General features: G+C 40.1%; 1 protein-coding gene and 1 long non-coding RNA gene across 2 annotated transcripts; both read left to right on the top strand.

Annotated features, from left to right (window-relative positions):
* The first annotated feature begins 40822 nt into the window (after positions 1–40822).
* Positions 40823–44474, top strand: LOC114297870 (uncharacterized). The gene is made up of 2 exons (XM_082900340.1): positions 40823–40996; positions 43740–44474. Exons 1-2 carry the CDS (start codon positions 40823–40825, stop codon positions 44472–44474), a joined length of 909 nt encoding a protein of 302 aa, XP_082756466.1.
* Positions 44475–46790: 2316 nt separating this feature from the next.
* LOC114297864 (uncharacterized) lies at positions 46791–48286 on the top strand. Its single transcript, XR_003641658.2, has 2 exons — positions 46791–46942; positions 47708–48286. It is a non-coding gene; the product is annotated as an uncharacterized LOC114297864 (long non-coding RNA).
* The last annotated feature ends 23803 nt before the right edge of the window (positions 48287–72089 follow it).

The raw sequence follows: 72089 nt of genomic DNA, 5'->3' as shown, positions 1-72089 counted from the left end.
GTATATAGAGAGAGAAAGAGCAGCTGGTCCAGGGTTTGTGTAAAAGAAGAGGATGAAAAAGTGAAGAAGAAGTTGCTGCTGCCAACTGATATATTCGAGGCTCGATCGAGCGAAGGAGTGGTTGCTCGAGCGACCAGACACAAAGAAACCTTGCTCGAGTGTAGAAAGCCTCGCTCGAGCCAACAATTCGAAGCTTCAGGTCGGCAACTGTAGCACGCCCGCGAGGGACCCCGCTACAGTTCGGACTCGATTTGTGTCACGGTTCTTAATCTTGAACCAAAGAGTCTAAATCTGGCAAATCGTTTTGAGAAAACAGATTTTTGGAAAGAAGTGCCAAACATGGACTGCTTTGCCAGATATAGAGTCGCCACCTAAATATTTTTTATGGGGGAATTTAGGAAACCCTAACTCAGTGCCGAAGGCCACATGTCCGTCATCACCGGAGCTGTCTCGGCTCGGGAGCTTGGGTACGATCGGGGAAGGTCAGCTATGAGCACCCCCTTTCGCCCGGTCCGAAAACCGGCCTCTACTAACCATGATATCCGATTTTGAAAACGTTATGTGTTCTTAAACCAATTGTTAGCCTAGAATTACTATGTTATGCGCACAGCAAACAAGTATAGACTAGATTGCCTAATTTAGAAACAAGCATTGCATATCCGTTTGTCTTGGAAAAATGTTTTGGAATTTGCTACTCGCAAGTAGGCTAAAACACGGATTTCAACGAGTGTTTCCAACTCAGACAATCCAACCTTCACCCACAGACATTCAAACAGTTTATCACATAAGCATCTAGCCGCATGGTAAACATGTTGTCATGATAGCATTCACACACATGCGAGGATGCTAAAACATGAAAATACTTACATCGTACTCCATGCCAAAACAATAAACTCGTTAGTAAATAATACATGATCCAAGTCCATGTTTAATTGACTAATGCAACATATACATGATGCAATCAGAGTAGGCTCGGCTAACCTAAACATGGCATGTGAAATGCAATCAATTGATGCACGTATTCAATTTGGAATTGAAATACAAATGCAGTTAGCATGATGTACCGAGCCCAGTGCGTGCGAGACAAATGCATGGATGCACGCATGCGCAGCATAAGGTATGCTAATTTAAACATGACCTATTACTAACCATCAAAGCAGGTAAGTAAAAGGGAAGAAAGAAGTGGGGATTGGAAGACATACACACCACTCACACACACTTATTACAGATTTGCCCTCGCCCGGAGAGACCAAATAAATAATACAAATTGATTAACTACGCAAGCTAATTAAATATTACAAATTGCCTGATTAGCTAACAAACTAACTAAGCTAGGAAAAGCAGTAAACCGCCTCGGGAGGAGAGCCAGATGCAGCGCGTGCTCGGGTCCTGCTCGGAAGTGCACGATCATGCATAGTCTGCCTCTGTTTTCCCTGCTCTGCCTCTCTGAAGACTACCAAAGTCTCAAGTATGCTTCTCTGGATACTGGGAATCACCACCGGCTGAGTATAATTACCACCGGCAGAGAATTGTGGTCACCGGCATAAAATGAATCCATCGGCTGGTGATTTACTGCCGGTCTGCAATGTATAATGCCGGTCGGCAAAGAATGCCTGCAGAACCTGCAACTCACAGCAGCAGAGGACAGAACTTGCATGGCAATACAATTCAAGCAATGTATGCACCAATCATGTCCCCTATCATGTTTGCGACTCAAAAGGGCATGTGTCTCGATTCTCGGACCACCAATCACGTATTTCCATGCATGATGGCCCAAAAAATCAAGTGTGCAACTTTCATGTCAAATGAAATGCAAACCAAACAAATGAACCAAGGCCCAATTCCTATCACCAAGTCAAGGAACAAGACATGCATGCAAGATGCAATGCAATCTAGGCATGCAAGCTAAGGATGCAACATGGCATGGCAAGACACTTATGCAAGCATACAAGCAAACATGAGGCAATGCAAACCGATGAAAAGGTGGACTTATACATGATTTAGGCAACTCTAAATAGGCCTAAAACAGTGGCCAAAGTACTATAAAATGAGGGCTAAATTACATGCGAACATGCATGCACACAAGGACCAACACTTAAGCATAAAAAGGCAACTCTCAAGCACACTTGAAAGAGGCATAACATGGACATATGGTATGCAAGGTAAGCATTGAAAATCATGTTACAAAGGGTATTAAGCCAATTAAACAAGACAAACAAGGCATGCAAACGAAACCAAAAACCTAAGGCAAGCCAAGAGGCTTAAACCAAAACCAAATCAACCAAGCCTTACAAGGCTAAGAGGACTTAAAATAGGTCTAGTGCAGACCTAAACAACACCCAAGGGACACCTAGATGGCATCTAAATGGCTCAAAATCAAAAGCATGCACAATGACCAAAACATGGAGCATGCAAGTCAAGCTTCCAAAGCTTCAAAGAGGTGTCCGAAGCAAACATATAGGCATGCAAAGGGGACTGAAATGAGATGGTGGATAGTTCCAAACCACTAAATCAATGCAAGAATGTCATGCTATACATTCATACACTCAAGGCCAACAAGCCAGAATGCAAAGGGGCTATACTAAGCATGCCAAATTCGACCCAAACAACCTAGGACAGACCTTAAACATGGCAAAATATGTACAAAAGCTTCACAAAGCTAAGCTTAAAACATGCTTGAACAAAGGCTAACAACCTAAAGCATATTAAGGCAATAACAAGGCATTACATGGTAGGTATGCTAAGTATGCATGGTGTACCAAAACCAACGCACAACAAGGTTATATCATGGCATAATAAACATGGAAAACAACCAAGACATGATCAATACACACTCTAACATGATGCTCCCTCAAGAGGCCAAAAAGGGTCCCTTTCAAGGACAACAAGGAGAGGGGGTGGCCCTCCCCTTTTGGAGACATCAAGGCACCATCTCCGCCACTGAAATCCCTCAAGATTTCAGTGGTGAAGAGGCTCAAACACCAAAGTCTCGAAACTTGCACAAAACAGCACAAAATGTGGCCTTTCAAGGCCTAAGAGGGGTCAAACACCTCCAAACCACAAAACACTCTAAACAAACAACTTAGAGGGCCTAAAAATAGAACTTTTTTGTATTATACACTAAGCTCAAAAACGATTTTAAAACAGGTAGAAAAGCAATGCAAAAATGGGGAATAAAAGGGAAGTTTCTCACCCTTGTAGACCACCTTCACAAATGATGCTCCAACAGCTCCTTTTACGTTGAAAACAGCTCCAAAACTTCAAAACCAACCTCTTAGAACCTCAGTAGCTAAGTTAAGGTGAAATACTATGTGTTTGTGTGCAATAGTAAGACACAAACACAATTTAACACACACAAGAGGGAGATATAGAGATAGAAAGTGTATGGATTCTAACCCTAGAACTCAAAACCCTAAAAAAGGCTGTCTAAAAATATCTAAAGTGTCTCAAGTGTCTAACCCTAAGGCCAAGAGAGAAGACTCTCTTATAGAGCCTTTTGTCTTGTAAAGCTTACAAAACAAGCTTCTAAAGAGAGAGATCCCTCCATACACGTGTATAGAGGGGAGCCAAAAGCAAGACAGCTGTGATAAAATATCTGCAAAAGCAGATGCACAGTAGTCAGCCGGCCAAAGATGCCATTTTGGCAAAAAGAGTGCCGACCGGCAACAAAATGTGCCGACCGGCAAAATAGATTGCCGATGGAAACAAAAACCAGCCGGTGGCCTCTGGCCATGGCCGGTGGTGTGTGGGGATGCCTCACAAGGCATTCCCTGCCCCTCTAAGGCAAAACACAAATGTTTGGTGCAAAACCAGACACAAAACGGTCAAGTTCGGAGATCCTGAGGCAGGGCGCGTAGCCGAGACCTCCGGGAACTCCAAACGAACACAAACTAGGGTAATCACCAAGTGTTCCAATGGTGACGTCCAAGTCTTGAGGACGGTCAAAAATGGAGTGTCTACAGTTGCCCCTCTTTGACAGAACTCGAAAGTCATTATAATGACGGGAGTGCATGTCAAAGTCTAGAGACGACCCATTTTTGACAAGTCCGAAGACTCAGACAAACATGCAAGACAAACAAGATACGCGCCCGAAGGCAGGGGCAAAATGCAAGACAATGCAAAAAAGAATGCAAAATGATATGCAATATATACAAAACAATGTATAAATAATGCAAATGAAAATGCAATGCAATTGAAACAATGCAAACTATATGCAAAGCAATTGAATCATGATCCAATCACGAGTGGTTCGAGACCACACCTATGTCAAATAGATTGATGGGGGTAACAAGTCTGTCTACCATAGAACGGTCAACTGAACTATGAGCAACGTAGACAGACACAAGGAACAAGTATTGGGGGGAATTGACATAAGTGGGGAAACGACCCGCTGGAGAAAGGACAATGATCCTAATGCCAGATGCAAAAATTACACTACAATGCAATATATATGTGGATATGCTGGGGAGATGGCAATGCATATGGCACGCGAGCCAAACCAAATCTTGCCTAGGTAAGGCATGTACGCATACAAGCCATGTCTAACATAGAACGGTCCACTGAACTATGCTTCGATACGAGAAGTATGGGCACATACCAGACCAAGCTCAATTTGGAAAGGCGCAAGCCATAGATGGAAGGTGATGCAATGAATGCATGCAATCTACAATGCAGTATTTACAAATATGCAATGGAATGGATATTTACAAAATGCATGACAATGCAGTATGATGCGACCTACTGGGGAAAATGCAATGAATGCATGCAAGCTGCAATGGGAATGCATGACAATGCACTATGATGCAACGGCTATGATTGCAACTTTCCCTATCTCACCAACAGGGCGATATACTAGGTTGGTTCAGTATCCAGAACTGAGGCGCAGACATGCTGCCTCAATCTATGGGGCTTCCATACAGATTTCAAGCCGAGGATACACCCCTGGGTATTTAAACCAGACTTTAGTCTCGGAACTCCCGAACCTTTACGTTCTAGGCATTAGCCGTTCGAACTCTAGTTTCCACCGTCCCAGTTGGTTTTCTAGGAACTCACCGCAAACATAGGCAGGTGGCTTTACCAGACCACCGAAAGTCGTTCGGGCACGACAAACACCAAAAAAATTGCACCTTCAGAGGATTTAGGGTCTCCTGGACCGGGATGCAAAATGTATGCATGACAATGCATGTGTTTTTTTTGTTTTTGAAATGCAAATGATGTACAAAATGCATGTTGCATGGAATGCGCGACAACACGCAGCTTTAAAATACATATATAATGCAACTTATCGAAAGTCGTTCGGGCACGACAAACACCAAAGGAATTGCACCTTCAGAGGATTTAAGGTCTCCTAGACCGTCGGAAATTGCACAAGAAATGCATAACAATGCAGTTGAACTACACACATCAATGTGCCGAAGGTTTCGCACCTTCCAAGGATTTAAGGTCTCCTAGACCGTGGTGATACCTGTGCGGTTCGTCTGGTCGCTCCAGTCTCAAATGAACCATACATACAATATCATGCCTGAAAAGAAAACAAACTTAACAGGTACAATATTATTAGCAGCATGCATGATAATGCAAATGAAAGCCAGACAACGAAGGTCACAAGGAATGTAAGACAATGCAAATGAGGCACGCATGCTAATGCAAATGACGACACACGTGCCAATGGGAATGAGGCACACGTGCCAATGAGAATGAGGCACACGTGCCAATGAGAACGAGGCACACGTGCCGATGCAAATGAGGCCTGATGCAAAATAATACAAATGAGACACGCATGCCTCATGAGATGCAAAATGATACAAATGAGACACGCATGCCTCATAAGATGCAAAATAAAACAAATGAGACACGCATGCCTCATAAGATGCAAAATGAAACAAATGAGACACGCATGCCTCATAAGATGCAAAATGATACAAATGAGACACGCATGCCTCATAAGATGCAAAATGAAACAAATGAGACACGCATGCCTCACAAGATGCAAAATGATACAAATGAGACACGCATGCCTTATAAGATGCAAAATGAAACAAATGAGACACGCATGCCTCATAAGATGCAAAATGATACAAATGAGACACGCATGCCTCATGGAATGCAAAATGAAACAAATGAGACACGCATGCCTCATAAGATGCAAAATGAAACAAATGAGACACGCATGCCTCATAAGATGCAAAATGATACAAATGAGACACGCATGCCTCATAAGATGCAAAATGAAACAAATGAGACACACATGCCTCATAAGATGCAAAATGAAACAAATGAGACACGCATGCCACATAAGATGCAAAATGATACAAATGAAACACGCATGCCTCATAAGATGCAAAATGATACAAATGAGACACGCATGCCTTATAAGATGCAAAATGAAACAAATGAGACACGCATGCCTCATAAGATGCAAAATGATACAAATGAGACACGCATGCCTTATAAGATGCAAAATGATACAAATGAGACACGCATGCCTCATAAGATGCAAAATGAAACAAATGAGACACGCATGCCTCATAAGATGCAAAATGATACAAATGAGACACGCATGCCTCATAAGAATGGAAAATGATACGAGTGTGACACGCATGCCACACGGAATGTAAAATGTAAATGAAACACGCGTGCCTCAGGGAAATGCAAAATGATGCAAGTGTGACACGCATGCCACACGGAAAGTAAAATGATGCCAAGTGTGACACGCATGCCACACGGAATGTAAAATGTAAATGAAACACGCGTGCCTCAGGGAAATGCAAAATGATGCAAGTGTGACACGCATGCCACACGGAAAGTAAAATGATGCCAAGTGTGACACGCATGCCACACGGAATGTAAAATGATGCGAACGGACTTAAATGCGTAACAACGCACGTGTTTCGGAATGCATGACAATGCAAAGGGGTGCGTGTTACAATGCATGTAGTATGTGCATAACAATGCAACTGTGAGGCGCATGATAGCGCGATGTAATGCACCGAAATAATGCGATGAACACGTGCAACGCACACGGGGTAACTTTTGGATCTTGTAAAAGGCAAAAAGGATACCAAAGGATACAACATTGTATGAGTTGGAGTGCTACGCACCGAAGACGCGGTCCGAGGTCAAAATGGAGGCCGGTTGAGCGTCGGAGATACACTTTCTTGCACTTTCTTGGGCTATGAAGACCAAAAACTACTCATATGGCCTAAACAAGGTTGTGGGAACACCACCGGCCGGGAGGGGAAGCCACCGGCTGTCCACCGGCTGCAAAATAATTCCATCGGCACAATATTCTGTCGGCCGGCACAAAATATTGCCGACCGGCAAAAAGTTCCTGAGTCGGGGCAGATTCGACATTTCACCATGGGTATAAAATAGGGTTTCTAAACCCTATTTTTCACTTCCTCTTCCGCCGAAATTCCAAACCCTTTCTCTCTAGAGTGTTTTCCTCTCCTCTTTTCTCCATTTCTTCGCGTTCTACGCTCGTTTCGTCGTCGGATTCGCGATTTTCTTTCCGTTTCGGACATTTTCAACCGAACAAATCTTTGTTTCGGTGCCTCTTTTGCCGTTCCCACCTTTTTGGGGTTTGTTCCCCTCGCTTTCCTCTTGATTTCCGTACCTTTTTCACATCCCGGCCTTTTCGGCCATTTTCGACCTTCTCGGGAGTTGACTTTTCGGTTGACTTTCCACATTCTAGCCCGATTTTCCTTCCTCCGGCTATTTTCTCATCATTCTTGACATGGAGGACGACATTCCACGCGGTGGGACTCCCCCGGATCACGAGATGGATCCCGGGGTCGAGCTCCTACCTTTGAGCGAGCGCCCGTTCGACCTGGCGACCTACCGGCCGGTAATTCATGTTCTGTCCCCTGACGGTCTGCGCCAGTTCAGGAGTTTCGACAGGCACATGCCACCCGAGCTATTACTGCGCGAGCCTACCTCCCACCTGTCCTTCGGCGCTTCCGAGGTAACTCTCTTTTCTCTACTTTACTTTTTTTTTTTTTGCAGTATAGGATACAAAACTGTAGTAGCTAGTTGTGCTCTTTAACTGCTTTAGCTCAGATACCCTGTATACTGTAGTTGATTGTAAACATACGTGCAACTGATATCTGCTTGAAACCGACACATGCACACACACTGCACTAGCCCTGAATCACCCAAACACACGGCGCTCACTGTATTTCACTGCATACACACTGGCACCCAATATTTGCTTGAGTCTGGAAACACGCACGCATGCTATATTGTACTGAACCACCAGAACACGCTGACACATCACACGTTTGTAGTTCACTGTAAGCACACCGGCACCCGGTATTTGCTTGAATCTGTTAAACTTGCACGCATGCTACATATGCCCTGAACCACCCGAACACGCTGACGCATCACACGTTGTAGTTCACTGTAAGCACATCGGCACCCGGTATTTGCTTGAATCTGTTAAACTTGCACGCATGCTACATATGCCCTGAACCACCCGAACACGCTGACGCATCACACGTTGTAGTTCACTATAAGCTTCTTAAAACTGCATTTTGAATATTGCCTTGCAATTGTTGCTTTTGATTACAGGGGGATTCCCATACCATCCGCGGGTATGGGAACACCGGCGCCCGGGATTGGTATGCCGAGCTTCCCGATGCGGTCCATCGCATAGTGGACCAGGCGGGCTTCAGCGCATTCTGCAGAGGACTCTCCAGGCTTACTACATGCAGACCTCTCCTCGCCGCTCTGGTGAAGAGGTGGTGGGACACCACCGATTCATTCCATTTCTCCGCGGCAGGGGATATGACGATGACCCCTTACGATTTCTCGATGCTCACAGGCATCGGGGTAGGGGGTGATCCGATCCCCTTTGATACTGACATGGACGAGTGGACTGCCGCTCAGATCCATCTTCTTGGTGAGGTGCCCCCTCTCGCTCGTCCAGGCTACGTCCGATATTCCTGGTTCGAGGTGCAGTTCAGGGTCCAGCCCACCCTTGTTGATGCAGCCCCGATGACTTCGGAGGCCGTGGAGAGATACGCACGCGGCTTCCTCATGTTCTTGTTTGGGACGACCATTTTCGCCGACCGGGCGAACACCGTGCCTCTCTGCCTGCTCAGCGCACTGGTGGACGTCAGGCAGATCTTGCATTACGACTGGGGCGGCGCCGCTCTGGCCACTCTCTACTGTACACACGGCACACACATACATTCCGCTTTACACCTGCTGTATACTGTACACACGGCACACACATACATTCTGCTTTACACTGACTGTACACTGCTCACACTGCACACTGTGCACAATACACTGCACAACACATGGCTCTGCTATTTCTGCTTTATTCTGTATTCTGTTTTATTTGATAATCATATTGATGTTTTCTCTGCAGTTGTGGGTTTACGCCTACTTTCCCAGGCTTGCACCCGTGCCAGTCACGGAGACTCCTCTGGTCGTCCCTTTTTCGCGTCACTTTGACGGGAGATGCACCCGGAGGCCGCGAGAGACTTTCAGCTTCTTCCGCGCTTCTTCGACACCATCACCCCCGCAGAGGTATGTTTTACCTGCAGTCCATTTAAGCTTTGCCTTTCCACTGCATATTTCAATAACAGTAGATAACAAACTGTATTGCATTTTCAGATCACCTGGCAGCCTTGGGCTCCTTTGCCAGCCGTGACGCGGGATCGGTTTGCCGGTGCCGATGAGACCTCGTGTTTCCGGATCTTGCTGGAGGGCCTGGTCTGTCGGGCTTGGTACCTGGGTGAGCGTTTCTTACGCCAGACCCTAGGGTTACCGGAGCAGATAGTCCCGGTTCACCCTCCTGAGGACATGAGGGAGACCGAGAGGTTCACCACCGAGCAGATGGCCGATTACACCATTGGCTGGGAGGCGACCCGCTTTAGAGGCATCGGCGACTACCGAGAGTACGTGCAGACGTACCTTATGCGGCCTCTGCGGCGGCCGTCGAGCTGAGGGAGTTAGGCCCGTGGCGCCAGCAGCTAGGACAGGAGCAGGAGCTTTGAGGAGGGCCCGAGTCCGTGGCAGGGGCGGAGTTTAGGGGGGACGGGGGACCGGTTGGCCTGTTCTTCCCACTTTATTGACTTTCCGAGGGCAGGGTGGGGTGACCTATCAGGTCCCCTTCGCCCCTCCGCCGACCGATCACGAGTTTGTCGGTGTCCCCGACTTGCCTCCGGTATGTATTACTGCATTTTTGTACAGTCATTTCATTTCAGTTTATTTGACATTCCACAGAATATTGATGCATCTGATACTTTTGCAGGCTTCTTCTGAGTACACCCGACAGTCATTGGAGATGAATGCCTCCATGATGGGGATGCTACAGCGGACCTTTGATCTCCTGGCCCTCTACAGCATTCCGGTATGTTCTTCTGATCACGGCCTCAAATCACTCACAAGCTGATTCACGTAATCTGATGCACGGCACAACACCTGATACACTGATCTCACAGCGTCTGATACACTGCATACACTGCATTCTGCACTGTACTCTGCACTGATAAACTGCTCACGGTATTCACACACTGTACTCATACACTGCGTTCTGCACTGATAGACTGCTCGCGGCATTCACACACTGTACTCATACACTGCATTCTGTACTGATAAACTGTCCACAGTATTCACACACTGTACTCATACACTGCATTCTGCACTGTCAAACTGTCCACAGTATACTGATGCATTTGCCTTTTATGTACTTTTTCAGCCTTCCTTCCAGATTCCCGTGGTAGGAGGTGCTCCAGCTGGACCTTCCGTCCCCGCCCGAGGGAGAGATGAGGAGGGCAGAGTATTCCCCCGCTCCAAGGCGGGGTGCACTCATGCCGGGAGTAGTTCACGGGCTCCCGTCCCTGATGATGGCGATGATGATGATGACGAGTCGGAGGCGGAGGCAGAGTCGGAGGCGGAGTCATCAGAGGAGGAGACCGGAGGCGGCACTAGCTCGGGCTCTGATGACGATGCTGATGATGCTCCTGGACCTTCGTCCAGGAAGAGGACTAGGACAGACTGATAGCCCTCGGAGTCGCTTAACATAGATTTTTGTTATTTTTCTTCTCTTTCTATACTTTTCCCTTTTGTTGGTAGTTAGATTACCTTGTACTGCAGCAGGCAGATTTTTGTTTTCCTCAAAACTTTGTACTTAAAAAAAAGATTATGAAATGAACAAACTTTTTTGCTTAAAAAGTGTTACATTTACATATCTTATGTATTGCATCGCACCATGTTACACCTCAATGTAAATGGAATTGATTTGTTGTCTGAAAATTGAACACTTGCACTGTGATAATCAAATAATTAAACAGCCAACAGCAAAATAAACCCAAGCAACCCACTGCCTGATTCTGGACACACAGCCCTTTTACTCTACTGGGGATTAATCTGCATACAGCCCATAACACAGCATTTAGTTCATTCTGCACACAGCAAATCCTGAGTGAACGGCCCAATCTGACAAGACGGAGCTCAAAGATGGAACCGGTTGGAGTTGAAGCACGCTCAAATATAGAGAATGGCACCGCATTCTGAGTATAAACGATTTTTGAACTTAAATAAGGGTTTTTCAAACCGGGGTATCGAGCCTACAACTGAACACAGAGGGGAGGACTCAAACACAAAGGGTACACGACCTAAACATAACGAGATACGCTCAGAAAAGACCTAAAACAAAGGTTGAGGTAAACAAAACAAAAGACACGACATACAGACGCGTTAACGAAGACGGGGGACCTCTGGTCACGAGGAGCCAGTTTCTCTGGATATTGTTTCCCACCCTCTCTGATTTGTGATTCTCGCATCACTCGACCCTCAAGCTCGGTTTTTCTCTCAAAACCCTTTTTCCTCACTTTTCTCTCAACTTACACCTCTCTATTCTTTATTCTCTCATTTTTCGTCCCTCCCCAGGGTGATTGATGGATAAATAGAAAGGTGTGGGTTCATGCTCAACACCGTAGCTCGCGGCTATTTCTTCTGGCGGGTAGAGTGCTCTTCTGGCAAGTACGTTGACGACGGGGGGGGAGACAGAACGCCTGGCTCAACTGTGCCCTTAGTTCATCACTTTGACCATTTTTCATTTTGGTTTTCTACTAAAATAGTTTTAATCAAGATGAGAGTCAGATTAACGTACTTGTTCAATTTTTGATTTGAAAGCCATGCAAGTCAGGCTGTAAGCACTGAAAATTTTCCCTTTTGGGTCCAAGAAAATGGTCCAGTTTTGGAAAATGGAATAGTTTTCGAGAAAATAGTCAACCTCAGTAAAAATTTTCAAAAACTATTTTGCAAACAGTCAACGCTCAACGAGCGTGGAACTTACTCTTTGAGATGTGCAACCTCGGATCGGAGGCAATGAAAAATTACCTCTGGTTTGAAAGGGGTGGATGGCAACGGAAAGTTACCCCTGGTTTGAATGGCGGCTCACGACGACTCGTGGCAACGGAAAGTTGCCCCTTGTTTGGATGGTGCCGCAGCAGTCCACAGACAGTCTTCATTGGCGGTGGTCGAGCTCTTGGACACAGAGATGACGAAGACGGTCACAACAAATATATGGTCACAGTCACCTTGGAGGGTGTTGGCAACTGGACTTTGGGATGAAATTGAAACCATTGCATGGACTGAGACGCTATGAAAGCGTTGGGGGCTGGACTTCATGATGAAGTTGCCTACGTATCCCAAACATGGGAATCAAGCCTTACGTAGTTCCGGTTAAGGTACACTCAGGTATTTTAACCTTCACTTTTCAGGCTCTAACTTTTGCCAAGGCGCCCAATGCGGGTTTTCGACCTTGCGAGCTTCTGTTTATTCATTTTCTTTTCTTTTCCACATTTTTTTTCTGTTCTTTTCTTTTTTCTTTTTCTTCTTTCTTTTTTTTCTTTCTTTTCTTTTCTTTTCTCTTTTGTATTATTTTTTTTTATTATTTATTTATTTTATTTTTTTTGCTCTAACTTTTGCCCGGGTCGCCCTTCCAGGTTTTCGGCCCAGTGAGCCTCTCAAAGGGTAAAAGTGTAACAAGTCCATGCCAAATGGTTTTTGGAGTTGCAGCCTCTCTGTGTCTAGGAGAACGACTGTTGCAATGATTTGTAGGAGACTCTGTCATGGCTGCTCGACGAGCTCTTTTAGGTGAGATCTACTCTTTTGATTCGGCTTTGTTGCCTCTTGTTCGAGGGCTGTTTCAGATCTGGCCATACAGACCTTGCATGACGTTTGACCGTTGAGCTTTCTGAACGGGTTCGAGGTTTGAAAGCGAGGGGTTGAATCTTGAGGCTGAGAGCGATCCTAGGCTGCACAATCTCAAGAGCGGATCCACACAGGTCTTCATAGGGCCGTGTAAAACATTTATTTTTGAAAGTTTTTAAGAAAGCGACAAATCGCTCGCGCCGAAGGTAGTGTGGAACCAATCTAGATCAAGCCAGGATCCTTCTCAGTACTCACGCCGACATGCATGATTTCACTCATTAAAAGGCTTAGCATGCCTCTCTTTCTCTCAAAATGATCAAAATTTTGCAAAACCCGAGGAATTCCTTCCCCTTCATTTTTATCACCGCAGTGTTCAAAAAAGGTTTTTTGAAAAACTTAGGTTAATTCAATGAGTTTGGCGCGTAGGAGAGCAGGCGAGATATACTGTCAGCCCAGTTGAATTCTCTGGCACAACTAGCTTACACTGAAAGCAAGCATGGAAATGAGATAACCACAGTTGTTTCATTCAGATTTGTTGGTATAACTGGCCACTCGGCAGAAACAGACTCAAAAATAAAAATGGGTAATTACAAGACAAAACGGTGTTCGGGACAACAACCCCAGAATCACCTGGTATTCTATACAAAGGGGACTGACTTGCCACAACAAGACAAACCTTGAAGCAAAAAGACTGACTCAAGACAAAGAGACAGACTCAAAACAAAAGACTGACTCGATACCCAAGCCAAAATTTACAAAGTTAGCATTCATAGATGCTCAAAAATGCGTGCCAGACGCCACATTCAAAATATATCCAGATGCTGCCCGCAGGTGGTTCACTTTCTGATTACATACTTGCAGTATCTGTGTCCTCCAAATCCAATAGCTGGGTGGTAACGGACTTAGCTGAGGTGGGCGGGAGGATAACCTCGTTGTCAATCAAATCTTGCACCTCATGACGGCGGCGGAAAAAATTGTCGGTAGCATGGCCTGTCTGCTGGTGGTACGCGCAGTACTGAGCAGCATCATGCGTGGCAGGGAGGTTCTTCGGGAGAGGCCGAGGCTCCAAGGGTTTAAGGTGTCCCCTCTCGACAAGGATCTGAAGTGCCTTGGACAGAGGCATGTAGAGAGCATGAAAGGTCCTGCGCCCCCGGGGCAGGTACTTCGAAGTCTGAGCGCTCTTACTAGCCGCACAAGCGAAAGGGTCAGCAGGCGCCACCTTAGCTTTCTGATCTTTCCTAGGTGCGGGGGCGGGAACAGGAGGAACTGTTCTAGCATGACGGGGCCGATCCCGATTTTCTGACTGGCTTGAACTACCCTCAGGTGGAGTGGGGAAAGCATCCTCTACAGTTTTTGCCACAACTGCGGATACCTGTTGCTTATTCATCCCCCCCGCTTTCAAAGCCTCGACTGCCCACAGCAGTTGTTCAATGGGATCGGCATCTGCCTTCATTTTGTCTTTTCCTCTGGCCTCAGCCTGATCGAGGGTTTGGGTTGATGTTGATATGTCATTGCCATAGCTGGAGGCCATCTCCGGTTGGCTCAGTTCGATCACAATTCGCCCCAACAGCGGGGGCTCCTGGGGTACAAAACTCCCGGCATATGGTGCGGCTGGAGGTGAAGCTGACATTCCGTAGGTGAGATCCGCCACAGACCTCTGGAGATCACCTATCATCCCCATTAGTTCAAATGTAGTAGGCTCGCGAGCCTGGTATAGCTGGGGGGGCCCAAACCGGGTGCGCAACAGGTGACCTGGGTGGATGTGGCATATCAATATTGGTCTCACCTTGCAGAGTGATCCCTTGCTCTAATGCAGCTGTCATAACCACGATCTCTTCTGAATTCTGCGTCATCATAAGTCCTGCCTCAGCAAGGGGGGGTACTAGCTATTCTGTACCAGCTGTCTGAATTGAAAGAGACAACAAACAGCATTTCAACCCAAACAGATCAAACACGGGTGTAGCCGAACGACTGCACTCTACTACTGATCACTGTTCCCCAGAAATCACTGTCCCCAAAAACTGAACCTGATGCCCGCAGATAACTGGTTTCTCAACAACACTGATACTGGTGCCCTCGGGCCCGATATTCAAACTTGCAAACTGATATGTACGTTCCTGTAGAGATACATTCTAAAGGCACATAGCAAGTAAAGAGAGCCAAAGCACCTCTATGTTGGGGTAGGGTTTCCCTGTCCTATTTTGTCAGGAGCTAGGGTTCCACTATGCACGCAGCAGTTTCAAACAACCTATAATCGGGTAAGCAACCTGTCCTAACTTGGAATGGTCACTATGGATTCCGAATATGCACTATGTCGAATGGTCGAAAAGGGTGCCTCGGTAAAACCGGGGTTTGTGTTCCCATACTGTCAGAGCCCATAACCGGTCAGCCTTATGGTCATGCCTTGACAAGACAAGCCTCTGGCAAACCGTTCAGGAATGGCAGATGGCAAACATTGTGTTCCTAGGCGCACCAATGCACATGCAATGCAAAGAGACACATAAATGAGATCAAAACAGGATATCACGAGTTCGAGTTAAGCTCTCTAAGTCCCCAGCAGAGTCGCCAGAAACTGTAGCACGCCCGAGAGGGACCCCGCTACAGTTCGGACTCGATTTGTGTCACGGTTCTTAATCTTGAACCAAAGAGTCCAAATCTGGCAAATCGTTTTGAGAAAACAGATTTTTGGAAAGAAGTGCCAAACATGGACTGCTTTGCCAGATACAGAGTCGCCACCTAAATATTTTTTATGAGGGAATTTAGGAAACCCTGACTCAGTGTCGAAGGCCACATGTCCGTCATCACTGGAGCTGTCTCGACTCGGGAGCTTGGGTACGATCGGGGAAGGTCAGCTATGAGCACCCCCTTTCGCCCGGTCCGAAAACTGGCCTCTACTAACCATGATATCCGATTTTGAAAACGTTATGTGTTCTTAAACCAATTGTTAGCCTAGAATTACTATGTTATGCGCACAGCAAACAAGTATAGACTAGATTGCCTAATTTGGAAATAAGCATTGCATATCCGTTTGTCTTGGAAAAATGTTTTGGAATTTGCTACTCGCAAGTAGGCTAAAACACGGATTTCAACGAGTGTTTCCAACTCAGACAATCCAACCTTCACCCACAGGCATTCAAACAGTTTATCACATAAGCATCTAGCCGCATGGTAAACATGTTGTCATGATAGCATTCACACACATGCGAGGATGCTAAAACATGAAAATACTTACATCATACTCCATGCCAAAACAATAAACTCGTTAGTAAATAATGCATTATCCAAGTCCATGTTTAATTGACTAATGCAACACATACATGATGCAATCAGAGTAGGCTCGGCTAACCTAAACATGGCATGTGAAATGCAATCAATTGATGCACGTATTCAATTTGGAATTGAAATACAAATGCAGTTAGCATGATGTACCGAGCCCAGTGCGTGCGAGACAAATGCATGGATGCACGCATGCGCAGCATAAGGTATGCTAATTTAAACATGACCTATTACTAACCATCAAAGCAGGTAAGTAAAAGGGAAGAAAGAAGTGGGGATTGGAAGACATACACACCACTCACACACACTTATTACAGATTTGCCCTCGCCCGGAGAGACCAAATAAATAATACAAATTGATTAACTACGCAAGCTAATTAAATATTACAAATTGCCTGATTAGCTAACAAACTAACTAAGCTAGGAAAAGCAGTAAACCGCCTCGGGAGGAGAGCCAGATGCAGCGCGTGCTCGGGTCCTGCTCGGAAGTGCACGATCATGCATAGTCTGCCTCTGTTTTCCCTGCTCTGCCTCTCTGAAGACTGCCAAAGTCTCAAGTATGCTTCTCTAGATACTGGGAATCACCACCGGCTGAGTATAATTACCACCGGCAGAGAATTGTGGTCACTGGCATAAAATGAATCCATCGGCTGGTGATTTACTGCCGGTCGGCAATGTACAATGCCAGTCGGCAAAGAATGCCGGCAGAACCTGCAACTCACAACAGCAGAGGACAGAACTTGCATGGCAATACAATTCAAGCAATGTATGCACCAATCATGTCCCCTATCATGTTTGCGACTCAAAAGGGCATGTGTCTCGATTCTCAGACCACCAATCACGCATTTCCATGCATGATGGCCCGAAGAATCAAGTGTGCAACTTTTATGTCAAATGAAATGCAAACCAAACAAATGAACCAAGGCCCAATTCCTATCACCAAGTCAAGGAACAAGACATGCATGCAAGATGCAATGCAATCTAGGCATGCAAGCTAAGGATGCAACATGGCATGGCAAGACACTTATGCAAGCATACAAGCAAACATGAGGCAATGCAAACCGATGAAAAGGTGGACTTATACATGATTTAGGCAACTCTAAATAGGCCTAAAACAGTGGCCAAAGTACTATAAAATGAGGGCTAAATTACATGCGAACATGCATGCACACAAGGACCAACACTTAAGCATAAAAAGGCAACTCTCAAGCACACTTGAAAGAGGCATAACCTGAACATATGGTATGCAAAGTAAGCATTGAAAATCATGTTACAAAGGGTATTAAGCCAATTAAACAAGACAAACAAGGCATGCAAACGAAACCAAAAACCTAAGGCAAGCCAAGAGGCTTAAACCAAAACCAAATCAACCAAGCCTTACAAGGCTAAGAGGGCTTAAAATAGGTCTAGTATAGACCTAAACAACACCCAAGGGACACCTAGATGGCATCTAAATAGCTCAAAATCAAAAGCATGCACAATGACCAAAACATGGAGCATGCAAGTCAAGCTTCCAAAGCTTCAAAGAGGTGTCCGAAGCAAACATATAGGCATGCAAAGGGGACTGAAATGACATGGTGGATAGTTCCAAACCACTAAATCAATGCAAGAATGTCATGCTATACATTCATACACTCAAGGCCAACAAGCCGGAATGTAAAGGGGCTATACTAAGCATGCCAAATTCGACCCAAACAACCTAGGACAGACCTTAAACATGGCAAAATATGCACAAAATCTTCACAAAGCTAAGCCTAAAACATGCTTGAACAAAGGCTAACAACCTAAAGCATATTAAGGCAATAACAAGGCATTACATGGTAGGTATGCTAAGTATGCATGGTGTACCAAAACCAACGCACAACAAGGTTATATCATGGCATAATAAACATGGAAAACAACCAAGACATGATCAATACACAGTCGAACATGATGCTCCCTCAAGAGGCCAAAAAAGGTCCCTTTCAAGGACAACAAGGAGAGGGGGTGGCCCTCCCCTTTTGGAGACTTCAAGGCACCATCTCCGCCACTGAAATCCCTCAAGATTTTAGTGGTGAAGAGGCCCAAACACCAAAGTCTCGAAACTTGCACAAAATAGCACAAAATGTGGCCTTTCAAGGCCTAAGAGGGGTCAAACACCTCCAAACCACAAAACACTCTAAACAAACAACTTAGAGGGCCTAAAAACAGAACTTTTTTGTATTATACACTAAGCTCAAAAATGATTTTAAGACAGGTAGAAAAGCAATGCAAAAATGGAGAATAAAAGGGAAGTTTCTCACCATTGTAGACCACCTTCACAAATGATGCTCCAACAGCTCCTTTTAGGTTGAAAACAGCTCCAAAACTTCAAAACCAACCTCTTAGAACCTCAGTAGCTAAGTGAAGGTGAAATACTATGTGTTTGTGTGCAATAGTAAGACACAAACACAATTTAACACACACAAGAGGGAGATATAGAGATAGAAAGTGTATGGATTCTAACCCTAGAACTCAAAACCCTAAAAAAGGCTGTCTAAAAATATCTAAAGTGTCTCAAGTGTCTAACCCTAAGGCCAAGAGAGAAGACTCTCTCTTATAGAGCCTTTTGTCTTGTAAAGCTTACAAAACAAGCTTCTAAAGAGAGAGATCCCTCCATACACGTGTATAGAGGGGAGCCAAAAGCAAGACAGCTGTGATAAAATATCTGCAAAAGCAGATGCACAGTAGTCGGCCGGCCAAAGATGCCATTTTGGCAAAAAGGAGTGCCGACCGGCAACAAAATGTGCCGACCGGCAAAACAGATTGCTGATGGAAACAAAAACCAGCCGGTGGCCTCTGGCCATGGCCGGTGGTGTGTGGAGATGCCTCACAAGGCATTCCCTGCCCCTCCAGGGCAAAACACAAGTGTTTGGTGCAAAACCAGACACAAAACGGTCAAGTTCGGAGATCCTGAGGCAGGGCGTGTAGCCGAGACCTCCGGGAACTCCAAACGAACACAAACAAGGGTAATCACCAAGTGTTCCAATGGCGACGTCCAAGTCTTGATGATGGTCAAAAATGGGGTGTCTACAGCAACCCAGAAGAACGTTCGAGCGAAGAAACCCAAAACATACAGCTCGCTCGCTCGAGCGAAGGAAAGCTCACTCGAGCCAAGAAATGCAACCATCAGGTCCAGAACCAGACGCAGACGCAGACGCAAGCTCGAGCGCAAGACTTCTCACTTGAGCCACCAGAAACACCACTCAACTCTCGCTCGAGCAACAAAAGCCTCACTCGAGCGAAGAAGCCAAAACAAATAGCTCGCTCGAGCAACAAAAGCCTCACTCGAGCGAAGAAGCCAAAACAAATAGCTCGCTCGAGCAACAAAAGCCTCACTCGAGCGAAGAAGCAAAAATCTGGGTAGCAACTATTGGTTCAAACTCACTACCAACCTGTAACAAACCTGCCTAACACATCCTAAAACTCATATACAAAGAATTAAAGGACGGAGATGAAACTTATACAACAACCAACACCACGAAACCTAAGTCCGGAATACAATAAACAATGGAGGGAAAATCGGGATCGCTATAAAAGCACAACTACAGGCGCTTATTTATAGATAAGAAAATATCTTCCATTTAATTATTCCTACACACACGTTGATGATTTGTTTGCTTCATTGCATTTAATTTTCTCAATCTTACTGATTTAAAAATATATGATATTTTTGGATATAAAATATAAAAGGAAAAGCAATAGTCATAAAATGACCCAAGTCAGATCTAACAAAATGATTCAATAATGCTAAGGTAAAATACATTTGATTATAACAAGATATGATTAATCACATGTCATAAGTTACGTGTGTTATGTCTAGATATTTACTGACATTTTTATTATCATATATGATGATATTACATTAAATAGTACCTAAATGTGTTAATCAAATGTGCATAACCAACTGAAATTCTTTGTTTAATCATAAATAATAATTATTTTATGCCAAAAATATATATAATCCATTCAGAATTCATTGAAATATTCAAATTAAATGTTAAGCATTCCAAAACTCCCAACAAATATATTACTAGTACCTCTTAAAAGTCATTAGTCAAACATTAATTATGGTGTTAAAATTTGACACAATACTCTTAGGTTGTGTTGGTTGAGAGATTTGAAAAGAGATTTAGAAAGAAAAAGAGAATAAATAGGTGAAATATGAATAAAATTTACCTGTATTTCACTTATTTCACGTAGTTTTTTCTTTTCTTTTTTTTTTAAATTTTTTCCCAAATCACTCAATCAAACGCAACATTATTATGCTAAACTTGCCATACGAGACATTAATAACTTGATGTGTTTAAATTATTTTGGGCAACACACTCTTTAATTCACATTTGTGTGGTTGAGATTTTATTTTGTGCAGTGTGACCACATTTAAAATGAATTTATAATACGATGAATAACATGCTGTAAAAAATTTCTCTAACAAACAAATTCTTTAGTACACATTTGCTCATTAATAATTGTAGAAAAACTATATTAAAATATGTCAAAAAATTACAAAATATTGATGCGAATTGGTTTAATTATTCATAATGAGATTCATATCTTAAATATTCAACCATAAAAAAAATGATTTCTAATTATTTTTCTTAATAAAATTTCTAATTAGTACAAAACAGTCCTTGATTAATTAGGAAAAATACTTGAGAGTTTTAATTAAGCACCTTAATTTATTCTTACGTTATGTCTGGTTAGAAAATTTGAGAATAAATTTAGAAAGCGAAAGGTAGATAAAATGTTTTAAAATATATATATATATATATATAAATATATATATATATATATATAATTGTTGAATATTTAAGAAAAAAATAGAAAAGTGATAGTTTAAACTCTTAAGAAAAAAATAATTTGTCTGCAATCTAAAATTGTTGCTTCATTTCTTTGGGTAATCAAGAAATAAGCTTTTAAAAAATAGAACAAAGTTTTATTTGTCTAAAGGAATACGTGATTTAACAATTACACTCACTTAAATAAAAATATGAAGGAAAAAAAAAGGTGTAAACCTACTTTGCAAAGTAAAGAAACGAAAAGGAAGCAAAAACACTTTTTTTTTATATAAAAAAAAAATAGAGAGATCACATTTAAGAAAATCGATACCTGTTCTTCAAAAATTCTGCACAACAGCACGATGATTACTATCTGCCAAAGCACAACTATAGGCGCTTATTTATTGATAAGAAAATATCCTCCATTTAATTATTCCTACACACACGTTGATGATTTGTTTGCTTCATTGCATTTAATTTTCTCAATCTTACTGATTTAAAAATATATGATATTTTTTGGTATAAAATATAAAAGGAAAAGTCAATAGTCATAAAACAACCCAAGTCAGATCTAACAAAATGATTCAATAATGCTGTAACGCCCTAAAAAATAACCCATAAATCATACATTCTTGACATACTTAGACATAAGAGAATAAAGCATAATTACATTTCGTCAGAGTATTCATTACAAAATGTACTACATGTTGACAACAAAAGTAAATGTCCTGCGGGCTTACAACTTTCCAAGCCAACACTTGGTTTCAAAAAGGAGAGTACTAACTCAAAACACAAAATAAGCCCTTGGCTTGATATACATGTAATACAAGAATGTAATCACAAAAGGTGTCCTAGCCACTAAGCCTCTCAAGTCACGTCCTTGGAGGTGGCATGCTATCTGTAGCAGAAAATGATGTCCCATATAGGGTGAGCCAATGCCCAGTAGAGATATACTAAACATAATATGAGCAGTAACTAAAACATTAGTATTTGATAAATGTTTACCTCACATAAATCAATTCATAAGTCATTTCAATTACATGACAAAAGTGTCCATGTTTCATTCCATTTTCCATTTCTTATCCAATTTCTCAATTCATAATCCTAGCTCAGAGCCTAGCCATATACTTTAAATGAGATTACATCTCATATCAATAATTCATTCATTTCAACAATTCAATGAGATTTCAACTCATATTAAACACTTCCACAATTCACAAAAGATACACAGATTTGTTGTATCAATACTTCAACAGATACACATATTTGCTGTATCCATGGAGTCTATCCTCTATCTCCTCCCCAAACAATATCCGGTTTAGGAGTCCATCCACTATCTTCCCCTAAACCGGGGAGTACATCCCCTATCTCCTCCCACGCAACACAACGTATATAAACACATATCATATACATAATCAATCAATACATATACTTGATGTATTCTACCAATTGTCATATTCGATGACATATTCAATTGATTAGTTTTAGTTCGCCTTATCATCATGCATTGTCTACAACAATCAAGACTATCCTCCACCGATAGCCCAAAGCAATTATTTCTAAACAGATAATAATTACATCCAACAGATAAATTATCAACAATTTCCAAGGTGAGTGATTAATAAATCCAACTCCACCATTCTATCTCATGTTATGCCAATTTCATTATTTCCATAATAAATGTCATTAATTACACTAATGACCGAAATATACCCAAACATGGCATTTTTCCTCCTTTTCTCAATATTGACCCAAAGGCTCAAATATTAACAATAACATCAATAATATCTTTTTAAGACCCAAAATATACATATATGAGCCAAAAGGACAAAACCCCTCTTTTTAATATTACACATCTCAAAACCCTAACTGCCCAAATCAAACCATCTATACAAATAGCTCAACATCTATGTTAAAGCACATAAGAATGAGTAGTTATCCCTACTCCAAGAGATGGAACTCAAAGGAGATGATGAAGAAATTCCGAAGTGCTCCAAATCAAGAAATTTTCGGATTGATAGGAAGCCCACACCAAGCTTTACACTGTTTGTAAAGGCTCATGGGTAGGAGATCACTCTAACTAGATCAAACCCTAGAGAGAAGGTATATTCTAGAGAGAGGAGCTCCCAAAAGAGGGTTTAGAAAAGTAAGAGAGAGAAAGGAAATGTGAAAAGTGATTCAAAATCACCTAGCTGCCATCTGATAGATGACTATCGCGTTTGAGCGGAGAATAGGACGCTCGAGCATCAAACACAAAAACTGAACCCGTTTGAGCGCAAAAATGCCCGCTCAAGCGCTAAGACACAACTGTAAAACACACCTGCTTGAGCGCAAAAGAAAAGCCGCTCGAGCGTAGATTACACTCCTCCAGTACTTTTACAAACATCGAACACCCGCTCGAGCGCCAATAGGCCCGCTCGAGCGTAAGGAAATTCGCTCGAGCGTGAAAAACGCACTTGCAGAAGTTTTGCAGAGGCACAAAATGCTGATAGTGTGTAAACTCCACCCGAGCGCAAAGGAACCCGCTCGAGTGGACCACCAAAAATCTAGGCAACAAGGAATGGGACTAAAGCTCAGCCAATCTGTTCAAAACACGCCCAATACATCCTAAAACTCAAATATATGGAATTGAAGGATGACAACAAGACATATACAACAACCAACTCCACGGAACCTAAGTCCAAAATACTGTTAAACAATGAAGGGAAAACCGGGATCGTTATAACCTTCCCCCCTTAAAGAATTTCGTCCCCAAAATTAAGTACCAGTTTTTCAAAAACGTGATTTTCTCAATTCTCAACAGTAGTACAACTCAATATTCAACAACCTGACCCATTACCGATCATTCCATCTCTTTTCAAGAGGCATTTCACAATATATACTCAATATGCATTATTAGCATGCTTTCGCTTGAAATTTACCAATTTCAAAACATATTCCACAATTCTATATCATATTCAATGTTCATGATATATATCCATTTCTACAATACATTCAATATATGCACTGGTACATTAAACTTCATTTCAATGCATGTTTTAAAATACTTCCATAAATCAAAACATATACAATGTTTTACAACTCAGAAAATATTTAATGCTCTTAAAGTTCATCAATATTACAAAATCCCAATACATGGTTAAACATTTACAAACAAGTCCGGATATTTCTCACGGACATCCACCTCACGTTCCCAAGTGGCTTCCTCCACTTCGTGATGTTTCCACAAAACTTTTACTAAGGGAATGGTCCTGCCTCGCAAGACTTGATCCCGCCTATCCAAGACCCGAACCGGTCTCTCGTCATACGAGATATCCTTGTCAACCTCCCAATCGGTCCAATCCAGCACATGGGACGGATCCGGCTCGTACTTTCGAAGCATACTAACATGAAATACGTCATGTACTCCGGACAATTGCCGCGGCATGGCCAAACGATGGGCAACCTCGCCAATCCTCTCAAGGATCTCAAAGGGACCAATAAACCGAGGGGACAACTTCCCACTCTTCCCAAACCTCATTAAACCCCGCCTAGGTGATATTTTTAGAAAAACATGATCACCCATCTCAAATGCCAAAGGTCTCCTCCTACGGTCGGCATAACTCTTTTGGCGACTCTGGGCTGTAGCAAGCCTCCTACGGATAAGTTCAACTTTCTCCGTCGTTTCCCTCACCAACTCCGGGTCTAACAAAGGTGCATCACCCACCTCGGCCCATCAAACCGGAGACCTACACGGTCGGCCATACAAAGCCTCAAACGGTGCCATGCCAATACTCGACTGAAAACTGTTATTGTAGGCGAACTCCACCAAGGGCAAGTGCCTCTCCCACATCCCACTAAAGTCAAGGATATAACCTCGAAGCATATCCTCATGGATCTGAATAGTACGCTCGGACTGCCCGTCGGTCTGAGGATGATAAGCCGTGCTAAAGGTCAACCTAGTGCCCAAGGTACTCTGCAAACTCTGCCACAACCTAGCAGTAAAGCGTGGATCTCTATCAGAGACGATCGACACTGGGATCCCGTGCAACCTCACTATGTCCCGAATATACACATCGGCAAGATGATCTACCGAATCTCTCACGCGCATAGGGATAAAGTGCGCCGACTTAGTCAACCGGTCTACAACCACCCAAATAGCGTCACTACTCCGCTGAGTCCTCGGAAGACCTACAACGAAGTCCATAGTGACATGCTCCCACTTCCACTCGGCAAAAGGCAAGGGTTGTAACAAACCCGCTGGCCTCTGATGCTCGGTCTTCACTTCCTGGCAAGTAAGGCACTTCGATACGAAAACTGCCACATCTCTCTTCATACCCCGCCACCAAAACTGGCGACCCAAGTCACGATACATCTTGGTGCCTCCCGGATGCACCGCAAGGCGTAAATGGTGAAACTCTCGGAGTACTTCCTCTCAGCAAAACTCCGGTACAAACAAGCGGTCTCGGTATCTTACACTCAGGTCGGGATACACAGACAAACCCTTCTCAGCCTTCCCACTAGAGATTTTCTCTCAGATGGATTCAGCATCAAGGTCACCTCTCTGTGTCTCTAACACTCGAGTCACAAGTGTAGGCTGCACAAGAACAGAAAACAAGGCCGCAGCCTCCACGAATTCGCCCAGAAGCAAGTCAAACTCGCCAAGTGCACCCAACATCTCCCACTCCCAGATGGCTACACAAGCTACATCACTAATGGATTTCCTGTTAAGGGCATCGGCCACAACGTTGGCCTTCCCCGGGTGATAGTGCAACTCAAAGTCATAATCCTCTATGAACTCCATCCACCTCCTCTGCCTCAAATTCAAGTCCTTCTGTGTAAATAGATACTTCAGACTCTTATGATCCGAGAATACCTCGAATCTTTCACCATAAAGGTAGTGCCTCCAAATCTTCAAGGCAAAAATCACAACTGCTAACTCTAGGTCATGAGTAGGGTAATTCCTCTCGTGTATTTTCAACTGACGTGAGCCATAGGCTACCATTTTCCCCTTTTGCATCAACACACAACCCAAACCCTCTCGTGAGACATCACAATAAACCGCACAACCCAAACCTCTCTCTGAAATAATCAAGACCGGAGCGGTGGTCAATCTAACCTTCAACTCTTGAAATGACTTTTCACAAGTCTCACTCCATATAAATTTGACCCCTTTCTACGTCAATCTAGCTAACGGTGAAGCTAATTTGGAGAAATCCTTCACAAACCGGCGATAATAGCCAGCTAATCCCAGAAAACTGCAGATCTCAAAAACACTCTTAAGCTGCGCCCAATCTTGCACTGCCTCAATCTTGGATGTATCAACAGACACCCCTTCCCCGGAAACCACATTGCCTAAGAACTTAACCTCTCTTAGCCAGAACTCACACTTCCCAAACTTGGCATACAACCTATGGGTTCTAAGCAACTCAAGCACCACTCTTAAGTATTCATCGTGCTCCTCCTCCGAAGGCGAATAAATCAGAATGTCGTCCACGAAAACAACCACAAAACGATCTAAGAATTCTCGGAATATCCGGTTCATCAAGTCCATAAACACTGCCGGTGCATTGGTGAGCCCAAATGGCATCACCAGAAACTCATAATGGCCATACCGTGTATGGAATGCCGTCTTAGGAATATCCTCCTCCCTAACCCTCAACTGATGGTAACCCGCTCTCAAGTCTATCTTAGAGAAACAACGGGACCCCTTCAACTGGTCAAATAGATCATCTATACGGGCATAGGGTATTTATTCTTAACTGTAGCCCGATTCAATTTTCGGTAGTCAATACAAAGTCTCAAGGCACCATCTTTCTTTTCAGCAAAGAGGGCCGATGCTCTCCACGACGATACACTAAGGCGAATAAAACACTTATCTAGCAACTCCTGGAGTTGAATCTTCAACTCACTCAACTCGGCTAGGGCGAAACGATAAGGTGCCATAGAAATCGGCGCTGTGCCAGGCACTAAATCAATGGAGAACTCTATCTCTCGATGAGGTGACAAACTAACAAGATCCTCGGGAAAGACGTCCGAGTACTCACAAACCACTCTCGACAACACAGTCTGGGTCTCATCACACCCACCACTCATAAAGCTAGCGAGAAGTCCACTAAGCTCACTCCGTCCTCGCGGTTCGTACACCGGTGGTAACACACTGCCAACCCGATCTCCCAAGAAATGGAAACAATCCCCGCTCAAGGTACATACTGTGACCCTCTGGCGGTAGCAATCAATAACAGCCCGGTATGACGATAGCCAGTCCATACCCAAAATAACATCAAAACCCGAAATGGGCATAACTACAAAAGGAAATGGAAGTCGGCGATTGGCGACCTCTATATCGCAACCTCTACACCCTTGTTTCAAAATCAATTCACCCCCAACAGGTGATGCAACACAAATGGGAGATGCTAATTATGCCAACTCCAACCCCAAAATAAATGTAAATGCAGCAGATATAAAAGAATGGGATGCACCCATATCAATCAACACATTGGCAACCGAGTTACAAAACAAGAAGGTACCTCTCACAACCGATGGAGCCGGTACAATATCCTGTGCGGTAACAACATACACGCGCCCTGAAGGCCCCTGATCTACCTGCTCACCTCTCGGAGCAAAAGACTGTTGCACAGACTGGGACAATGAAGCCCCCTGATTGGCCCTCGAGGCTTGAACTGACTGGTCTGGCTGAAAACTCTGCCTCGACCCAAATGCACCAGATGTGCCACTCAATTGCGGGCAAAACGTCTTCAAGTGCCCTGCCTGACCACACTGATAACAAGATAGTGGCTGACCTCTGCCCTGACTCTGGCTCTGAGGTCGAGCCGAAGATGAAGCTGCTCTCTAACCTCCTCCCCTCTGCGGGCAAGCTGGAGACTTGTGGCCCAACTGACCACATTTGAAATAGGTGACGTCTCCCTGATTGCCTCTCCCAGAACCTGAACTCGACACTAGAAAGGTAGACCTCACAAAAGCACCCTGGGACTGCTGAGGGTTAGCACCTCTCTGTCTCCTACCATCCTCCTGACCATCCTGACTCTTCTTGGAGCCTCTCTGCCTCTCTTCCTCCTCCTGCATCATAATCTCCATATGGGTTGCAGCATCTACTCCCGGGTCATAGAACCCCCAACTCTCATCTTGAGGCCATGGCTCAACTTCTTCTCAAATTCCAGACAACGGCGTTCCTCAGACGCTACTAGCTCAGGTGCAAACCTGGACAAACTAGTAAATGCGGCCTCAAACTCGGCCACTGAAGAACTCAGCTGCTTAAGCTGGTAGAACTGATCTCTCAACTTCTCCATGACAGCGGGAGATAGAAACTTCTCTTGGAAAGCATCCACGAAGGCCTCCCAAGTACCATCAACATAAGCCCTAATGAATTTCCACCACTGACCTGCATTTCCCTTCAACTGGAAAGATGCCAAGGTCACCTTCAAAGCCCCGTTCATTAGCCTTAAGTGGCTCTTTCGGATTCCCAATAAACTCGTCCGGATTAGACCGGAAGAACTCCCTCTTCAGAAAAGAAGGCCCTGCCTCTGCAACATGGGCCTGGACCTGATTCTCAGCTCTGAGAATGCCGAAGGACTCCTTTAAAGCTCCTGCCATCTCGCAAGCTAAGGCACCCATGGCCTGCTGACCTACTAGCTCGGCCACATTGGCCTGACCAACACCCTCCTGCTGCGCCAGAATCTCATCCGGTATAGGCATCTCCTGCCTCCTAGGCCTACCACGCCTACCTCCACGTCCTCGTCCTGACATCCTAATAAAGGTAACGAAGAATGTTAGCATATTCACAGATGTGCCGAAGCTATAACACCCGCGTCCTAAAGCATGAACAACAGTAATTCATTCCACGTAAGCACATAATCACATAAGCACCTACAAATTTCATTTCTGGATAATGATAGTCCCAAGGCGTTACCAGAGTTCCGGTTAGAAACAGCATTGATCAAGTGCTTTTCCAACAAGACTCACAGAAACCCAAGGATCCAATCAACATCCTAGAAAGTAAATCCCATACCCATATAGTCAAATAAACATGTTATCACATAAGCACATAACATTACACCAAAGTCTCTAACAAGCGAGACAAACCCATTGTGATACTAATCACTTCCCATGTACCAAAAGTATTCAAACCCGTTACGCTCTGATACCAAGTTGTAACGCCCTAAAAAATAACTCATAAATCATACATTCTTGACGTGCTTAGACATAAGAGAATAGAGCATAATTACATTTCATCAGAGTATTCATTACAAAATGTACTACATGTTGACAACAAAAGTAAATGCCCTATGGGCTTACAACTTTCCAAGCCAACACTTGGTTTCAAAAAGGAGAGTACTAACTCAAAACACAAAATAAGCCCTTGGCTTGATATACATGTAATACAAGAATATAATCACAAAAGGTGTCCCAGCCACTAAGCCTCTCAAGTCACGTCCTTGGAGGTGGTATGCTACCAGTACCTGAAAATGATGTCCCATATAGGGTGAGCTAATGCCCAGTAGAGATATGCTAAACATAATATGAGCAATAACTAAAACATTAGCATTTGATAAATGTTTAACTCACATAAATCAATTCATAACCCATTTCAATTACATGACAAAAGTGTCCATGTTTCATTCCATTTTCCATTTCTTATCCAATTTCTCAATTCATAATCCTGGCTCAGAACCCGGCCATATACTTTAAATGAGATTACATCTCATATCAATAATTCATTCATTTCAACAATTCAATGAGATATCCACTCATATTAAACACTTCCACAATTCACAAAAGATACACAGATTTGCTGTATCAATATCACATGAATACTTCCATACTTCATAAATGAGACACAGATTCGCTGTATCAATACTTCAACAGATACACATATTTACTGTATCCATGGAGTCCATCTCCTATCTCCTCCCCAAACAATATTCGATTTAGGAGTCCATCCCCTATCTTCCCCTAAACCATGGAGTACATCCCCTATCTCCTCCCACGCAACATAACGTATATAAACATATATCATATACATAATCAATCAATACATATACTTGATGTATTCTACCAATTGTCATATTCGATGACATATTCAATTGACTAGTTTTAGTTCGCCTTATCATCATGCATTGTCTATAACAATCAAGACTATCCTCCACCAATAGCCCAAAACAATTATTTCTAAACAGATAATAATTACATCCAACAGATAAATTATCAACAATTTCCAAGGTGAGTGATTAATAAATCCAACTCCACCATTCTATCTCATATTATGCAAATTTCATTATTTCCATAATAAATGTCATTAATTACACTAATGACCGAAATATACCCAAACATGGCATTTTCTCCCCCTTTTCTCAATATTGATCCAAAGGCTCAAATATTAACAATAACATCAATAATCTCTTTTTAAGACCCAAAATATACATATATGCGTCAAAATGACAAAACCCTTCTTTTCAATATAACACATCTCAAAACCCTAACTTCCCAAATCAAACCATCTATACAAATAGCTCAACATCTATGTTAAAGCACATAAGAATGAGTAGTTATCGCTACCTCAAGAGATGAAACTCAAAGGAGATGATGAAGAAATTCTGAACTGCTCCAAATCAAGAAATTTTCGGATTAATAGGAAGCCCACACCAAGCTCTACATTTTTTGTAAAGGCTCAAGGGTAGGAGATCACTCTAACTAGATCAAACCCTAGAGAGAAGGTATATTCTAGAGAGAGGAGCTCCCAAAAGAGGGTTTAGAAAAGTAAGAGAGAGAAAGGAAATGTGAAAAGTGATTCAAAATCACCTAGCTGCCATCTGATATACGACTATCCCGCTTGAGCGGAGAATAGGACGCTCGAGCATCAAACACAAAAACTGAACCCGTTCGAGCGCAAAAATGCCCGCTCGAGCGTAGATTACACTCCTCTAGTACTTTTACAGACATTGAACACTCGCTCGAGTGCCAATAGGCCCGCTCGAGCGCGACCCGTTCGAGCGTAAGGAAATCTGCTCGAGCGTGAAAATTGTACCTGCAGAAGTTTTACAGATGCACAAAATGCTGAAAGTGTGTAAACTCCGCTCGGGCGCAAAGGGACTCGCTCGAGCGGACCACCAAAAATCTAGGCAACAAGGAATGGGACTAAAGCTCAACCAACCTGTTCGAAATACGCCCAATACATCCTAAAACACAAATATATGGAATTGAAGGATGACAACAAGACATATACAACAACCAACTCCACGGAACCTAAGTCCAGAAAACTGTTAAACAATGAAGGGAAAATCGGGATCGCTATAAATGCTAACGTAAAATACATTTGATTATAACAAGATATGATTAATTACATGTCATTAATTACGTGTGTTATGTCGAGATATTTACTGACATTTTTAATATCATATATGATGATATTACATTAAATAGTACATAAATGTGTTAATCAAATGTGCATAACCAACTGAAATTCTTTGTTTAATCATAAATAATAATTATTTTATGCCAAAAATATATATAATCCATTCAAAATTCATTAAAATATTCAAATTAAATGTTAAGCATTCCAAAACTCCCGACAAATATATTACTAGTACCTCTTAAAAGTCATTAGTCAAACATTAATTATGGTGTTAAAATTTGACACGATACTCTTAGGTTTTGTTGGTTGAGAGATTTGAAAAGAGATTTAGAAAGAAAATGAGAATAAATGGGTGAAATATGAATAAAATTTACCTGCATTTCACTTAATTTTTTCTTTTCTTTTTTTTTTTTATAAATTTTTTTCCCAAATCTCTCAATCAAACACAACATTATTATGCTAAACTTGCCATAGGAGACATTAATAACTTGATGTGTTTAAATTATTTTGGGCAACACACTCTTTAATTCACATTTGTGTGGTTGAGATTTTATTTTGTACACTGTAAACACATTTAAAATGAATTTATAATATGATGAATAATGTAACGCCCCGAAATTTATTCAACATGAACAACCCACACTAATTAGCAATCCTACATTAATTACAATAATTCTTCCATCTTTGCGTAAATAATAAAAGAGTCTTTACAAAAGTTCCACATGCGGATATACATTCAATGATAAGAAAACACATGTGAAGCATCTATTCTGCATACAAAAAAATGCCCTTAAGGGCTTACATCTTCCAAGGCAGTAGCCTGGTTACACCAAAATGGTCGCTCGGACCCATACATGTTAGCCCTTGGCTTTACAAAAATTACAACAAAATGGAGAGTCATGTACTCTTCACAAAAAAAATATCCACGCTCTCAGTTCGGCGGGATCACCACATCTTTACCTGCACAAAAACCCATAGGGGTGAGCATAAAGCCCAGTAGAGAAATTCCCACAAAGGATATACAGTTATGCTTCTTCCTCAACACAAAAGTAAATGAAGTGCAATGCTATACCAAGGGTAGTCAATGAGGAAAAATAGTCATTTTAATGCATTGCTTCAAAATCACCATGTTCTCAATATCATCATGTGATCTCATCAATTTCAAACTTCCATTATTAATTCAATAAGGGTGGTAAATACAACACTGGTAATCCCTAGGCCGATGTCTGCAAGTAGACTCTACGAGTGCTACCAAACTGTCATTTTTACCGGTATTAACTGGAAGTCTCGACACCTATCCACGCGATTTTCTAGTCTTTCACCAAGGACACTCAGGCCAACTTATCAAATCATCTACACCCTTTATCCGGACTTACCACCGTATTTACCCCATACACATTGCCATAGTTCTTAATGCACATCACTTTCTTTCATGAAATAAATATCATTAATCAAAATTTACAATGCAAAAATAATAATTTAATGCGTATGCAATGTAGTGATTTTCCATAACTCATAACATTTCCCATTTCCAAGTCTCTACAACAATGCTAACAATCATGTTTTCCATTTTCTCTTTTCATTACTCTTTCCCATGATAATCATGTGTCTTCAATACACAACATCAATTTCTCATCAATTTAATCCTTCCAAGCCACATATGAGGTTTTCAAATACTAACCTCCACCATTCAACATTCTCACCATCCATTATGTACAACAATTACCATTTCTCAATTAAGTATTTTTCATGCATCTAACAACAACTTAAAGCAAATAATTCCTCCATTTAGCATAAGTAGAGAAGTTATTCCCCAGATTTTTCATGTTTTCAAAAAGTCCCAAATTTTCTAGGTTTTCACAAAAACCCTAACATTGTTCACTTCTTTTATAAAATCTCATCCTACACATCAATCCCAACTCAAGTTGTCCAAAATTTCAAGAAAATCTCTAAATGAACACAAGATAGAGTTTGTTTTATAAAATCACCAACCTCTTGAGCCACCAAACCCATTTTCAAAATTTTCAAGGAGAGTTACAAAATCAACTAAAAACTTATATAAATATATGTATAACTCAAAGGAAAACCCTCTAGGATTTATAAAAGAGTTGAGGAACAACCCACATTTAAAACTCTCTACATTTTTGAAACACAAGATTGAAATCAATAAGGAACTAGAAGAAAACTCTTAAAACCATCATCAAATAGCAAAACTTGTATATATAACTCAAGAATGTCCCAACCTCAAGCTTAGAAGAGGAGATGAGCAAAAGGTTGTAACTCCAAAGTTGACAAAACCAACTTTTACTTAGATCAAAGTGAAGCTCTTGACAAGATCTACAATCTTTTTCAAAGGAGCTAGGCGAGGAGATGCCTCCAAGTGAGTAGATCTAAGGATCTTTGAGCAAAAAGTGATTTTGGAGAGGGTAAATGGGTTTCACGGCTTGGGGAAAGAAAAAGAGGGGAAAAAGTAAAGAAAATGTTAGGTGAGGGACCTATTTATAGTACTAGGTCAACAAGAAATAAAGTCTCAAAGTCAACCCAAAAGACCAAGTCAAAATCCCCAAAAAGTTGAGTCAAAATCAGACTGAAATCTGAAAAAAAAAAAATCTGCAGGGGTCGACCCTATGAAGAAGCTTATGTTTGACAACATGCAAGAGGGTTGACCCTCTCCCAGACTGGTGTCTACCCTAATTTCCAGCAAGCAAACTTCAGAAACGAAGGGTAGACACTTCCCAGACTGGTGTCTACCCTAATTTCCAAGAAGCAAACTTCAGAAACAAAGGGTAGACACTTCCCAGATTGGTGTCGACCCTTGTGACCAACAACAAAAAGATGGTGTCGACCCCAAAACAAAATTTTAAGTTTCCAAACAACTTTTCAATGTAAACAAGCGTGAACGAGCAATCTCAACAAGTTTAAATCAATTTGTACTCCCCCAAAACTAAGGTACAACCACACTAAAGATTCCTAAAATAAAATAAAGGATTCAAATGCACTTCCGAAAAGGTTTTAAAGGACACGAGTGCTACAAATAACATGCTGTAAAAAATTGCTCTAACAAGCAAATTCTTTAGTTCACATTTGCAAATAAATAATTGCAGAAAAACTATATTAAAAAATGTCAAAAAATTACAAATATTGATGTGAATTGGTTTAATTATTCATAATGAGATTCATACCTTAAATATTCAACCATAAAAAAAAAAAATGATTTCTAATTATTTTTCTTAATAAAATTTCTAATTAGTACCAAACAGTCCTTGATTAATTAGGAAAAATACTTGAGAGTTTTAATTAAGCACCTTAATTTATTCTTACGTTATGTCTGGTTAGAAAATTTGAGAATAAATTTAGAAAGCGAAAGGTAGATAAAATGTTAAAAAATATATATATATAAAATTGTTGAATATTTAAGAAAAAAAAAAGAAAAGTGACAGTTTAAACTCTTAAGAAAAAAATAATCTGTCTGCAATCTAAAATTGTTGCTTCATTTCTTTGGGTAATCAATAAATAAGCTTTTAAAAAATAGAACAAAGTTTTATTTGTCTAAAGGAATACGTGATTTAACAATTACACTCACTTAAATAAAAATCTAAACGAAAAAAAAAAAAGGGTGTAAACCTACTTTGCAAAGTAAAGAAAAGAAAAGGAAGCAAAATGCTTTTTTTTAATAAAAAAAAATAAAGAGATCACATTTAAGAAAATCGATACCTGTTCTTCAAAAATTCTGCACAGCAGCATGATGATTACTATCTGCCAAAGCACAACTACAGCCACTTATTTATTGATAAGAAAATATCCTCCATTTAATTATTCCTACACATACGTTGATGAATTGCTTCATTGCATTTAATTTTCTCAATCTTACTGATTTAAACATATATGATATTTTTGGATATAAAATATAAAAGGAAAAGTCAATAGTCATAAAATGACCCAAGTCAGATCTAACAAAATGATTCAATAATACTAAGGTAAAATACATTTGATTATAACAAGATATGATTAATTACATGTCATTAATTACGTGTGTTATGTCGAGATATTTACTGACATTTTTAGTATCATATATGATGATATTACATTAAATAGTACATAAATGTGTTAATCAAATGTGCATAACCAACTGAAATTCTTTGTTTAATCATAAATAATAATTATTTTATGCCAAAAATATATATAATCCATTCAAAATTCATTGAAATATTCAAATTAAATGTTAAGCATTCCAAAACTCCCGACAAATATATTACTAGTGCCTCTTAAAAGTCATTAGTCAAACATTAATTATGGTGTTAAAATTTGACACGATACTCTTAGGTTGTGTTGGTTGAGAGATTTGAAAAGAGATTTAGAAAGAAAAAGAGAATAAATAGGTGAAATATGAATAAAATTTACCTGCATTTCACTTATTTCACGTAATTTTTTCTTTTCTTTTTTTAAATTTTTTTCCCAAATCTCTCAATCAAACGCAACATTATTATGCTAAACTTGCCATAGGAGACATTAATTACTTGATGTGTTTAAATTATTTTGGGCAACACACTCTTTAATTCACATTTGTGTGGTTGAGATTTTATTTTGTACAGTGTAACCACATTTAAAATGAATTTATAATATGATGAATAACATGCTGTAAAAAATTTGCTCTAACAAGCAAATTCTTTAGTTCACATTTGCTCATTAATAATTGCAGCAAAACTATATTAAAAAATGTCAAAAAATTACAAATATTGATGTGAATTGTTTTAATTTTTACCTTAAATATTCAACCATAAAAGAAAATGATTTCTAATTATTTTTCTTAAAAACATTTCTAATTAGTACCAAACAGTCCTTGATTAATTAGGAAAAATACTTGAGAGTGTTAATTAGGCACACCTTAATTTATTCTTGCGTTATGTCTGGTTAGAAAATTTGAGAATAAATTTAGAAAGCAAAAGGTAGATAAAATGTTAAAAATATATATATATATATATATATAAATTGTTGAATATTTAAGAAAAAAAAAGAAGAAAAGTGGCAGTTTAAACTCTTAAGAAAAAAATAATCTGTCTGCAATCTAAAATTGTTGCTTCATTTCTTTGGGTAATCAAGAAATAAGCTTTTAAAAAATAGAACAAAGTTTTATTTGTCTAAAGGAATACGTGATTTAACAATTACACTCACTTAAATAAAAATCTGAACCAAAAAAAAAAAGAGGTGTAAACCTACTTTGCAAAGTAAAGAAAAGAAAAGGAAGCAAAATGCTTTTTTTTAAATAAAAAAAAAATAAAAAGATCACATTTAAGAAAATCGATACCTGTTCTTCAAAAATTCTGCACAGCAGCACAATGATTACTATCTGCCAAAGCACAACTACAGCCACTTATTTATTGATAAGAAAATATCCTCCATTTAATTATTCCTACACACACGTTGATGAATTGCTCCATTGCATTTAATTTTCTCAATCTTACTGATTTAAAAATATATGATATTTTTGGGTATAAAATATAAAAGGAAAAGTCAATAGTCATAAAATGACCCAAGTCAGATCTAACAAAATGATTCAATAATACTAAGGTAAAATACATTTGATTATAACAAGATATGATTAATTACATGTCATTAATTACGTGTGTTATGTCGAGATATTTACTGACATTTTTAGTATCGTATATGATGATATTACATTAAATAGTACATAAATGTGTTAATCAAATGTGCATAACCAGCTGAAATTCTTTGTTTAATCATAAATAATAATTATTTTATGCCAAAAATATATATAATCCATTCAAAATTCATTGAAATATTCAAATTAAATGTTAAGCATTCCAAAACTCCCGACAAATATATTACTAGTACCTCTTAAAAGTCATTAGTCAAACATTAATTATGGTGTTAAAATTTGACACGATACTCTTAGGTTGTGCTGGTTGAGAGATTTGAAAAGAGATTTAGAAAGAAAAAGAGAATAAATATGTGAAATATGAATAAAATTTACCTGCATTTCACTTATTTCACGTAATTTTTTCTTTTCTTTTTTTTTTTAATTTTTTCCCAAATCTCTCAATCAAACGCAACATTATCACGCTAAACTTGCCATAGGAGACATTAATAACTTGATGTGTTTAAATTATTTTGGGCAACACACTCTTTAATTCACATTTATGTGGTTGAGATTTTATTTTGTACAGTGTAACCACATTTAAAATGAATTTATAATATGATAAATAACATGCTGTAAAAATTGCCCTAACAAGCAAATTCTTTACTTCACATTTGCTCATTAATAATTGCAGAAAAACTATATTAAAAAATGTCAAAAAATTACAAATATTGATGTGAATTGGTTTAATTATTCATAATGAGATTCATACCTTAAATATTCAACCATTAAAAAAAATGATTTCTAATTATTTTTCTTAATAAAATTTCTAATTAGTACCAAACAGTCCTTGATTAATTAGGAAAAATACTTGAGAGTTTTAATTAAGCACCTTAATTTATTCTTACGTTATGTCTGGTTAGAAAATTTGAGAATAAATTTAGAAAGCGAAAGGTATATAAAATGTTAAAATATATATATATATATATATATACACTTATATTTTACTTAATTTAATACATTTTTCTCCTTTTCTTTTTAAATTAATTCTGAAATTCTCTAACTAAACACAACATTAATGATGTGGAATAAATCCTACTTCTCAACACTCAAATTATTATTATTATTATTATTATTATTATTATTATTTTATATCTCTCTTTATTTCCTCTTTTACCTCATTAAAAATCAAAATAAAATAATTTATTAAAAAATATAATACCACTCGTTAATTAGGAGTCCGGATTAGACCTCGTCCACACACTCAAAGATAAGATTTAGGGTTTTATAAATGCTACAGGTCAATGTTTTAAAAACCGGACCAGTGAACGAACCGGAAAAAGGATCGGGTGGACAGGTCACCGGTTCAACCGTCGGATTGAACCGAAATTGAACCGTGACGTAATAAATATATTAAAATTATATTTAAATAAAAATATAAGTAATAAAATGGGGGATGCACCAATAAATCCCAAATTAATAACTTATGCACTGTTTAGTCCTAAAAGTTTTCTTATAGACTGAAAGGTCCCATTACAATGTTAATAACATCAGATACAATGTTAATAACATCAGAGTCATGTTACAAACATTGGATTTCAAACATCTAATGTTCATCAAATTTCAATAATGTTTGAAAATATAGGATGAAAAAAATCTAATGTTCATCAGATTTCAATAAATTTTGAAATTATAGAATGAAACATCAGATCATTTACATCATTCACATCATGTTGATGTAAAAATGGGACTAAATGGAGCATAAGAAAACTTTTAGGACTAAATGGTTCAACGTTTCAAAAACTAGGACTTATGGGTAAATTTTCCTAATAAAATTAAAAATTAAAAATATTAAATTATCTTAAATATTTGTCTTAATATTTTTTTTACTGAAAAATATAATAATATATTTTGAAATATTATTAATTTCAATTTTGGAAGATGAAATCAAATATTTAATATTCCCTCCATATGATTTTAATTCAAATAATTTGATTGAAAGGAGAGCAAAAATTTTGGAGGGATATCAAAATTTCAATATTCCCTCCAATATATTTGATTGAATCCCACATGGATTTCTTGAGTCTTTTTTAAAAAAAAATTTTCTTATAAATAGGTGAAGATTTTCACAATAATTTCATCAAAACTCTTAATGAGATTCCTCACAAGAGGAGACCCTTAAAAAAGAGTTTCAAATTAAAATTTTCTTATATTCATATATATTATATATATATATATATAATAAGAAAGAAAGAAAGAAAGAAAAAAAAAACTGAAAAAAAAAGGAGCCGGACCGGTTCGATCAACCCGTGACCGGGTCAACCGGTTCACCGGTTTTCAATAAATAGTCCGGTTTTTGCAATTGGCCGGTTTAAGAGGGCTAATCGGACCGGAACTCCATCCGGTTCAACCGGTTGAACCGGCCAGTCCAGTCCGGGTTTCAAAATCTTGCTACAGATGACTACGGCAACACCATATTACATCTAGCAGTCATAAATAAACAAATCCAGGTATGGCCAAACACACACACACACACACACAAAAAACACTGTTTGATTTACTATCTATCCATTACAAAATTTAATTTAATTTATAAAAATAAAAATAAAAATTCAACCTTTTTACTACCATTTGATATGGAGATAAGGTGGGTTTTAGCTGCAGGAACTTTACCAATTATCAAAGCATAATTCCTAGTGCAAAATGACCAAACAGCCTTTTTGCCACGATGACAAAAGGGGGAAATTGTTAGCCACTCTCTTGGAACAGTGTTTCATATCAAATTTTAATCAATGATGTTAATGTCATATTGTTTGTTAATGTAAATTGTGTAAATTACCACACCACCAACTCCACCTACCATCTCTACTACCACCCACTCCACCTACCACCTCCACTACCACCTTCACCTACTCCCAAATCCTCTCCTATATAACTCCTTGTAATATACACAATATAAATATCAATCAATACAAATCAATAATATACATCAATTTATTTTACATGGTATCAGAGCTATAAGATTTAGGCCTATATTCCTTTCTTTCCGGCGAGCAGCCGGCCGGCAACCATGCCTTCGCTGCCCGCTGGAGTTTTTCAACACCTCCAAAGAGTATGGCTCAATCCCAAGCTTACTTCCATCACACACAGTCTCAACAATATACCCACTCAAAAAAAAAAAAAAAAAAAAAAAAAAAAAAAAAACAACTCAAGAAAACAACTCCTTCCTCTCGGCTCTCTCCAGATGCATACACAACACACACAACAGAGTGTTCTTCCATGGAGATTAGTTTGGGCAAGCTTACTTCAATGGAGATTCACCAAGCCCTGTCGAAGACCCCATCTCCGGCGATGACGTCATTTCCCGTTCAATCCAGAACGTCTCGGACACCGTCTCTCGTCACCGCCCATGGTCCGACTTCCTCGCCGCCGGGGTCTTCGACAGCCCAGAATCCCTCTCCGCCGCCAGCCTCCGCCTCCATAAGCACTCCAAGTACTTCAGCATCACCTACGCGATTCTCATCTTGATCTGCGCCGCCTTCTCTATCCTCCTCACTCCGATTTCTCTGATCGCCTACGCCGCGGTCTTCGCCCTCTCGAATGGTTCCCACCGCTCCTCGCTTCAACGGCATGTGTCGGAATCTTCAGCTTCGATTGGCAATCCTTCACCCTCTGCAATCCTTCAAGAACCCTCAAGGCGGCGTTTTGGCTCGGCCCTCTGCTAACTTGCGCAGTCGGTATCTTCCTCGTCTCCATTGGCTCCTCCAGAAGTTTGGCCCTCTGCTAACATGTTCTTGTCATACGGCACTCACAGCAAACACACTCACTTTGTTTTCTCCACAATGAATATTTAATGGATGCAGATCACAATAGAGATAACAAATGGTTTTAAAGAATAACAACACTTTACACCCACTCTCTCTCCTCACTTTGCATCCACCGCCCAACCTTTTTTTTTTTTTTTTTATTCTACACTCCTTGTTCCTCACTTTCTTTATTTTATATGTATATATATATATCTCTTTTCATCTCTTTCAAAATCATCTCTCTCTACTCAAGTCCATCCCCGATATGCTTACTTTCCAACCCATCCCTCCAACACCTTTTGAACATCCATCCCCTTTTTATTTTTTATTTTTTATTTTATTTTTTTCACCCAAAACATGCTCATCTACAAACCCAACACCCTCTCTCTCCACTTTATCACATGCGCTTGTCCCCTCTCTCTCCTCCGTTTGATTTCAAAATCATTTTTTTTTTCTTTATTTCTTTTTTTCCACAACACTTTTAATCTCTTTCAAATTCCCAACCAAAAAAAAAAAAAAAAAAAAAAACAAACAAACAACCAAACACACATTTAACAAATTTGCACACCACACATATTTTATTCATCTCCGGGATTAACCCCGATCACATTTTTACACCACAAAAAAAAAAAAAAAAAAAAAAAAAAAAAACAAACAAACAAACAAACAAACAAACATCACCCACCAACACCCACCACCGGCAGGCCTTTTTTACTTATCCCTTCTCTACTCTGCCGACGGTCTTTTCTTCTTGCCTCCGTCCTGGGCGGCCCTTGACGGTGTTGCCTCCGTGTTTTCCACTCCACTGGGCACGATCACTACTCCCTGCTCCTCCACTGCCGCATATGGCGGCCCTCCAAATCGGAACATAACGGTGGCCTTCCGCTTCAGCTCCTTGTTTTCCGCCTTCAGCACACTTATCTCTGCTCGCGCATCCTTATACATGCGTTGGAGCAGAGCCAGTTGGGCGTTTAACTGCTGCACCTCATTTGTCCTACTCTGCAGCCTGTGCGACAGGTTTGTGACCGCAGTCATGGTTTCCACACATGACTTCAACGTATACTGATTGGCCTCCACATCCGACTGCACCGCCATTTTTTGCTCCACAGACCGCATCGGAAAGTTCAACGGAGCAAAATCGGAAGCGCTTGGTTGAGTTTCACTGGCCACCGCACCCGTTATCTCTCTTGTTGACTCGTTGAGGTCTGAAAAGAGAGTGAGCAGACTCCGGGAAGACGAGGCCATTTTTTGGGCAACAGAGTGTTACAGAATATCTCTCGCAACAGAGTGTTACAAACTCTCTCTCTCAGCACAACGAAGAGTTTTTTAGAGGATTTCGCAGGTTTTTTTGCCTCTGCCTCGGCCTCAGGCTCCGTCTTGGTTAAATAGCCGAGGCAGCCACGCGCATCGCGCGCCTCTTGACGCCGACAACTGGGCACGCCTTTTGATGGTGCGCCTTTTGAGGGCGCGACTTTTGAGGGCTCAATATATATCTCCATGTCTATTTTTTGGGCAGCCTATCTACACACTCATACAGTGTCTTCTACACCGGTCAGCTTTATCAATCCCTTTGTTTCAACCTCAAATAGGTTTCTATCTTCACACCTATTTGAGTTTGAGGGGGGGTTATACACAGTATCATGTATACGTCGCTCAAGGCGCACTCCCTAAGTCACCCCCTTGGTGCACCACCACAATCTTCTACAACGGTCTGACATGACCACACAGTGTCTTCTACAACCGGTCCGACATGACCCCGTAAATTGTCTGCTACATCGGTCCGACATGACCCCATAAACTGTCTTCTACACCGGTCCGACATGACCCCATAAATGTCTTCTACAACGGTCCGACATGACCCCGTAAACTGTCCCGACATTGATTCCAGTCAACTTCTACATCGGTCCGACATGACCCCGTAAACTGTCCCGACATTGATTCCGGTCAGCTTCTACAACGGTCCGACATGACCCCGTAAACTGTCTTCTACACCGGTCTGACACGACCACACTGTGTCTCCTACAACGGTCTGACACGACCATACCATGTCTCCTATTCTGTTTTATTTTATTTATCAGTTTATTTTTCTGTTTTGTTACTCTCTCCAAACTCAAGTTGGCTAGTGCCTATCCTCCTTGAGTTTGAGGGGGGCTGTTAATGTAAATTGTGTAAATTACCACACCACCAACTCCACCTACCATCTCTACTACCACCCACTCCACCTACCACCTCCACTACCACCCACTCCACCTACCACCTCCACTACCACCTTCACCTACTCCCAAATCCTCTCCTATATAACTCCTTGTAATATACACAATATAAATATCAATCAATACAAATCAATAATATACATCAATTTATTTTACATTGTTTACATTTTTATTTTACTTTTCAAACCAATGGGAACCCTACCATCTCAATCAATAACAATCAAATTACAACAATAAATAAACCTGCTCATAGCACTATTTTAGTTTATTCGTGATAAGGCACCATAACACTCTCTCCATCTATTATGTACACCAATTCCCCAATTCTGTACACAAGAACCACTGCATAGTTAGGGATGGAAATAGGATTTGGATAACCCTACGACGTTTGCCAATGATGTGAAAATCAGTCTTCTTCCAATAAACTTTTGAACTCCAATTATTATAACCATTTTTCCCCTCAACTTTGTGCTGGCCTAATGTCAATTCTTTTATCTAATGTGATATGACAAAATTGATGTGTTGCAGACAGTTCAACATCTACTCACGATTGACAAAATAGATGTAAATGCAAAAAATATAAATGGATATACAGCATTGGACATTCTAGCTCAAAGTCGAAGAGGAGTGCAAGATTGGGACATTCAAAACTCCCTCAAACAAGCTGGAGCCTTGAAAGCTGCTGACAATCAGGGTGAGTGGCTTGCAAAGAAAATGGATGCATTAATGGTGGTGGCATCACTTCTCACAACGATAGCTTTCCAAGCAGGCGTAAGCCCTCCAGGAGGTGTTTGGCAAAATGATTCACCTGAAGGTTCACTAGACCCGCATAGAACTGGAGAAGCTGTGGCTGCTTATACTTATCCAGAGTCATATCAATTTTATCTGCGTGCCAACATGATAAGTTTTGTTGCATCTCTGAGCACAATTTTGCTGCTCATAAGCGGATTGCCCTTGAAGCGCAAGAATTTTATGAGGATTTTGATGATGATCATGTGTTTGTCAATTACATCTATAGCATTTTCTTATGCATTTTCATTGGTTGCAGTCACTCCAAAGACACACAGGGTAACACTACATCGCACATTGTATGTTGCAGTTCCAGTGTGGTGTGTAGTGATGGTGATTTTGCTCCTCGTGCACACAATTCAATTGACACTAAGGTGGTTGAAAGACAAGAATTGGAAATCAGCCGTAGAAAACTGTCAAATTAAGTTGGGGGTAAAGGATGCCAATAGCAACAGAGATGTTCAGATGACCTAGAGAGCTTGATTATGTGCTTGACATTCTCTCTCCTTTCTCTACAACTCTGAAAAGGTCCAGTGTGCCAATGTGTGTTTTTCTAGTAATGTTTGTTTGATTTGCATGTGTAAGATAATGAAATGCCTAGTACTCCTACTAGGTAATTATGATATTCCAAGCAAGAAAACCACTGTCAAGTGTTGGTGTGGCAACAAGGTTATCGATTTGGATGTGTTTTATCATATCATGCCTCATTATCATTCTATAGTGTTTGTATCTTTTTTACTATTTAATCAATTTTTTTTCTTATCTATTTAGGGAAAATTATTTATAAGTCCTATTAGGGAGATTTATGCTACATATGGTCCTACTAAAAAACTTATGTTCCCATAAGTCCTGTGGGAAATTTGTTGACACATTTACTTTCAATATTAGTTGTTTATATTATAAATAATAGTAAAACCATATATAGGAAATTGAATGTTACCATAGATCATATCTATATAAACGTAATGTAACGTGACAACTATATAAACGTAATGTGACACTTGTACGTAACGTGACACCTACATAAACGTAACGTGACACCTATGATCTATGGCAACATTCAATTTCTTATAGGAAATCGAATGTTTCCATAGATCATATTTATATGAAACGTAACGTGACACTAACATAAACTAGCAACATTTTCACATTCAATTTAAAAAAATAAAAACTCATTAAGTTTGTGAAATGTAACGTGACACGTTACGTTACGTTTATGTAGGTGTCACATTACGTATAGGTGTCATGTTACGTTTATATAGGTGTCACGTTACGTTACGTTTATGTAGGTTTCATGTTACGTTATGTTTATGTAAGTGTCACGTCACGTTACGTTTATGTAGGATCTTGTGGAATACATTCCTATCTAAATAGGACTTAAGACTCGATAAGAAATTATACAGGACTTAGCCTAGCATAAGTGTCTGAAAAAGGACTTATAAATAAGTCTCCCATCAATTTAATTTAATTATGCCTTCGTTTGGGATGTAAGTTGATTTTTTAGCTTTTTAATTTTTTAGTTATTTTGGCCTGGGACTAAAAAGTCTCGTTTAGAATAGGTTTTTTGACTTTTGTGAGAAAAAATAAAATGATTATTGTTTAGATGGGATATTTTGTCTTATTAATTTTTTAATTTTTTTTGTATTTTTGTGACTATTTTAATCCAAAAACTATATGCCCAACGAAGCCTACCTTGTTAAAAATTTTCAACATGAAAGAATGAGCCAAAACTACAACGTTCCTCCACCACTGTGAGACCCCTTCCACTCGCCGCTTCCACTGCCATCCAATCCACAACTCTACCACCAACCACCACCACTCAAATCAACCCTTTGGCCCCTCACCACCAAAGTAGTAATATCCTCGGGTTACTAAGGTCATATATTTGGTAACAACTTCATGTATTTATTTTCATTTTGAGGTTAAGTTTCTAACGGTTGTCCAATTGATATTCACGTATACCCAGTCATGCTTTGACACTTCATATAATCTTAGAAAGAGTGCGGGACATTTGAAGGGCAAATTACTCAAAAGTTCTATTTAAAATAATAAAAGTCTATTTAGTTCTACAATCTTTTGGATACTTTTAAAAGTTCATTACGCATTTTTCTTATTTGTTCTTCTCTGTCCCTCTCTTCCTAATTTTCGGTTACCGGCGACCACACCTTACTTCTTTCTCTTTCTAATATATTGTCATCAGCGACAAATGACCACCATTGATTGGAATTCACCAGCAAATCACCAACTCCTTATTCCACCCTCACCCACTATAACAATCTGCACCTTTGGCGACCACTTTTGGCTACTAAAACATTTTTAGTCGCCAAAAGTTGGACCTTTACCGACAAATTTTCCTGTTGGTCAGCAATGATTAACTTTTAGCTACTAAAGTTTTTTAGTAGCCATATGTTAATTATTGGTGACTAAAACAATATTTAGTCGCTAAACATATGTCAATAGGCCACTAAAAAAGTTTTAGTCGGCATTTTTTTACATTTTAGGCTACTAATTATGGTTTTAGTCAGCGTACATAGCCTTTTGTTGACCAAAATTTTTGTTAGTCGCCAAAAATAGGCTTATTTATTGCAACCATCAGTGACTAAAAAACTATAGTTGTAGATGGGTAGTTATTATTGACAAAAACATTTTAAGTAGCCAATATTAAACTAACAGTTACAAACTTTTAGTAGCTATTGATTATATTTGCCGACAAAAATTTATTCAGTCGCTAAAGGCCCCAAATTTTTTTTTAGAGGGAAATATTGGCGCCATTCCCTCTTATTTCTTTCACACAGATCTTTTCTCTGTTCTATCTCACAAACACACAAAAACCAATACACCAAACCAGACGCACGCTCACTGATGGTCACCACCTCACCGTCACTGGCCACCGTTGCACGTCGCTGGCCACCGCCACACGTCGACACTGCTGCAAATCACAGGTTCTTGTCCCTCTCTCTCTGTCGCTCTCAGTCCTCTCCCTTTCTATCTCTCTCTCTCTCTCTCTCTCTCTCTCTCTCTCTCTCTCTCTCTCTCTGTGCCTTCCCTTATTTCCCCATCTCTCACACTTCATCTAAGGTTTATATGATTTTTTTTAGTTTAATTTTGTGTTGATTTCGTGAATGGGTTTGGTTGAATTATTTGATTTCTATGAAATAATGTTATTCTTGATATCCAAAATTGGTTTGATTTTTGTTTGATTTCTGTGAAATTAGTTTTATGGATTTTAGTTTTATTGGTTTGAATTGTTTTATGGGTTATTCGTGATATCCAATGGTTGGGGTACCCAAATGGTTGGACCAGTTGACCGATGCTAAGTTTATAGACGAGATATGGGAGGTTGGTATGAGAGCTAAGGAGGATGAGAAAGGGGTTGTGAGGAGAGAATAGCTCATGTCTTGTTTGAAGCAAGTCATTAATGAATTTGTGGAGCGATTGAAGTATAGTAGTAATAAGAAAGGATTGATCAAAGATGTCACCAATGGCCATTGCTGTTTGGGTTTGGTCTAGAAAAAACCACAAGAAAAATCTGTGTAAAAAGCCTAGTTTTCTGGCTTGTTGACAAAGTGTTTGATTTTTGTTTGTGTGAGATTTAACAAGCTTTTAAGAAATGGGTTGTTGGTTATTTGGAATTTAGTACCTGAGTTGCATGTGTTTAGTGATCAAAATGATTATTTACATGGTATTTGCTTAATTACTTCTATCAGGTTGGAGGAGATAGTGTCTGAATTCCATTATCAAGTTCTTAGGATTATCGCTTATAGTGTTAGAAATGGGAAAGCACTTATGGAGTGAATCCGAAGACGAGCTAGTTGAGGTTAATTGTCCAAGCTGCATGAGGGGAATAATTCATGCTCTTGATTGGCATAACAGCGTTAAGAAGATGCTGCCCCACAAAAAGCATAATGGACCAAAACATACAAAAGGTAAGCAGTATATATTTCCACAGTGTCTCTTTCTTTCTTCTTCATTTCTAGCAGGAACTTTGGCAGTTCTGTCTACTGTGGAATTTGCATATGCAATTTACTTTTGCAACCATTCATCAAGAAACATTCACAATCCCACCATTCATCAAGGATTGCTTATAGCAAGTTTTTAGTTTAACAATCAATGTGGAACAATCTCCTTTATTGGTACTTTTGGAGGTATCCCACTGGTATTTGCTTTGTCCTTACTTATATTCAAAGACTGATCAAAAAGAGAGATTCATGGATTCATTGCGGATTGTACTTTGTAATGAAAAAGAAAACAGGGCATGTAATATGAAGTGAGAAAAAAATGGAACACAATCCTAGAAAATGTGCTAGCTAGTCTCCAATCCCCATACATCATCTATGTAGGCATGTAAGATATATTATTGCGGAATTGCTTTTAGTTTTTCAATTTGACTTGCTTTCTTTTGTTGAGTGCCTTTGTGTTTTCCCAAAGAAAGCAATTCCAGCAAATAAAGGTGCTCTCTTTCCAAAAATGTTCTTTTCTCCTACAGTTGTGTACTGATGGTGTGATAACAAGGTAATGGTAGGATACATTTTTTTTTTTTTTTAAACCATTTGTAAGTTGTTTTACAACAAAATTCTTAATGCCAATTAGTTCTAAATTTGTTTTCCAAACTCAAGTTATTTCATGAACACAAACTCATACAAAAAAATTTATAGTAGTTAAAGTCGTGCTTCCAAATTAAGATACATAATTTATTAGGTTGTTAATAAATTCATAACATCTGACACCTGAAATCTTTCTTTTTTTTAAGTGCACAACCTATGACTTGTGGCTGCACCACAACCTTTATTTTTTATTTATCCCAATTCCTTTTTACTTAATAAAAAATTCTTATTGATTTAATTCACCTTTATGAATAAGCATTTAAGCCTTGGTTGTTTACTATAATTCGTAACCTTTGTTGATAGCTTTGGTTGTTTCTTCTACTTACAATGGTTGTGTTTGGTGAATTTTTTCATTCTTTTTTACCTCTCCTTTGTTTTCTGTAGATAAATGTTAAAAAGAATTTTCATGTCCACTTCAATTTCCTTCTGATGGTAAGTCATTGATACGTAAGATCCTTGATCCAAACCCTGAAATTGTGAGTATGAAGATCCCATCTATTCTATTGCAGGAACCATAAATTTGGAGTCCTTGATGAGTGCATCCAAGTATGCAACTAAATCTCTCATTATTTTGTTCTTAGAAAAAAAAGGCTTACCCATAATTTCAGCATATCATACTAATTTTGAAATAGGTTTTTTTTTTTTTTTTTTTTTTTTTAAGCTTGCAAATGACTTGAGCATCACATTTGTTTCCTTTTCTCAAGTAATTTGTTATCCATAATTTTACTGTGTTAAATATTTAGGGCATGTATATATACGTGTGTGTATTTCATAGCTATGTCACCGAAAACATCCCAGGTACCTACGTCATCCCACTGAAAATCTTTTCTAAATATGGTAATACCTAGAGAGAGGAAAGAAACCTACTTCAGTTCTCTACTCTTGCATTTTTTTAATTATCTTTTGGTATGTCTATATTTTTTTGGATTTACTCTTGAAAGTCTTTAGCTTCCTGCAACTTGTGGAAAGTGTTGGTTTTGCAAGGATTTCTATGATGCTTTTTGGCACTTTTCTGTACTTACACTTGGTTCATAACCTGTTAAGATTCAAATTGTTGATCATAGAGGTATTGAATGAAATTTTCAAAATGTATTGTACTTGGTCAATATTGTTGTTGGCTGCTTTGGCCTGGTGCTTGGTCTTTGTGGGTAGCTAACAAAACATATATTTTTTTCCCTTTCGTAATGCTTTGGTCTGGTGATACAATTATTTTCTTTCCTAATGCTTGCTTATAGTTATATTGACTAAGAATTTTTAGTAACGTACCTTGGTTGTATCCAAAATAATCATGACCCATCCAAGTTAGTGGCAGTGACTCCATGTGAGCTACTAAGGTATTTGATCTTATTGTCATGTATCTCTGTATCATTCCTGAAACATGTTTTCTTGGGCTTTTTCTTTGTTTTCTCGTCCTTGGTTTTTCCCTTTTTGTTGCAATTAATTGGCTTTGAATTATATGCAAATCCAATGGTTAGATCATCTTTAATTCATAAATAGAGTATTCTTTTGAGAGAGAGAGAGAGAGAGAGAGAGAGAGAGAGAGAGAGAGACTAACATGGTCTGCACGGTGAGCAATCTTGGGAGCTGGGTTTTGTGGTTTCATTTCTTGCTTGCACAAGGGTTGTCAAAGTAGAAAAAAGGAATAGAGCCAGTTGGTTATAACTCTTTGCATAGTTGGGCTAAATGGCAAGTTAAATATATTCAGGGTGGAGATTTAATGGTTGTTCCTAAGATTTGGTCCTCCTGATTTCATGCTAAAACTAAAATTTGCTAGCCACCCAAAAACAGTTACATGTTTTCTGGTATACAAGAGTTATGAATAGAAGGAAAATTGGTCTGCTTTCGTTTATGAATTTAAGTGTTCTAAAACGCCTTAACTTAGTCGAAAAAGGACATTTCGAGGGTAAAAATTCAAAACAACCCCCAAACCACCATGTGATTGTCACAGACAGCTTCCCTATGACAATTAGGACTTGTGACAATGGACAAAATGTAATTAGGACCTGTAGGCTTGGAGTTTGAGCCGAAAATGCTTTAAATTTAGTCGAAAAAAGGCATTCCAGGGGTGAAAATTCAAAACAGCCCCCCACCACCATATGGCTGTCACAGACAGCTTTCCCATGACAATTATGACTTGTGACAGTGGACAAAATGCGATCTTAAGAAAGAAAAGTGACAATTTAAAGTCTTAAGAAAAAAATAATTTGTCTGCAATCTAAAATTGTTGCTTCATTTCTTTGGGTAATCAAGAAATAAGCATTTAAAAAATAGAACAAAGTTTTATTTGTGTAATAAGTGTAAATGCGATCTTTGATAACGAAACAACCTAAGCAATTTTATTCATGATAAGATTCTGTAACGCCCTCAAAGTAAACCCATAAATCATACATTCTTGACATGCTTAAACATAAGAGATTGAAGCATAATTACATTTCATCAGAGTATTCATTACAAAACGTATTACATGTTGACAACAAAAATAAATGCCCTATAGGCTTACAACTTTCCAAGTCAACACTTGGTTACAAAAAGTAGAGTACTAACTCTACACAAAATAAGCCCTTGGCTTGATATACATGTAATACAACAAAAAGAATGACAAAAATAAGGTCAAACGGCCTCAAGCCTCCCAAGCTACGTCCTTGGAGGTGGCATGCTACCTGTACCTGAAAATAATGTCCCATAAAGGGTGAGCCAATGCCCAGTAGAGATATGCTAAACATAGTATGAACAATAACTAAAATATTAGCATTCGATAAATGTTTAATCCATTTATATCAACTTATAACACATTTCAACTCCATGACTACGATGTTCATGAGTTATTCCATTTTCCATTTCTTATTCATTTCACAATCCACATCCATGGCTCAGAACCTAGCCACACAATTTAAATAAGATCGCGTCTCATATTAACAGTATTCCCGTTTCAGGTGAGATAATGACTCATATTAAACATTTCATACTTCATAATGGATACATATTTTGATGTTGTATCAATCTCAAACAAAAACACTTCCATACTTCACAAATGATACACATTTTGGTGCTGTATCAATAACATATCAAAACACTTCCATATTTCATAAATGATACACATTTTAGTGTTGTGTCAATGACACATCAAAACACTTCCATATTTCATAAATGATACACATTTTAGTGCTGTATCAATGGAGTCCATCCCCTATCTCCTCCCAAACAATATCTGGTTTAGAGGTCCATCCCCTATCTTCCCTTAAACCGTGGAGTACATCCCCTATCTCCTCCCACACAACACAATGTATATAAGCAATTATCATATACATGTTCAATCAATCAATACACAATTTTGATGTATTATACCAACTGCCATATTCGATGGCACACTCAAGTGACTAGTTTTAGTTTACCTAATCATCATGCATTGTCTACAACAATCAAGACTACCCTCTACCGGTAGCCCAAAACAATTATTTCTAAACAGATAATAAATGCATTGACAGATAGATTATCAATAATCCTCAAAGTGGGTGATTATCAAATCCAACACCACCATTCCAACTCACAATGAGCCAATTTCATTATCCTCATTTCAATTTCATAATTTCACAATAAATGTCATTAATTACACTAATGACCCAAATATATCCAAACTTGACATTTTCCCCATTTTTTCTCAAATTGACCCAAAGGTCCGTATATGATCAACAACATCAATAGTCTCCATTTAAGACCCAAATTATATGTTTATGGATTTAGATCACAAAACTCCTATTTTTAAACATAACACCTCTCAAAACCCTACTTCCCCAAATCAAACCATTTAGACAAATGCTTAACATCTAGGTTAAAGCTCATAAAAGTGAGTAGGAATCCCTACCTCAAGAGATGAACCCAAGGAGGAAGATGAAGAAAAATGGAATTGCTCCAAACTTCAAGATCTTCGGATCAAAACAAAGCCCCCAACGATCCCCACACTTTTTACAAAGGCCCAAGGATAGGAGACCACTCTAACTAGATCAATCCCTAAAGAGAAGGTGAGGTTTTAGAGAGAGGTGGTCTCCAATGGAGTTTTGAAAAAGTAAGAGAGAGAAAGAAAAGTGAAAAGTGATCCAAAAAGGTGAAATCCCGAAGTGATATAGAAATCTCCCCCCTCGAGCGTGAAAAGCGCCGCTCGAGCGCCAAATGCACACTTCTAGAAGTTTTACAGGCGATGGTCCCTGCTCGAGCGTCAAACTCCTCGCTCGAGCGGAGGAGCAAAATCAAAGAGTCACACTCGAGCGTCAAAACTCCCGCTCGAGCGTACGAAGACCTGCAAACAAAAATACTAGGAGATGGAAATTCACGCTCGAGCGTCAAAACTCCTGCTCGAGCAGAGAAACAATAACAAAGGGCCCGCTCGAGCATGAAGGCCAAAATCTGGGCATCAACTATTGGTTTCTAAACACACCCAACCTGAAACAAACTTGCCCAACACATCCTATAACTCACAAATAAGGAATCAAAGGATGACAACCAAATATATACAACAGCCGACTCCACGGAACCTAAGTCCGGATACAACAAACCAAGGAGAAAGAACCGGGATCGCTATAACCTTCCCCCCTTAAAGAATTTCGTCCCCGAAATTAAGTATAAGTTTTCAAAAACAAGCTTTTCATAATTCTCAACAATATTACAATTCAACATTCATCAACTTGATCCAATACCGGTTATCCCATCTCTTTTCAAGAGGCAAATCACGATATATACTCAATATGCACCACTAGCATGCTTTCTCTTGAAATTTACCAATTTCAACACATATTCCATTTCAAGGCAAGTTTCAAAATACTTCCATTTTTCAAACCATTTACAACGTTTTACAACTCAACACATATTTAATGCTCTTAAAGTTCATCAATATTACAAAATCCCAATACATGGTTAAACATTTACAAACAAGTCCGGATATTTCTTACGGACATCTACCTCATGTTCCCAAGTGGCTTCTTCCACTCCGTGATGTTTCCACAAAACTTTAACCAATGGAATGGTCTTGCCTCGCAAGACTTGATCCTGTCTATCCAAGACTCAAACCAGGCTCTCCTCATACGAGATATCCTCGTCAACTTCCAAATCGGTCCAATCCAGCACATGGGACGGATCCGGCTCATACTTCCGAAGCATACTAACATGAAACACGTCATGCACCCCGGATAACTGCGGCGGCAAAGCCAAGCGATAGGCAACCTCGCCAATCCTCTCAAGGATCTTAAAAGGGCCGATAAACCGAGGGGACAACTTCCTACTCTTCCTAAACCTCATCAAACCTCGTCTAGGTGATATTTTCAGAAAAACATGATCACCCGTCTCAAATGCCAAAGGCCTTCTCCTATAGTCGGCATAACTCTTTTGGCGACTCTGGGCTGTAACAAGCCTCCTACGGATAAGTTCAACTTTTTCTGTCATTTCCCTCACCAACCCCGGACCCAACAAAGGTGCATCACCCACCTCGGCCCAACAAGCCGGAGACCTACAAGGTCGGCCATACAAGGCCTCGAACGGTGCCATACCGATACTCAACTGAAAACTGTTATTGTAGGCAAACTCCACCAAGGACAGGTGTCTCTCCCACGACCCACTAAAGTCAAGCACACAACCTCGAAGCATATCCTCAAGGATCTGAATAGTACGCTCGGACTGCCCGTCAATCTGAGGATGATAAGCAGTGCTAAAGGTCAATCTAGTACCCAAGGCACTCTGCAAACTCTGCCACAACCTAGCAGTAAAATGAGGGTCTCTATCTGAGACGATCGACACTGGGACCCCGTGCAACCACACTATGTCCCGAATATACAAGTCGGCAAGATGATCTACCGAATCTCTCACGCGCATAGAGATAAAGTGCACCGACTTAGTCAACCGGTCTACAACCACCCAAATAACATCACTACCCTGCTGAGTCCTCGGAAGACCTACAACGAAGTCCATAGTGACATGCTCCCACTTCCATTTGGCAATAGGCAAGGGTTGTAACAAACCCACTGGCCTCTGATGCTCGGCCTTCACTTGCTGACAAGTAAGGCACTTCGATACGAAAACTGCCACATCTCTTTTCATACCCCGCCACCAAAACTGGCGACCCAAATCACAATACATCTTGGTGCCTCCCGGATGCACCGCAAGGCGTGAATGGTGAAACTCTCGGAGTACCTCCTCCCGGCAAGACTCCGGCACAAACAAACGGTCTTGGTATCTCACACTCTGGTCGAGATACGCAGACAAACCCTTCTCAGCCTTCCCATTGGAGATCTTCTCTCGGAGGGATTCTATCTCAAGGTCACCTCCCTGTGCCTCTAACACTCGATTCATGAGTGTAGGCTACGCAACAACAGAAAACAAAGCTGCAGCCTCTACGGATTAGCCCAAAAGCAAATCAAACTCGCCAAGTGCACCCAACATTTCCCACTCCCGAATGGCTATACAAGCGACATCACTAATGGATTTTCTACTAAGGGCATCAGCCACAACACTGGCCTTTCCCGGGTGATAGTGCAACTCAAAATCATAGTCTCAATGAACTCCATCCACCTCCTCTGCCTCAAATTTAAGTCTCTCTGTGTAAACAGATACTTCAGACTCTTATGATCCGAGAATACCTCGAATCTCTCACCATAAAGGTAGTGCCTCCAAATCTTTAAGGCAAAGATCACTACTGCTAATTCTAGGTCATGTATAGGGTAATTTCTCTCGTGTATTTTCAACTGACGTGAGCCATAAGCTACCACTTTCCCCTCTTGTATCAACACACAACCCAAACCCTCTCGTGAGGCATCACAATAAACCGCATAACCCAAACCTCTCTCCGGAATAATCAAGACCGAAGCGGTGGTCAGCCTAACCTATAACTCTTAGAACAACTTTTCGCAAGTCTCACTCGATACAAATTTGACCCCTTTTCGGGTCAATCTAGTCAACGGCGAAGCTAGCCTGGAGAAATCTTTCACAAACCAGCGGTAATACCCCGCTAATCTTAGAAAACTGCGGATCTCAAAAACACTCTTAGGCTGTGCCCAATCCTACACTGCCTCTATCTTGGATGTATCAACATACACTCCTTTTTTCGGAGACCACATGGCCTAAGAACTTAATCTCTCTTAGCTAGAACTCACACTTCCCAAACTTGGCGTACAGCCTATGGGCTCTAAGCAACTCAAGCACCACTCTAAAGTGTTCCTCGTGCTTCTCCTTAAAAGGTGAATAAACCAGAATGTCGTCTACGAAAACGACCACAAAACGATCTTGGAATTCCGGAATATCCGGTTCATCAAATCCATAAACACTACCAATGCATTAGTGAGCCCAAATGGCATCACCAAAAACTCATAATGGCCATACCACGTACGGAATACCGTCTTGGGAATGTCCTCCTCCCTGACCCTCAACTGATGGTAACTCGATCTCAAGTCTATCATAGAGAAACAACGGGAACCCTTCAACTGGTCAAACAAATCATCTATACGGGGCATAGGGTACTTATTTTTAACCGTAGCCCGATTCAACTTCCTGTAATCAATACAAAGTCTCAAGGCACCATCTTTCTTCTTAGCAAAGAGGGCCGGTGCTCCCCACGGCGAAACACTAGGGCGAATAAAGCCCTTATCTAGCAATTCCTAGAGCTGAATCTTCAACTCACTCAACTCGATTGGGGCAAAACGATAAGGTGCCACAGAAATTGGTGTCGTGCCGGGCACTAAATCAATAGAGAATTCAATCTCTCGATGAGGTGGCAAACTGACAAGATCCTCGGGAAAAACATCTGAATACTCACAAACCACTCTCGGCAACTCAACCCCGGTCTCGTCACACTCACTACTCATAAGGCTAGCGAGAAGACCACTAAGCTCACTCTGCCCTCGCGGATCATACATTGGTGGCAACACACTACCAACCCGATCTCCCAAGAAGTGGAAACATTCCCCGCTTGGGGTACATACTGTGACCCTCTGGCGGTAACAATCGATAACAGGCCGGTATGACGATAGCCAGTCCATACCCACCATAACATCAAAACCCGACATAGGCATAACTACAAAAGGAAATGGAAGTCGGCGGTCGGCGACCTCTATATCGCAGCCCTGACACCCCTGTTTCAAAATCAATTCACCCCCAAGAGGGGATACAACACATGTAGGAGATGCTAACTGTGCCAACTCCAACCCCAAAACAGATACAAATGCAACAGATATAAAGGAATGAGATGCACCCGTATCAATTAACACATTGGCAACTGAGTTACAAAATACAAAGGTACCTCTCATTACAGATGAAGCCGGTACAAGATCCTGCGCGGTAACAACATACACGCGCCCTGAAGGCCCTTAATCTACCTGCTCACCCCTCGGAGCAAAGGACTGCTGCACAGACTGGGACGATGAAGCCCCCTGATTGGCCCTCGAGGCTTGAACTGACTGAGCTGGCTGAAAACTCTGCCTCTGCCCAGATGCACCAGAAGTGCCACTCAACTGTGGCCAGCACCTCTTCAGGTGCGCCACCTGACCACACTGATAACAAGACAGCGGCTGGCCTATGCCCTGGCTCTGGCCCTGAGGTCGAGCCGAAGATGAAGTAGCTCTCTGACCTCCTCCCTTTTGCGGAAAAGCTGGAGACTTGTGGCCCAGCTGACCACATTTGTAACAAGTCACGTCTCCCTGGCTGCCTCTCCTAGAACCTGCACTCGGTACTGGAAAGGTAGATCTAGTAAAACCACCCTGAGACTGCTGAGGGTTAGAACCCCTCTGTCTCCTGCCATCACCCTGGCCATCATGACTTCTCTTGGAGCCTTTCTGCCCCTCTTCCTCCTCCTGCATCATAATCTCCATATGGGCTGCAGCATCTACAAGACGCCCATACTCTCGAGTCATTGAACCCCCAACTCTCATCTTGAGGCCACGCCTCAACTTCTTCCCAAACTGGATACAGCGGCGTTCCTCGAACGCCACGAGCTTAGGTGCAAACCTGGACAAACTAGTGAAAGCAGCCTCAAACTCGGCCACTGAAGAACTCAGCTACTTAAGCTGGCAAAACTGGTCCCTTAACTTCTCCCTGACAGTTGGAGACAAGAACTTCTCCTGGAAAGCATCTACAAAAGCCTCCCACGTGCCACCAACACGGCCCCTCATGAACTTCCACCGCTGACCCGCATCTCCCTTAAGCTGGAAAGATGCCGAGGTCACCTTCAAAGCCCCGTCTTCGATGCCAAGCATCTCAAACGTCTTCGTCATCTGTTCCAACCACTTGTCAGCCTTAAGTGGCTCATTCGGATCCCCCAAAAACTCATCTGGATTAGACCAGAAGAACTCCCTCTTCAGAAAGGAAGGCCCTACCTCAGCAACATGTGCCTGGGCCTGATTCTCTGCTCTAAGAATACCCAAGGACTCCCTCAAAGCTCCTGCCATCTTGCGGGCTAAGGCGCCCATGGCCTGTTGACCTATTGGCTCGGCCACATTGGCCTGACTAACCCCCTCCTGCTGTGCCGGAATCTCATCCGGTATAGGCATCTCCTGCCTCCTAAGCCTATCTCGCCTACCTCCATGTCCTCGTCCTGACATCCTAATAAAGGTAACGAAGATCATTAGCACATCCATAAATGTGCCGAAGCTACAACACTCACGTCCTAATACATGGACAACAGCAATTCATTCCATATAAGAACATAGTCACATAAGCACCTACGAATTTCGTTTTTGGATAATGATAGTCCCGAGGCGTTATTAGAGTTCCGGTTAGAAACAGCATTGATCAAGTGTTTTTACAACAAGACTCACAGAAACCCAAGGATCCAATCAACATCCTAGAAAGCAAATCTCATACCCAAGTAATCACATAAGCATGTTATCACATAAGCACATAATATTACATCTAAGTCTCTAACAAGCGAGACAAAGCCATTATGATACTAATCACTTCCCACGTACCCAAAGTATTCAAACCCGGTACGCTCTGATACCAAGTTGTAACTCCCTCAAAATAAAACCATAAATCATACATTCTTGACATGCTTAAACATAAGAGAATGAAGCATAATTACAATTCATCAGAGTATTCATTACAAAATATATTAAATGTTGACAACAAAAGTAAATGCCCTATAGGCTTACAACTTTCCAAGTCAACACATGGTTACAAAAAGTAGAGTACTAACTCTACACAAAATAAGCCCTTGGCTTGATATACATGTAATACAACAAAAAGAATGACAAAAATAAGGTCAAACGGCCTCAAGCCTCCCAAGCTACGTCCTTGGAGGTGGCATGCTACCTGTACCTGAAAATAATGTCCCATAAAGGGTGAGCCAACGCCCAGTAGAGATATGCTAAACATAGTATGAACAATAACTAAAATATTAGCATTCGATAAATGTTTAATCTATTTATATCAACTTATAACACATTTCAACTCCATGACTACGATGTTCATGAGTTATTCCATTTTCCATTTCTTATTCATTTCACAATCCACATCCATGGCTCAGAACTTGGCCACACAATTTAAATGAGATCGCGTCACATATTAACAATATTCCCGTTTCAAGTGAGATAATGACTCATATTAAACATTTCATACTTCATAATGGATACACATTTTAATGTTGTATCAATCTCAAACAAAAACACTTCCATACTTCACAAATGATACACATTTTGGTGCTGTATCAATAACACATCAAAACACTTCCATATTTCATAAATGATACACATTTTAGTATTGTATCAATGACACATCAAAACACTTCCATATTTCATAAATGATACACATTTTAGTGCTGTATCAATGGAGTCCATCCCCTATCTCCCCCCAAACAATATCCGGTTTAGAGGTCCATCCCCTATCTTCCCCTAAACCGTGGAGTACATCCCCTATCTCCTCCCACACAACACAATGTACATAAGCAATTATCATATACATGTTCAATCAATCAATACACAATTTTGATGTATTATACCAACTGCCATATTCGATGGCACACTCAAGTGACTAGTTTTAGTTTACCTAATCATCATGCATTGTCTACAACAATCAAGACTACCCTCTACCGGTAGCCCAAAACAATTATTTCTAAACAGATAATAAATGCATTGACAGATAGATTATCAATAATCCTCAAAGTGGGTGATTATCAAATCCAACACCACCATTCCAACTCACAATGAGCCAATTTCATTATGCTCATTTCAATTTCATAATTTCACAATAAATGTCATTAATTACACTAATGACCCAAATATATCCAAACTTGACATTTTCCCCATTTTTTCTCAAATTGACCCAAAGGTCCGTATATGATCAACAACATCAATAGTCTCCATTTAAGACCCAAATTATATGTTTATGGATTTAGATCACAAAACTCCTATTTTTAAACATAACACCTCTCAAAACCCTACTTCCCCAAATCAAACCATTTAGACAAATGCTTAACATCTAGGTTAAAGCTCATAAAAGTGAGTAGGAATCCCTACCTCAAGAGATGAACCCAAGGAGGAAGATGAAGAAAAATGGAATTGCTCCAAACTTCAAGATCTTCGGATCAAAACAAAGCCCCCAACGATCCCCACACTTTTTACAAAGGCCCAAGGATAGGAGACCACTCTAACTAGATCAATCCCTAGAGAGAATGTGAGGTTTTAGAGAGAGGTGGTCTCCAATGGAGTTTTGAAAAAGTAAGAGAGAGAAAGAAAAGTGAAAAGTGATCCAAAAAGGTGAAATCCCGAAGTGATATAGAAATCTCCCCGCTCGAGCGTGGAATGCCCCGCTCGAGTGTCAAACATAGACTCACACTCGAGCGTGAAAAACGCCGCTCGAGCACCAAATGCACACTTCCAGAAGTTTTGCAGGCGATGGTCCCCGCTCGAGCGGAGGAGCAAAATCAAAGGGTCACGCTCGAGCGTCAAAACTCTCGCTCGAGCATACGAAGACCTGCAGACAAAAATACTGGGAGATGAAAATTTACGCTCGAGCGTCAAAACTCCCGCTCGAGCAGAAAAGTAGCAACAAAGGGCCCGCTCAAGCGTGAAGGCCAAAATCTAGGCATCAACTATTGGTTTCTAAACACACCTAACCTGAAACAAACCTGCCCAACATATCCTATAACTCACAAATAAGGAATCAAAGGGTGACAACCAAATATATACAACAGTCGACTCGACGGAACCTAAGTCCGGATACAACAAACCAAGGAGAAAGAACCGGGATCGCTATAGATTCAATTACATAATTAGATTACATGATTATGCAAGAACACTCAACATCTTCAAAATGTATTTAATTTTAGTATCTAAATCACGATCTTCAATAGCATGAGCATAATCATTCTCCAAATCTAGAAGTGTCTTCAACAAATTATAATATTTAGGATGATCAATTAACCTTTTCTGGGTATACCAGCCGGCTTGTTTTTGACAATCCTCATAACTTAAAACAACATCTGACATTGCCAGAACTCTTGCCCCAAGGCCAAATTCACCTTCATCCAAATAAGTTCAGACAATCGATATAACTTCAAAATCTCGCTTCCTTATTCGTCGTAATCCAACTTCAAATGAACACCTCCTTCTAAACAGCTGCTTCCGATTGAAAACATTCTGCATATCTAAGAACGAAGGATGCTGATTCTGAGCTCTGGCGAGATCTTCTTCCATTTTGATCTAATTCAATCGTCAAAGAGACGCTTCTTTATAGAGAAGAAAATATCCTTGATTTAATTATTCCTACACACACGTTGATGATGATGAATCTACAACAATCCTTTCTATTTCTTTGGCTCAATTGTTAAGAAAGTAAAACACCAGGTATGACAACGATAGAGTAATTGTGTTAAAGCAATGCATTACTAGGTAAGTAATTATGTATAAAATTTATGAAAATTCAATTATCAAATATAGTAAAATCACATGTATCATTCATTACTAGGTATAAGTAATTGCATTCAAGCAGTGCATCTTGTTTTGAATCTGATGCGATCTTCTTTAAAAAAATAAACTATATCATTTTAATCAAGATTCAAACATTAAAGTGTGTTAGGACCCTCTTGTTGTCAAAATCCATGGAAAAACTTAATATGTAATCAAGTTGCAGATTTTCCAGGTTTTGCAGTTTTTTCAAGTTGTTGTCTTCCCGCTCGAGCGGGTAAAGTGACGCTCAAGCGGGGTTTTCACTCCCATAGCATCTGGTTCGTCTGCAAAAATGCTGGGTGATGTGTTTGGACGCTCGAGTGTGGGATCTTCCGCTCGAGCATGAACCCTGTACAGAACAAGCAATATAGAGTCCCCACTCGAGCGTCAATTCCCATGCTCGAGCGGACCGCGCGATCTATGTGTCTACATATTCGCGTGTTGGTTCTATTCTAGGGGGACTTTTTCTAGATCTTGTTTAAGAGTCTTAGGGTTTTGTTTGAGGTTTTCTTCTGAATGTCTTGTTGAGTTTTCCTTGATGATTTGAGTGAGTTCTAAACTTATGATCTAAGATACATACATCAAGGAGTTTGTTACTTCATATTCAAGAGTGTTCTTCTTCGGTGGAATCCGGAGATTCACGCGTGGAGCATCAAAGGAGTTTGATACTGAGCGTGATCGTTGATTCGACATTGGAAGCTATGGATTCAACTTCATATTGATCAATTCCGAGACGATGGCTGTGGCGAAAGCTTTACAGAAGCTTGAAGACAAATTCGATGCGTTTGGTAATTTGTTGGTTGTGTTTGTAATCTTTCTTTCTTCAGTAGTGGATTGATTAGTGGCGGTACACCCGTGCTTTTTTATCACAGTTGAAGGTGCTTCAATTGTGATTTTTCCACGTAAAAATCGTTTGTGTCAATTTATTGTTTTTCGAAAACAACAATGTAAACCACTTTCGTAAGTGCTTGTTGATTTAGATTGTGTTTTGAATAATTAGGAATTGGTGGAATTAAATTTTTATCTAATCACGAATCACTTAGGAATTTCAATTGGTATCAGAGCAGGTCACTCTTTGTTTTTATCAAAACCATAGGAGTGTGATTTTGTGTGATTGGTGATATGGATTCAATTTGTGAAGGTAACTCGACCCATAGACCTCCATTACTTGATGGTTCAAACTATTCTTATTGGAAAGCTCGTATGAGAGCATTTTTAAAATCCATCGATGAGAAAGGTTGGCACTGTGTGATCTATGGGTAGAATGAGCCTACTATCACCATTGATGGTATTGAGATTCCTAAACCCCTCGATAAATGGGATATAACCGATTATCAAAACTCAAGTTGGAACAGTAAGGTTCTCAATTCCCTTTTTTGCAGCGTCACACCTAAAGAGTTTCGTCGTATCTGCATGTGTGAGGTAGCAAAAGAGGCTTGGGATATTCTTGAAACGATTCACGAAGGTACTACTTCTATTAAAAGGTCAAAACTTCAACGTCTCACCTCTGCCTTTGAAACTCTTTTTATGCGTGATGATGAGACGTTTGATGATTTCTATGCTAAACTTAGTGACATCGTGAATTCCTGTTTCACACTCGGTGAAAAAATCCCTGAAGCTAAAGTTGTTGGAAAAATTTTGAGGTCATTACCCGAGAGGTTCCAATCAAAAGTGACAGCCATTGAGGAGGCTCAGAATGTTGATACCTTCAAGCTTGATCAGTTTGTTGGAAACCTGTAGACTTATGAAGCCCACCAAATTTCTAAGAAAAAACAAAAAGATAGTGTGGTTTTCACTAGTGCTCATGAGATTGCAAAAACTCCTGAGACTGAGTTTGATTTAGAGTCTGAGATGACGATTATGTTTACTAAACAGTCCAAAAAAAATTTAAAGAAAAAGAAGCCTAATTTCAGAGACCCTAACTCAAAAGACAAGAGTAATGATAAACCCAAAACTTTTCAAAACTTGCTCCAAAAATTGAAAAGAAGATTGTGAATGGACAAGGGGTCAAGTGTTATGAATGTCAAGGGTTTGGTCATATTGCCCTTGAATGTCCTTCGGAAAAAAAATCAAAAGAAAGTCTACACAGTAACTTGGGATGATGAAAGCGGGTCGGATCAAGAACCCGAAGAAACTGAATCTGGTGAAGACGAGAATAGTGCTTTCATGGCATTTTGGTCCACTTTCACACAACTTCTTCCGAAGTCAGTGGAATTTGCTCGTGGTTAGAATCTGCATCATGCTTCCACCTTTGATGGGAGTAATTATCTGTATTGGAAGATCAGAATAAGGGCGTTTTTGAGAGCTTTTGACCCAAAAGGCTGGCAAGCCATTGAAGAAGATGTTGAAAGTGCTGACAATCTGAGCAATCAGAGAGTCCTGATTACTATTCGTGAAGCAATTTCTGATAAAGAACAGCAACGGGTTGCTTACTGCACAAAGGCGAAAGATGCATGGGACATTCTAAGCCAATTTCATGAAAGTGGAGAATCATCTCCACCACCATCTATCACCTTTTCTGCCTTAGTTGCTTGACTGAATGAGGTCAAGGAAAATGAGGAGCAAAAAGAAGATGATGAAACATCAAAAGACAATGATGAGATTAATGGTGATGATCTACAACAAGCTTACGAAAAGCTTTATGAGAAATCTCTGAATTTGTCCAAAATCAATGACAAACTCGCTCTCAAGCTCAAAGCATGTGAAAGCAAGAATGTCAAGCTAAAAGGAGAACTTGTAACAGCAAAGCAGAATGTCACCAAGATCTCCAGTGACAGGTAAGACCTAAGTGAGACACTTTTATCCTGTGAAACTGAAAGGAATGAACTCCTGAAAGTGTATTCCACATATGAAGAGAAGCTTGAAAGTCTTAAGATGTCACAACTAACATTGGAAGAGATGGTCAGTCATAAAGATGAAGAACCACGAATTGCTAGAGCCACAATTGCCATGTGGAACAAAGGTTCAAAATCATTAGAAGACATCCTTGGCTCTCAACAAATAGGTTGTGACAAAAGTGGGCTAGGCTATGATAATGCAACAGCTTACAAGGAACAGACCTCTACATCACATGACCTGAAGACTCAAACAAAGGGAAAGCTGAAGATACACTAGGGTGATCCCTCTTTTCATCTACCTAACGGAGCTAAAATCAACAAAAAAAAGGTAAAACTTGTTTTCATTTGTCATCATTGTGGTAGATATGGCCACATTCGTCCTTATTGCTTTGAATTGTTTGGTAAGGTGTCTCAAAAGGGTAGAAATTTGAATACTTTTTAGGTTAGGAGACAACCTTACATGTCTAGGCAGAATACCAAGATTCATGAGGGTGTTCACAACGCCAAGACATTCACCAAGACCGCCAAACCTGATTATGTTAAGGCCAAAAAGATTTAGGTGAGAAAAGATGATTTGACTTGTTTAGTTGTTCACACTGCTCTAAACGCACGTGACTCACACATGTGGTATTTGGATAGTGGGTGCTCTCGTCACATGTCAGGTGACAAATCCTACTTCACCTCCTTTGAAAAATATGAAGGTAATTGTTACCTTTGGAGATGATGACACTTCTAGAGTCATTGGTAAGGGCTCTATAAGTGTTGCTAGTCTTCCCAAGCTTGAAAATACTTTACTTGTTGATGGACTTAAAGCAAATCTTTTGAGCATTAGTCAGATGTGTGATTCCCACCATGAAGTATTGTTTTCAAAAAATAAATGTGAAATTTTGGATTAAAAGGGAAATACTGTCTTGCATGGGGTTCGCACATCTGATAACTGCTATGGGATTATTACTATTAATGATCTCACTTGTCACTCAGCCATCACAAGTAACATTGATTTGTGGCACCAAAGATTAGGTCACATGAATTTCAAAGACCTAACTAAGATAGCCAACAAAGAGTATGTGAGAGGAGTACCTAAACTTGGCAAGAATCTGAATCATGTGTGTGGACCATGTCAACTAGGGAAACAAACCCATGCCCCTCATAAAAAGGTGAACAGTTTTACAGCCAAACGTCCTCTTGAATTGGTTCACATGGACTTAATGGGACCTATTTGCACTGAAAGCATTGGAGGTAAAAGATATATTTTTTTAACTGTTGATGATTTTACTTGTTTTTCGTGAGTAAATTTTTTAAGGGAAAAATTTGAAACGTTTGATGCTTTTCAGGCCTTAGTCCTTAAAATCCAAAATGAACAGGGTGTTTCCATTGGGCGTATCATAAGAATCTAAACTAATCATGGTCGTGAGTTTGAAAACAATTCGTTTTTGAATTTCTGTGATATGCATGGAATTAAACATGAATTTTCTGCACCTATTATTCCACAACAAAATGGAGTGGTTGAGAGGAAGAACAGGGTTGTTCAAGAGATGGCTAGGGTCATGCTCCTTAGTAAGAAACTTCCTCCAAAGTTTTGGGCTGAAGCCCTAAATACTGCTGTTTATGTCATAAATCGTGTGTATTTAAGGCCTGGCACTTTACAAACTCCATATGAATTGTGGAAGGGATTGAAACCTAATGTAAAATACTTCAAAACTTTTGGGAGTAAGTGTTACATTTTCAAAGATAGAAAGCCTTTGGGCAAATTGGACTCCCGAAGTGTTGAAGGTATTTTTCTAGGGTATTTAACCACTAGTAGGGCTTTTCGAGTCTATAACCTGCGAACTTCTTCTTTAATGGAATCGATCGATGTGGTTATAGATGGCGCAGGTTCTCCTACTCCAACAACAAATGAGGATGAATATGGTGAGTCTCCAATCCTGGATACTGTACCACAAAGTCAAAAAGAAGCTGAGGTCCAAGCACAAGAAGTTGAGACAACACCATTTTCACAGGTAAGTCCGAGTCCAAAGAGTGCACAAAGAGACACCACTTCTGATGCTTCTGTCACCACAAGTCCTGAGTTCAAACCATTAGCAAGGGTGAAACTGAATCATCCAGCTCAACAGGTGATTGGAAGTGTATCGGATCGAATGAAAACCCGAAGACAAATTCGGGATGAGGTATCACATATGTGTTATGTTTCATTAATTGAACCTAAGAATATTAAAAAGGCCTTACTAGATGATAGTTGGGTGAATGCTATGCATGAAGAATTGGGTCAATTTGAACGTAACAATGTTTGGACTCTAGTCCCCAGACCTAGAGACATGAATGTGATAGGTACCAAGTGAATCTTTAAAAATAAATCTGATGAGAATGGTACTGTGGTTAGGAATAAAGCAAGGTTGGTTGCTCAAGGCTACACACAAATAGAGGGTGTCGACTATGATGAGACGTTTGCCCCAGTTGCACGTCTCGAATCTATTCGTATTTTACTTGGTGTTGCATGTTTTCTTGGTTTCAAATTGTATCACATGGATGTGAAAAATGTCTTTCTGAATGGGTACTTGAAAGAAGAGGCTTATGTTGAGCAACCAAAAGGGTTCGAGGACCCTAAATGTCTAAATCATGTCTACAAGTTAGACAAGACATCGTATGGGTTGAAACAAGCTTCTCGGGCTTGGTATGATAGACTTACTACCTTTCTTCTTGATAATGACTTTCAAAGGGGTAGTGTGGATAAGACTTCATTTGTAAAACATACTAAGTCCCATATTCTTGTTGCTCAGATTTATGTTGATGATATTGTGTTTGGATCCACTGCTGATCATCTTGTGAAATATTTTTCGGATTGCATGACATGTGAGTTGAGATGAGCATGATGGAAGAGCTGTCTTATTTTTTGGGTCTTCAAATTAAACAGTCTCCTTCAGGTATGTTTGTTTCTCAGTCTAAGTATGTCAAAAATCTTGTGTCAAAGTTTGGTCTTGAGATTGCCAAACATGCACGCACTCCCATGAGCACCAGTCTTCACCTCTCCAAAGATTCCTCTGGTACGGATGTTGATCCTACCCTGTATAGAAGTATGATAGGGAGTCTTCTTTACCTCACAGCCAGTCATCCTAATATTGCTTTTAGTGTAGGTGTTTGTGCCCATTACCAAGCCAGTCCTAAAGAGTCTCATCTTCTTGCTGTCAAATACATCATTAAATATGTTAATGGGACATTGGGGTATGGGGTTTGGTTTTCTACTAATACTACCGCTGAAATTACTGTTTTTTTTTATGCTGAATGGGTAGGGTGTGCTGATGATAGGAAGAGTACATCCGGGGGGTGTTTTTACCTTGGAAATAATTTGGTTTCCTGGCATAGTAAAAAGCAAAATGCCATCTCTCTTTCAACTGCTGAGGTTGAGTACATTGCTGTAAGGAGTTGTTGTGCACAAATGCTGTGGATGAAGCAAATGCTTCATGATTATGGGATAGAACAGAACACTCTCACTCTTTTTTGTGATAATACAAGTGCCATAAATATTTCAAAAAATCCTGTCCAGCACTCTCACACCAAACACATTGACATTCGTCATCATTTTATTCGAGAGTTAGTGGAAGAAGGCCTTGTTATTTTTGAACATGTTCCCACTGAGAATCAAAAAGTTGATATTTTTACAAAACCCCTTGATCTTCTTCGGTTTGAGTTTCTTAGAAAGACCTTGGGTGTAGTGCTTAGTAACTAGGGTGTTTTCTATTTTTTTTGCGGGTGTGAGTGGTTGGCTTTTTGTATACTTGGATGTTATAATCTCATTGTCAATATTCATGTCATCTTTGTATCTAAAATTATATGAACACTGCTCATGTTGTTTACAAAATTTTTTCTTTGTTCATAGCTCATTCTGAATGCCCATACTCATTAACTTCATGATTTCATTCTATACACATCCTTGAGATAAACTGTTGCAGGGGTTTCCGCACAAGTGATCAAAGTTCTCTATGTACCAATAACAGTGTTTCTTGTATTTTTTCAAAGGAATTGACCTATACTAGTATATCATGGGTGATGTTGAGTCTCTTAACCATCTACCATCTTTTTTCATTTCCATGGTTTCTCCCTCAGTTCATTGACATCCGGGCATTAGGAAAAGGCTACCTCAGAGTCACCAACCAAGCCATCCTTTTTTATTTCATTCTTCTCTGGTTTGGTCTCCATACTCTTGAGCGTGAATGCCACCAATAAGTGCCCACAAGAAAGAAAAGTTAAAAAAAATGGGGGGGAGGGGAATCATTGATTGAGGGGGAGCCTCCGTGTTTACTCAACAAATACCCTGTGATTCCTAATGGTTTGACTTTTCTCTGTGATGTTCAGTTACTATTGTCGGAGGTCCAGCCATCCGATCACTACAAGGATTAACTCTAGCTTTGTGGCTCTCAAGGATTGCACACGCACACATTATTTTCGTGAGCTCTCATGTGTGTTTTTGAGTTATGCATTCTCATGTTGTTTATGCTCATTGATTAAATTCTATCTGACTTGTTCATGATCTTGTGATTCATATTTTGTTTTACTGTACAAGTTTACAAGATTCATGGTTGATGGATAATCTCATCTCAGTGTTACAATCTTTCAATTATACTCCCCGTTGTTTACAAGACATCCTTTTCGGTTAAGTTGTTTTTTATTTAGTCTTGCAGCATTTTTGCCGTGTTTTGCAGTACTGCGAGGGCTGTTTTGGCCCTCGAGCGTCTATTTTCGAGCTTGAGCGTATCCACGCGTGTTTTGGATCATGCTCGAGCGTCCATACTCTCGCTCGAGCGGACTGGTTTGGCTTAAAACTCCCTCCCTCGACTCTTCAGTTCATTTTTTCTCCTAGTTTTATTCTCTCTCCTAGGGCACCTTGGCGATTCAGTCCATTACTCTTCCTTGGTGTCGTCTTTGGTGATTTCAGTGTGTTTGGACACCTAAGGTATGTCTCTCCTCGATTTTACCTCTGTTTTTCTATTTTTTTGTAGTTTTTCTGTCTTTTTTTGTTTTCTAGTATTCGTTGTGATTGGGTCTGTTTAATAGTGTGTCTTTTGGTCTGTTTTAAGTGAGTCTTTGGCACTTTGAGATGGGTTAAGGTCTTTTATTGTTGCATGTTTCACTGATTTCCATTGAGTCCATTTGTTCTTTTTGGGATATGGTTTCCTCGCTCACCTTGATTCATCTCTGTTGCATTTTGTATTCTTGGGCTTACTATGCATTGACCATTTTGTTTAATAGCTTTATTTGCCTGACTCATGTTGATATATTTGACTGTGCTACTAATGTTTTGGTTCTCCTCTTTTGGTTTGTTTTGCCTTGGATTGGGGGTTGTGTGTTTTGTCTTTTTTTTTTTTTTTTATGTAGTCATGTCTACTTTCAAGAGAAGGAAGTCTACTGCCCCTTGCCCTACATTTAACTCTGACCAGTTTCCCTCGGCTGAGAAAGCCAAGTTGTTTCGAGAGTCTTATCCATCCCGAACTGTTCATCTCAAATGCAATGTTCAACCCAATACCTTTGAGTCTATCTCTATCCATCCTCTTTTTGATCACTTGGGTGGGGATTTGGTACTCTCTTTCTCAGGTCCCCAAAATCTTAGCTAGGTTCGTGAATTCTACTGTAACATGGACAGTTTTGATGATATCGGTCCGTCCTTTCAGACTTGGGTCAGGTCCAAGTCAATCACTGTCACCACTAATCTTATTCGTGAGTTGTTAGGAATTAGTAAAGTCTACCCCATCTTTTATCATTTTCCTGTGCGTCCAACTTGTGATTTCAATGAGGTTGCCAATGCCTTATGTTGTTTCCCTCGTCATTGGCCCTCCGGCTCCTTAATCAAACAAAATGATCTTCTCCTTCAGTTTCAGTTGCTCAACCTCATTGTGTGTGCCAATATTATTGTTACCACCCCTAGTTCAGAAATCAACCAAGACCAAGGGTTTGTCCTCCAGTGTCTTGCTCAACATCGCTCCATTGATCTTGCCACTTTGGTCATCCAGAAAAAGGTTGCTGCATATGAGTGTCATAACCTTGGTTTACCTTACGGGTGCCTCATCAACCAGCTTCTCGCCAAGTTTGAGGTCCCTTCCTTTGATGAGGATTAGTTTGCTTCACCTACCCGGCCTTTTACCAAAAAGACTGTCTCTCAAAGTCAGTCTCACATTCGGGAGGTTTCTACTGGGGCGGGTCGATCTGGTACAAGTTCAGGTGATGCTACTATAGCAGAAGAGGCAAAGTTCGATGCAGCTGCTGCTGGTGGTGCTATTGGTGAGGGGGAGCAACCACCTCCGGTTCGCACTATTCGTGGCCAGCTTCAGTCCTTTGAGCAGTCTGTTGCCTCGCGTTTTGATCGACTCGAGGGGCGGATGGATATTTTTGAGGCACGGCTCACAGATCTCGAGACCACTGCTGATGCTCGGTTCATTGCGTTAAAGGCTTCTTCATGGCGCAATGAGGAGTCCGTGGCCCAGTCGTCTTCATAATTGGCTCAGATCTTGTCTTTTCTTCAGATGCAGTCACAGCCACCTGCTCTATGATCATTGCTATCCAGTCATGCTTTTGGCTACTGTTTCTCATGGTTTTTGATCCCTTCCGGACAAAAAGGGGGAGTGGTTTGCTTATATTTATATTGCTTTTATACTTTTATTACTGCAATTGTGGGTTATATACTTGATATAATTTGGATCAGTTGGATGGGTATATTGTTTCTTATAGTGTTTTTTATATACACATCTGTTGCGATTTATCTAGTTCCATGATTTTGGTTTGTATCTTTTCAGGGGAATTACTCAAGCCTTGCATGGTTCATGATTTCAGTATTTATTTTGTTTTGGAAGAGGTTGTTTTAATTAACTGGTTTGTTTTTTTTTGGCTTTTGTTAGGAAAATTGTTTTAGAATAGTTTTGTCCGGGATTTGACAAAGGGGGAGATTGTTAGGACCCTCTTGTTGTCAAAATCCATGGAAAAACTTTATATGTAATCAAGTTGCAGATTTTCCAGGTTTTCCAATTTTTTCAAGTTGTTGTCTTCCTGCTCGAGCGGGTAAAGTGACGCTCGAGCGGGGTTTTCACTCCCACAGCATCTGGTTCGTCTGCAAAAACGTTGGGTGATGTGTTTGGACGCTCGAACGTGGGATCTTCTACTCGAGCATGAACCCTGTATAGAACAAGCAATATAGAGTCCCCGCTCGAGCGTCAATTCCCATGCTTGAGCGGACCGCGCGATCTCTGTGTCTATATCTTCACGTGTTGGTTCTATTCTAGGGGGCTTTTTCTAGATCTTGTTTAAGAGTCTTAGGGTTTTGTTTGAGGTTTTCTTCTGAAAGTCTTGTTGAGTTTTCCTTGATGATTTGAGTGAGTTCTAAACATATGATCTAAGATACATACATCAAGGAGTTTGTTACTTCATATTCAAGAGTGTTCTTCTTTGGTGGAATCCGGAGATTCACGCGTAGAGCATCAAAGGAGTTTGATACTGAGCGTGGTCATTGATTCGACATTGGAAGCTATGGATTCAACTTCATATTGATCAATTCCGAGACGAAGGCTATCGCGAAAGATTTACAGAAGCTTGAAGACAAATTCGATGCGTTTGGTAATTTGTTGGTTGTGTTTGTAATCTTTCTTTCTTCAGTAGCGGATTGATTAATGGCAGTTCGCCTGTGGTTTTTGATCACAGTCGAAAGTGCTTCAATTGTGGTTTTTCTACGTAAAAATCGTTTGTGTCGAT

The sequence above is a fragment of the Camellia sinensis genome, chromosome 13 (genome assembly GCF_055761805.1).
Source record: "Camellia sinensis isolate YWXY chromosome 13, ASM5576180v1, whole genome shotgun sequence".
NCBI classification, from domain to species: domain Eukaryota; kingdom Viridiplantae; phylum Streptophyta; class Magnoliopsida; order Ericales; family Theaceae; genus Camellia; species Camellia sinensis.
The sequence above is the reverse complement of the archived record's forward strand: the minus strand, read 5'-3'. Positions and strand labels throughout refer to the sequence as shown.

Coding starts and splice junctions, on each gene's coding strand:
- LOC114297870 (XM_082900340.1), top strand. CDS start 40,823: ATGTGTCGGAATCTTCAGCTTCGATTGGCAATCCTTCACCCTCTGCAA. Junction 40,997..43,739: donor TAACATGTTCTTGTCATACG/GCACTCACAGCA, acceptor GATGTGTTGCAG/ACAGTTCAACATCTACTCAC.